The 72,089-nt window shown below is 42.9% G+C and overlaps 1 protein-coding gene across 1 annotated transcript; it reads right to left on the bottom strand.

Annotated features, from left to right (window-relative positions):
* Positions 1-15,746: 15,746 nt before the first annotated feature.
* Positions 15,747-58,325, bottom strand: LOC120978185 (uncharacterized protein PB18E9.04c-like). Its single transcript, XM_040406407.1, has 12 exons — positions 58,262-58,325; positions 57,875-57,967; positions 56,118-56,249; positions 55,763-55,843; positions 52,871-52,963; positions 51,864-51,995; positions 51,024-51,101; positions 49,075-49,155; positions 48,688-48,780; positions 38,171-38,224; positions 17,419-17,513; positions 15,747-15,890 (listed from the first exon to the last, which is right to left on the bottom strand). Exons 1-12 carry the CDS (start codon positions 58,323-58,325, stop codon positions 15,747-15,749), a joined length of 1,140 nt encoding a protein of 379 aa, XP_040262341.1.
* Between the last annotated feature and the right edge of the window lie 13,764 nt (positions 58,326-72,089).

The raw sequence follows: 72,089 nt of genomic DNA, 5'->3' as shown, positions 1-72,089 counted from the left end.
TTGGTTTGGCTGTTAGTAGGTTATTGGTGACTTTGGTAAGGGCAGTCTCAGTTGAGTGGAAGGGTCGGAAGCCAGATTGTAGCCGGTCAAAGAGGGAGCAGGAGGAGAAGTGAGAGGACAGTTCAGAATGGATGTGTTGTTCAAGTAGCTTTGAGCAGGGGCGGACTGACAACTCATAGGGCCCCCGGGCAATAGGAGATTATGGGGCCCCTGTGTCCCCGCCCAACCTCAATCCACACCCACACACAGCCCCACCCACATCGCACCGTGTCGGCTTCAGGCTCATGTGGGCCCTTGGGCGATAAAGTCTCAGTGGGTCCCCCTATACAGTGATAATTCTCTGAGTACAGAAAATATAGTAGATGTCCCCTGCAGTCCTATGTAACACCACAGATAACACAGTGATGGCTATCTGAGTACAGAAATTGTAGTAGTGTTACCTGCAGTCCTAAGTAAAACTACAGATACCACTAGTGCTGATAATGTGGTAGTGTTACCTACGTCCTTAGGGTGCCTCCCTATTAGTGTTGAGCGAACTTGTGTTTTAAGTTCGGCGTCTAAAGTTCGGGTTCAGGTTATCAAAGTATCCCGTTATGGATTCTAAATTCCGTTATGGTCCGTGGTAGCAGAATCCATAACGGGATACTTTGATAATCCGAACCCGAACTTTAGATGCCGAACTTAAAACACAAGTTCGCTCAACACACTTCCCTATGTCTCTCCCACGGACTCCATGCTGGCGGCGCTGCCTCCTCCTTTTCTTCTTGCCCCACACAGAATGTCTTGATGCATCTGCGTCAAGACATAGGAACACTGTGGGCATGGTGATGGTGACACACAGGGACAGAGAGCCACAGACACACACACACACACGGAGAGCCACAGACACACACACACACACGGAGAGCCACAGACATACACACACACGGAGAGCCACAGCCACACACACACACACGGAGAGCCACACACACACACGGAGAGACTCTCACAGAGTACTGTAGACAGATCCCAGAAATCACAGAGAACATCTGGCTGAAAGAAAGAACCGAGCAGCTTCAGGTGGATCTCACCCTGGAAAAGCTTATGTTAGATGGAGACAGTCAGCAGGTTGTATGCAGGGCTCTCTGTGGGCTGACACACTGTAACACAGGTGCTGTAATGGAGGCACCAAGGTACAGAAGGGCTGGGACCACCACTAGGATGAGGTAAGGGGCAGGAGGACACACACAGTTGTGCTAATTAATGAACATACAAAACATAGGCCCCTTCTAGGACCAATCTAGGATACCCTAATAGGATAATTGACAACCCTTTAAAATATAAAAGTTGTTGGATCCCTGATGCCATTGGAGGTTAGGAGGTGCCAATTTCACTAAGAGGACAAAAGGGAATTTGATATATTTCAAGTAGTGTACATTCACAAAGAAACTCAGAAACTATAGACCAAGAAGGAAAGAAAATATTTATTTTAGACAAGCAAGTTTGAGCCTAGAGGATGACACAAATGAAGCCAAATGAACTATTACTTGTTCAAGTTAGGGCCCTTTCACACTTGCGTTGTTCTGTTCCGGCATAGAGTTCCGTCGTCGGGGCTCTATGCCGGAAGAATCCTGATCAGTTTTATCCTAATGCATTCTGAATGGAGTGAAATCCGTTCAGGATGCATCAGGATGTCTTCAGTTCCGGACCGGAACGTTTTTTGGCCGGAGAAAATACTGCCGCATGCTGCGCATTTTTGCTCCGGCCAAAAATCCGGAACACTTGCCGCAAGGCCGGATCCGGAATTAATGCCCATTGAAAGGCATTAATCCGGATCCGGCCTTAAGCTAAACGTCGTTTCGGCGCATTACCGGATCCGACGTTTAGCTTTTTCGGAATGGTTACCATGGCTGCCGGGACGCTAAAGTCCTGGCAGCCATGGTAAAGTGTAGTGGGGAGCGGGGGAGAAGTATACTTACCGTCCGTGCGGCTCCCCGGGCGCTCCAGAGTGAATTCAGAGCGCCCCACGCGCATGGATGACGTGATCGCATGGCACGTCATCCATGCGCATGGGGCACTCTGACGTCATTCTGGAGCGCCCCGGGAGCCGCACGGACTGTAAGTATACCGCTCCCCCACTCCCCACTACTACTATGGCAACAAGGACTTTAATAGCGTCCTGGGTGCCATAGTAACACTGAACACATTTTGAAGACGGATCCGTCTTCAAATGCTTTCAGTTCACTTGCGTTTTTCCGGATCCGGCGTGTAATTCCGGCAAATTGAGTACACGCCGGATCCGGACAACGCAAGTGTGAAAGAGGCCTTAAGATATATAAATGATTCTGTAGACCAATATTTTCCAACCTGTGGCTCTGAGGCTGCTGCTAAAACTCTGAGCATGTCCTGGCAGTCTTTGGTGGGCAAGAAATTCTGAAAGTTGTAGATCTGCAACATAGGTGGGGTCCTGGTCACAGACTTTACCTAGGGAATCTCACTTGACTTCGCCCATACAGCATCACAGGGTAGCGACAGCATCACAGGTCCTTTACCTCCTCCAGTTGCACAGCCTGTGAGCCTGACTCCTGCCACACAGGATCACAAGGTCTTGACATCATCACAGGTCCTTTACCTCCTCACGCTGAACAGCCAGCCCAGGAGACTGAGTCCGCCCACGCAGGATCACGTGGTCGTGACATCATGAAAGGTCTTTTAGCCTCCTCCAACTAGAAAAAGCCTGTAATGTATGGGCTACTGGGAGGAATAGGTCACGTGACGAGGGGACGCGAAATAGGCGGTAAAAAAAAACTCTTTAGCTCAGCTGCGGCGGGCCCCTATCCTGGCCGGGCCCTCGGACCACGTCCGAAATGCCCGACCGGTCAGTCCGCCCCTGGCTTTGAGGCATATGGAAGAAGAAGATATGGGGCGATAGTTCCTTTCAAGAAGTGGGAACTAAAGAAAGAAATAACAGAGACAAACATCAGGGATCAGCACCTTTTGGAGATTGCTCCTTTTGCAGATATATTCCACGTATTAAAAAATTCACCAATCCAAGTAATCAAAGGGAATATGAGATCAGACAATTCATCAATTGTAAAACCCAGGGGGTGGTCTATGTAGCTTCATGCCCTTGCCCTAAGTTATATGTCGGGAAAACAACACAAGAATTAAGGTGACGTATTTCAGGCCATCTAAGTACAATGGAGACAGAGAAGGATACGCCCATCTCAAGACATATTAGATATGCCCATGGTAAAAATCTGAATGTATTGCACTTCTGGAGAATAGGAAAAATAAAATTAGGACCTAGAGGTGGGAATTTGGATAGGAAGTTATTGCAATGTGAGGCTGGATCTATAAGTTGAACACAATGAGTCCAGTTGGACTTAATGAAGAATTCTCGTTTACAGCATTTATTTAGAAAAGAAAGGGGGTTAGGGATAGCCAACTAAATATCCCTATAAAGATATCTCCATATTGATTATGAATTATAATTGATAAGACAAGCCCAAAAAAATCGGGGATAATAGGCCAAATATCTGATGGGTGCTATCTGAATAGATAGACATAATAGCGTAACTTTACAATGAGTAGGATTAAATCTGATGAAGGCATGATTGGGATAAGTGTCACGACCATGGTTATGGTCATGACTCCTGGATCCGCATGCAGTTGCCGGTGGTTTGGTTTTATTGTCAACCACATGGTGAGGGCTGCTTGTGTGTTGCCTCACGTGTGGTTGCCGTTGGCAACATGATTGTATTTGGCAGTATAGCAGTCTGAGCTGTTGCTAGGCAGCTTGCTGTCAAGTGCATGCGGTTACACCTGACAACCTCTCTTTGTATGTGTGCACTTTCCAGTTTTGTTGTGCACAAGGTTTTGTGTGTTGCCTGTGACAGTATGACCACAATGGCTCCTTGCTTGGATCCACCTTCAGAAGAGGGTGCAGCATGCATCGCCATCTGTTTGTGGGGTGCATGCACGTTCTCCGGAGGGAGAGCGTTTTGGGGTTCACCGTTAAAGGCACGGTTGGTGGCTTATTCCCCGCCACCTTGCCTTCCGTGTCCGTGTTGGTGATCCCTTGTCCCTCTCTATGTTCCTATCTCTGGTCGTCTGCTGGCAGCATTCCATTTGTCTTCCGGCTGTGTGCTTGTTAGGAGTGTCTGTTGGCAGCGACTGGAGTGGGAACGTGAGTAGAGTGTGGACTCAGTGTCAGTGCGGTCTCTCCGGGCTGTTTCTTTGCTGGTCTCTGGTTCCTTTGTGCTGCTCCAGAGCCTGGCAGTTGGTTCCCTGGTTCCTGTGTGTTGCTCCAGGGGCCGGCAGCAGTCCTGCGGAGACTCGCAAGTACCGACACTGTTTTCCCTTACTTTTTCCCTTCTCCTATCTTCTTGTTGGGTCCCTCACTTGTTTCCCCTTTTTTTTTGGTGGGGGGGCTTTGAGGGGTGGGAGTGTCACGACCGTGGGGGTGTCACGACTCCTGGATCCGCATGCAGTTGCCGGCGGTTTGGTTTTATTGTCAACAACATGGTGAGGGCTGCTTGCGTGTTGCCTCACGTGTGGTTTCCGTTGGCAACATGATTGTATTTGGCAGTATAGCAGCCTGAGCTGTTGCTAGGCAGCTTGCTGTCAAGTGCATGCGGTTACACCTGACAACCTCTCTTTGTATGTGTGCACTTTCCCGTTTTGTTGTGCACGAGGTTTTGTATGTGTGCATTGTGACACTTTTCGTCACTTGCGGTTGTCCGTGGCAACGTCTGGTGTTTTGTACATGTGGTGGCAGTGTCTCGGCCTTCTGGCTGTTTCCTAGGACATGCTTGCCACGCATGTCGTTGCCGGCGGCAACAGCTGCACTTTGATTGCTGTTTGTACACTTCCCCTTTAAGTGGCAGTCTTCCCTTGCCTGGTGTAGGAAGGGTTAACTCCCTTCCTTGTGTGTGAACACTGGGTGTGTCTGTGTGTGGGTGTGGCTACTTGGGGCTATTTAGCTCCTGCTGGATGCCAGTAGCTGAGGGGTACTCCAGCCATGCTGTTTGCTGGAGTCATCCTCCTGGTATTATACCATCTTCCAGTGAGGGCCACCCTTGTGGTCATAAAACCAATGTATGATGTTAAGTTGATGTGTTATCCTTTCTATGTTTATTACAGCTATGGATGTCCTGGTTACCTGTGTGTTTTGTGGTGTGCTGTCTCCTTAGTGTTTGTGTGGACAGCAGTACTGGTGCATGGGTTCCAGTCAGCAAGGCTGTGGCAGGTAGGTTTGGAACTAGTGTTGTTCACCTGCCATATCCATATGTCTGTATTTGTTTCCCCTTCCTTGCAGCTTGGCCAGTGAGACTCCTGTTCGTCCGTGTCCTGGAGGAACAGGTCATCTTACCCTGCTCCTATGTCCAGGGATTTCCTTAGGGCTAATAGGGACCCTAGGTTCCAGAGTATGAGCCCTCCTACCTTCTGGGTTGGCTCATACGGATAGGAGTCAGGCTCAGCATTAGGGACGCGATAGGAGGTGACCTGCTCCCTGATCCTGTGGTCCTGGCCTAGCAGCAACCATCCATCCGCTAACATCGCACGGCTGAGAGTTTCCCCCACTCTCAGCTGTGACAATAAGTTTGTAATTTGTATATGGAAAAATCTGATTTAAAAAAAAAATTCTATAGAGATTACAGTAATAAACCATGACCTCTATGTTATTATGTAATAATGATTAAAGGAGATATGAACAGTGAATTTAACTACAGTATCAATAAAAATAGAAACAGCAAATATTAAATGTTATTGCAGTATATAATAATAATGTGAATTAATTAATTATCAAATGTATTATAATTATAATATATATAATTTGAATAGTATTAGTCTCATAGTCATAATGTAGTGTTACTATAAAAGGGATAAATAATTACACTACACAGGATGTATTATATTTAGAAATTATTGTGCACTTATTAGGTATTATCATTTGAATATTATAGTCAACTGGCTTTCAGTAATTTAATTGGAGCTTGGATAAAATAAAATCTAATTATGATTTTACTATATCATGAGATTTAGACATTATCTAGCAATAATTATTATAGCTTATAGTATATACATATATAAAAAGTGGAATTATGATAACAATAAACAATGATTGATAATAGAGAGAAGTAAAATATAGAGGTATTAAATAGGTCATAAAAGTACAGAAATTAATAACCAATATCACATTATTAATCACAAATAAGGGGTTATGGTATGACATTATGAATTTATAGAGCACTGGTGATAAATAGTTATATAATTAATTATATACAACTGAGTATATTCTTATTAATTCAGATATATAATTATTTAGTAATCCAAATGCTATATCATACTGTATATCAAAATACAAACAAATATTAAAAAATACTAATTGATTGTTATGAATTAATCCACATTATTATATGAGGAATTACACTACAGGTACCAATGGTAAGCACCTATTGGAGGTAAGATGAACGGAGTGTATAGCTATCATTGGCCATTCCCCATGTAGGTTAGATAGGAGCGCTCCTGTATTGGATAACAACAATTAGGAATCCGCCTTTTAGGTTTAAAACACACCTGATGGAAGCACTCTTGTTAGATGTAGCTCCATTTTGCCCTGAGGATGCCGCCGGTGCTGCGAAACATGTTGGGGGAGCTGCGTACATAGTTTTTTAATACAAGTGTCCAAATAAAGGAATGAGTGCGGTGGGGTGTTCTGCAGACACCCTGGCTGCCTATACAAATATCTGAATGAGAAAGTAAATACAGCGATGAGGGACAGATAGTCACATTTGCAAGATTAGGTTAGTAGGATAGAATAGAGCTAAGTATCACACTATATAACCAGTGATAGATTCTAAAAGTGCTGGGGGCAATTAGATAGTAAAGGGTGTTGCAACCATAGGTGTGTGCAGCCTATTGCATTAGGGTGTTCCCCCTAAAACACAAACACACACCGCGCATGTGTGTATGTATATATAGATATAGCCTTTATTCCATTAGCCCCCATTATCAGCCCTTATGCCTCATTAGCCCCCATTATGCCTCTCATTTGCCCCCATCATCAGCCCTTATGCCTTATTATCCCCCATTATCAGCCCTTATGCCTCATTAGCCCCCATTATCAGCCCTTATGCCTCATTAGCCCCATTATGCCTCTCATTAGCCCCCATTATGCGTCTCATTAGTGCCCATTATGCCTCTCATTAGCCCCCATTATGCCCCCAGCAGCCAAATTTTTTATAAAATAACCACTTACCTCTCTGCTTTTTGATGCCGCCGCTCCTCGCCGCCCGCGATTTTTTTCCTCCTGATGTCGACTCTTGGCTGTGCGCTCTGAACTTGCGCGCACAGCGTGACATCACAAAGCGCCTCACGCTGTGCGCAGCCCTGCACAGCCGACAGCCGATGATCACGAAGTGGTAAGTACAGAGCGTTCACCTCTTCCTTGTCCTCCGGTACTAATGAGCGCTTTCAAAATGGAAGCACTTCATTAGTATTCTCCGGCAAGCAGGCTTGATTAGGGTGTGCCCAGGCACGCCCGGCACACCCCGTGCGCATGCCTATAGTTGCAACAATAGCAGCTAATAATAACACAAATTGTTACAACGCAAATACAAAGTGAATAAAACCACAGCACAGTGACTATAAGAGATATGAAGGTAATATCGTAGTGGATCCCTCACAGCTGTTATAAAAATAATTGCAAAATGAAAAAACACACTCAGATGGTCACTTATAACTTTTATTAGTGTTAGTAATTTGGGCAATAGATAATTTGGTCTTAAAAAATACATATTAAATGTTAAGTTTTATAATAACTATGTAAAATGACCTGAAACAGGAATGAAATAGCCCTTGGCTTTTGGATTTGTGTAATACAGGATGTAACTCAGGATCAGTACAGGATAAGTAATGTAATGTATGTACATAGTGATTCCACCAGCAGAATAGTGAGTGCAGCTCTGGGGTATAATATAGGGTGTAACTCAGAATCAGTATAGGGTAAGTAATGTAATGTATGTACACAGTGACTTTCACCAGCAGAATAGTGAGTGCAGCTCTGGGGTATAATATAGGGTGTAACTCTGAATCAGTATAGGGTAAGTAATGTAATGTATGCACACAGTGACTCCACGAGCAGAATAGTAAGTGTAGCTCTGGGGTATAATACAGGATGTAACTAGGATCAGTACAGGATAAGTAATGTATAGAAATGATCAGACCAGTGGATGTTCAGGTTCGACGGGTTCAGCCAAACTTTAGTTCAAAGTTCGGTTCGGGTAACCGAACTTGACCCCGAACCCCATAGAAATCAATGGGGACCCAATCTTTGGTACTGTAAAATGGCTGTAAAATAGTCATAGTTAGGGATAGCGGGCGGCAAAGGGAATAAAAATTGTGGTAAGAGTAGGACAATAGCCCTACAAACAAATGTGGATAGGGAAATGACTTAAAATAACATAGAATAGAAAAAATAACAAATAATCTTGAATCAGGAGGCGGAGGTCCAAGTGGAGTAGGAGGCTGAGGAAGCTGTCGACGTGGTGGTGTAGGTGGAAGAGGTGGAGGAGGCGAAGAAGGAAGCCAACACTTTTTTTGTGTATTTTTTATTTTTATTTTTTCTATAAATTTTTTATTTATTTGGGGAGGCCCCAAAACATTGAGGAATGGCAAACAGAACAAACAAACTGTCCTGGAGTATAACAATGGCTGCGTGCGGGCGGTATACTTGTCTACTCAGCCCAAGTTACAGGCAAGTCCTGTGGGATCCATGCCTGGTTCATTTTAATAAACGTGAGCTTGTCCACGTTGGCCCTGGACAGGTGGTTGCAGATTTTTTTGATAAATCAGAGATAACTACCACCATAGACAAACCTGTGCAGCATTGAAACACTTTTGTCAAAGCTGCCTCGATGACACCTCACCAGTGAAGCCCACCTCATAGTTTGAGGAGAACTAGTCTATAGATATGCTGTAACATTATAAGATGGAAATGCTTCTTACATTAACATTGTTTAAAAAAATTAAACTAAGTAGAATGAGCATTAACCATTAAATGAGCATTAATGAGCATTAATCTAATTAAAAGAAGAAAAAAAAACTGACTATAAATATACAAAATGTACAACAAAACATTTAGTCAAAATACACATAATAAAAATAGGTTTTATATGTACTGTACAATTCTTAGATTAAAGGGATTATGTCAGCCAGATTTTAGCTACAGAGCTTTTCATATCATCATATCAGTCTCCTTGATCTAGAGGGTGGGGGAGGGGGTGCTACGGGGTGTGCACCTATCCATCAGGAGGACTGGTGAGCCACTAATACTTTGTTTCATAATACTAGTCTTACCCACACATGTCTTTTCATTGTCTAATTACCTTCATAAGGGACCCAAGCGGCTGTCCCTCTGGCCGTTGGAGCCCAGCGCCGCCTCGCTGTTAATTATTCACCCCTCTCAAGCTTTTTTCCCCCCAATCTTGTGTCCTGGCAGCAGCCTCATGCAGGGGAATTGCGCATGCGCCAGCTTTCTGCTCACTTCGCTGAATGAAAAGACATGTGGGGGTAAGACTAGTATAATTTTATCTAGATCAAGGAGACTGATATGAAAAGCTCTGTAGCTAAGCTAAAATCTGGCTGACAGAATCCCTTTAAACACTCAATACAATAAATTAGGATATTTAAAAATGCCTCTAAAATCCATCTGGCCCTTCATTCTGTCCTATTCTCCGTGAATTAAGAAAATTAAAATACTTAAATAATTATAAATTATTATAATTATAATTATAAATAGATTCCCAAATATCTTTCATTAGTTATTATGGCGTGTTTTGGCTAGGGAGCAATCATTAGGGGAAATAAAATGGCCGCTGTCCTATTAGTACAGACAAAACCTGTCCTAATCACACAGCAGGACAAGTTACTTCACAACAATGAGCTAAAGAGCTGCCTCATCCTCCTCTCTGCTCTACTTGTCAGGGATTACGATTAGAGATGAGCGAATCGAAGTTGACAAAGTGGAATTTGATCCAAATTTCCGGAAAAATTTGATTTGCACCGGATCTGAATTTCCTCACGCTTCGTGGTAACAAATCAAATTTTTTCCTAAAATGGTTGCTGCACATGTTAGGACATGAAGCAAAGAACTCTAAGAACGAGGGATCACCCACAATGCCATGCATGCATCCAATTAGCCAGCCCTGTGATGTCACAGCCCTATAAATAGCCTCAGCGATTTTGGATTCTGCCATCTTCCAGCGTACTTAGTGCATGGAGGGACGTCAGCAGGTGCTATGGACAGTGCTATTAAAGACTTTATTGTGCTAAAAAAAATTATTTAAAAGTTCAGTGAAAGATTATTCAAGGTGTAGGGAAAGTATAGGGAGGCATTATCTACACTATAAAAGGAGAACAGGGTGCACTAGGAGAGTGATTCTATTACACCTTGCTGCACTTATTGGAGATCCAAATTGCCATTATACTGCTGCTTTTAGGTTTGCACTAGATGATACCTCTGAAATTCCGGCAAACCTTGTTTGTTATTGCAAGTGCTGTGTTGCAGGGTGTATTTATAGAAAATATACGTATGTCATATTAACCGTTCTGTGGTGCATTTAAATTGTTCTGCAGTTTCTTTTTGGGAGTATTAGTGTAAAAAAAAGTACATCCTATTTGCCGTTCTGCGGTGCAGTTACATTGTTCTCCAACTTTTTTTTAAGGTGTATAAGTGTAAAAAAAAGTATGTCTTATTTTCAGTTCTGCGGTGCAGTTACTTTGTACTACAGCCTTTTTTGGGGTGTTTAAGTGTAAAAAAAAGTACATCTTATTTGTCGTTCTGTGGTGCAGTTACATTGTACTACAGCCTTTTTTGGGGTGTATTAGTGGAAAAAACAAGTACGTTTTATTTTCTGCTCTGCGGTCAAGTTACATTGTTTTACAGCTTTCTTGGGGTGTATTAAATTACTTTTAATTTAATTATCTTATCTAACAGTATGTCAGACAGACAAGTGACACGCCCTTCAAAGGGAACGGGCAGTGGCCAAATTGTTTCTGTCGCAGGCAGTAGAAGGGGGGGTGGAAGCAGGAGTTGCGAGAGGCCTGAGCTCCTTGTGTCATCTAGCGGTCGTGTCTTGACCAGCAACCCAGCGGTGCTTGAATGGTTGACTCGGTCTTCTACTTCATCACAAGTGACATCAGACAAACCCAGCCAAGAGTCAGTGAGTTCTTCAGACACAACGCTTAGTTGGCATGGCCCGTGAGCAGGCTCTGTGCCCTCACCTCTCCTCAACCTGCCTTTCTCCTTTTCTGTTCCCTCTGCTAGAGAAGTATTATATGCGTATTCTCTGCTACACTTTTCAGCGAGGATGAGCTACTAGAGGACAGACAGCAGATACTGCCCAGGCAAAATCTGGAGGAGACATCCGCCGCTTCCTCCGGTAGGCGGGCAAGTAATGATGAAGAGAGTTGCGTGGGAGCTGATGTTGCGAGCGGTCAGGCTCCTGGCCCTGAGACCATTGAGGCGGATTTCAGTGACATGCAGACAGTAGCCAGGTGAAGAAGGGGAGTCAGCAGGGTGGCAGCAGTGGGAGGTTGGAAACCAAATGTGGGTAGACTGCCTGCTTCACAGGAGACTATCTGCCCGGGAAGTACCTGTGCATGGGTTCACGGAGGCAGCGGTAGCAGGCAATCAGTATGGAGTGTTGGGGGGAAATGCGATACTCGGCGGTGTGGCAATTTTTTGTTAGGCTGCCAGAGGAGGTAAACATGGCCATTTGCCGAATTTGTGGGCAGAAGGCAAAGCCTGGCCAGGGTGCCAATGTTGGCACCACCACCCTGCGCCAACACATGCAGCATCACCATAAAGTGGCCTGGGAGAACCGTGACTCTGATGTGGTGGTCCAGCCTGCCGCAGCAACCACTGCATCACCCAGTGGCACGCACACAATTTCATGCAGTCAAGGCTCCACCATCTACGCCGAAGGGAGCTGTCTGTCCTTCCCATCATCTGCTGGTCCTAATGCTCCTGCTCCTCCTCGTCAGTCATTCCGTCAGCAATCGATCACTAAAGCAATTGCCAAGAGAAAACAGTATGCACTCATCAAATTCAGCCTCCACGTTCTCACACCGTTGGTCCTGTGACAATGTCTGCCTCTGCATCCTCATCCTCCACCTTGTCCTCAGCCTCCACTGCAGGGACAATTCACAATGACCCACCAGCATACCACATGTGCAGGGAACGGCGGTGTCATGCTGTTCTGCGGGGGGTAGGAGCAGCACCAGCTCTATCGGCAGCAACTTAAGTATAGAGTTGCTGATGAGCAGTTTTCTTCACCCGCCGACTGAAGAAACTACTCACCAGCAGCAGCAGGTAGACATAGAGAAGAACCTGAACCAGCAGGTGGTGGCATACTTGGAGTGTACCCTGCCACCCCACATCAAAGATCCCCTGGACTACTGGGCAGCCAAACTCGACTTGTGGATGCAACTGGCCGAGTTTGCCCTGGACAAGCCTTTTTCTTCTGGCTATGTTCTTCAGCTACTATTTTGATGCTGCCACCCGCCTAATGCCACAACTGATGCCAGGTGCTCCTACTGCCAGCCACCATATTCAGCTGGCACTGGTATTGCCCCCACCTCCCCACTTTGTCACTGTGCCACTCTGTGGTCTCCTCATGCTGCTGCTACATCAACACTATATCTCTTGGCCACTCTGTGGTCTCCTCATGCTGCTGCTACCTAAACACTATGTCACTGGGCCACTCTGTGGTCTTCTCATGCTGCTGCCACATCACCACTCTGTGGTCTCCTCATGCTGCTGCCACCTCAACACTATGTCACTGGGCCACTCTGTGGTCTCCTCATGCTGCTGCCACATCACTACTCTGTGGTCTCCTCATGCTGCTGCCACCTCAACACTATGTGACTTGGCCACTCTGTGGTCTTCTCATGCTGCTGCCACATCACTACTCTACGGTCTACTCATGCTGCTGCCACCTCAACACTATGTCACCTGGCCGCTCTGTGATCTCCTCATGCTGCTGCCACATCACCACTCTGTGGTCTCCTCATGCTGCTGCCACCTCAACACTGTGTCACTGGGCCACTCTGTGGTCTCCTCACGCTTCTGCCACTTCACCACTCTGTGGTCTCCTCATGCTGCTGCCACATCACTACTCTGTGGTCTCTTCATGCTGCGGCCACCTCAACACTATGTCACTGGGCCACTCTGTGGTCTTCTCATGCTGCTGCCACTTCACCACTCTTTGGTCTCCTCATGCTTCTGTCACCTCACTACTCTGTGGTCTCCTTATGCTGCTGCCACCTCACTACTTTGTGGTCTCCTCATGCTGCTGCCACCTCACCACTATGTCACTGGGCCACTCTGTGGTCTACTCATGCTGCTGACACTTCACCACTATGTCACTGGGCCACTCTGTGGTCTCTTTATGCTGCTGCTGCTACATCAACACTATGTCTCTGGTCCACTCTGTGCTCTCCTCATGCTGCTGCTACATCAACACTATGTCTCTGGGTCACTCTGTGGTCTCCTCATGATGCTGTCACATCACTACTCTGTGGTCTTCTCATGCTGCTGCCACCTCAACACTATGCCACTTGGCCACTCTGTGAACTTCTCATGCTGTTCCCCCCCTCCCCACTTCATGACTGGGCCACTATTTTGCCTTTTTGGCCTGGTTGACATCATCATTTATTTGACCCTTCTTCTGATCTGTCAAAAGGAAGGAAAAATGGATCCTGTCTATGTAGCATCTGTAAGGACTGTATGACATGGTCCCATCAGAATTGGCTTATGATTTCGTAGCCAAAAGCAGGAGTGGGTACAAAACACAGAAGACATGCAAATATTCCATTCACGTGTCATCTCTGTTTTGGATCCACTCCTGTTTTTTTGGCTTTAGCAATACTGATGGATTACTGACCAAATGCTGACCGAGTGAGGGCGGATGCTTAACGGACAGGATTTTTTGAGGGGTTATTGTTCTGACGGATCACAGGAAGGGCAAAATAATCAGTGACATCAACACAAACTTACTGCTGACACCCTCTCCACTCTGTCAGGGGGGTTTTACGTGTATAAGCGTTTTCATAGAACAGGTTCTGTAGACTTCTATGTGCAATCAGCTGATGACAGTGTAAAAGGAGTGCGCTTCTTCTTGGCGCTAACATCGACTTGTAAGGCTGAGTTCACACTTTTGCCCCCATAACTACCAGAATAAGTGAAGTGTGCAGTGATTCTAAGAGCTACGCCTGTTATCTGCGTGTCATACTGATTCACAGTATTGTTTCCCTACCATAGCAGACTCCCTATGCATGTTACTGCAAGGCACAGTGTTTAATTATAATTCTAAAGGCTCTCTGCAGATAGGAAATAGCTTTTTGGAAAATTCGTCAAACCGACCGAATCAAATTTTTGAGAAATTTGCACATCTCTAATTATGATCCTGAATACAGCTGATAATATCTTCAGCTGAATCTCTGTAGGAATGGAGTTCATGAGGAGATATGAAGTACAGAGAGAAGGTGGCAATGTGGATAATGAGCAGCAGCACTTGTATGCAGTGTCCATTACCACAGCCCCACATTACCACAGTCTGTCCTGTCCATCCTCTCTGTACTTCATGTCTCCTCATGAACTCCTTTCCTACAGAGATTCAGCTGAAGATCTTATCATCTGTATTCAGGATCATAATTCCTGACAAGCAGAGCAGAGAGGAGAATGAGGCAGCTCTTTAGTTCAGTGTTGTGAAGTAACTTGTCCTGCCGTGTGATTAGGACAGGTTATGTGTGTACTAATAGGACAGCAGACATTTTATTTCCCCTAATGTTTGCTCCCCAGACAAAATAATCCATAATAACTAATGAAAGGTATTTGGCAATATATTTATAACAAAGTAATATTTACTGTAAGTATTTTGATTTTCTTAATATCAAGAGAACCTCTTTAAATATAGATTTATTACAAATACAAATTTTTACTTTAACCATCAAAGAGCACCCAACAGCAGGATTAGCTAAGCATACTGCTTGGTAGGGCTGATTTAAGCGATATTTGTCTTGTGAAAATCAGTTGCACACTTCCCAAGAAACGTAGGCTTTTATTCTTTGTGATATTAAAGACTTCAGAACACCAATGGGTGGGGCCTAGGTCCTCAGTGCACTCCAGCTCCTTAGCTTTCAATGTTGGGCACGCTCCTCAGTGCACTGAATCTCTCATTTGCATTTTTCTTTCAGGAATGCCTGATTTCACAAGACAGCAATCATCTTAATTGGCGGGATCAACCCTACCAGGCAACGTGCCTTTTAATAGGCTGTATGCTGCTGATAGATGTCCTTTAAATTTTCAAGTATTATTTTCCAGACTACCAAACTATTAATGAATGGAAAACTAACACTGACTTTCATTTCAGGATGCTTGTCAGAAGACATAAACTTGAATATTCTTATGAAGGGGGTTCTCCGGAAATATACATTGATGGCCTATGCTTAAAATAAGTCATGAATATGTGATTGGCTGAGGTCTGATCCCCGAAAACCTCACTGACCAGCAAAGTGGAGTATTGTGGCCCTGTAAGCGCACATTATGGCAGAAACACATGTATTGGGACCTGCCTGGTACTGCTGCTGAGCTGATCGGTGGGGACACTGAGGTACTATGAAGCTACTGTGATCCTGGAAAATCCCCTTAAGATTATTTACTTCAGTTCAGACCAGCAGATAGAATGTTAATTATGAGGCTATGAGGCTTCTGTGGTTGCTCCGTCTTGTGTTGTTTCAACTGTTGTTGGCTGGTTACTTCTCCATTTACCACTGGATGATGCATAGGGGTTGCATGCTTTTAGGAAGTTGGCGGAACCGTGGCATTTTATACACTTAAATATCTGTCAAATGAATGGAGAATGTCATCATCAGGATATTTCAAGGAACTTACTCAAGGACTATTTCTGTGTAAAACGTAGCCCATCCTTTAAGACAATCCTTATTGACATCAAAATATTGGTGGAGATAGTGCGGACCCCCATGACAAGGCCAGCACATGAAAATGCCAGCGAAGGAGTATTCATGAGCTGGGGTGTTCTAGCCTGTTTACGTGGTCAGATGTATCAAGCAATTGTCGGGAAGCCTGCTCATTAGTGGAGGAGAAAGCTGCATTTACATGCAACCATCTCGTCCACAGTGTGGATGATTTAGGTGACCACACAAACGATTCTGTTACCCATTGAACAAGCATTTCTCTCATTCATTTGGTAATCGGTGATGCCTTTACACAGGCAGATCATCGCTAATGAGGACACTATTTTTTGGTGCAAAAATTTACAACTTTTAGATTTTATGACACTTTTGAAAAGCAGGTAAGAAGGTAGGCTTGGTTAGCTAGGTGAGTATATATTTACTATTTATAGTGAGTACTCTATTTAACAAATTCAACTTTTGTGGTGTAAAAATTTTGCAAAATGCACGTTTGTGACTTATTCAAAGGCACTTGTGAAAAAATGTTTCCGTAAATGCCATTTCTCTGTAGGCCTTACCACTTAATCGAGAGGGGTGTGTGGTGTGGGTAGGAAAAGGGTGGGGCCGGGGCACATTTATCATCTTCTACTCCAGTTTTTTTTAGATAGAACAACAATTAAATCACCCCAGTAAGGGACTGGCATAGATTTCAGATCAGGTGCACAAACTGCTAAATGCGGTGCTTAATTTATGACGAGGTGTATGCACTTAGTTATCATAGCCTGGCATACACTATCAGGCTCTGATAAATCTGTCACAATCAGTTTGATACATTTGGCACAAACAGAGACTCAAGTTAAACTGACTTCAACAATTGTCCCCACGATAAATCTCCCACATAGTATCTCATCTGAGATTAAACTAGTAAAAAAATTATTCTGAAAAAACTTCTAGAATATTATTGTTACATATTTTAATCCAAGCCAGTTTTAAGATTTAAAGCATACATAAAACAACTTTCCATAAATGAATAGTGCATGTGACTATAAGAAACTTTGTAATATATCTTATTAAAGAAAACAGCTTTCTATCAGCATTTATCAGGCTATTTTGCTCTTTACAGAGACACAGACTGAAGTTTCTTAGCTCTGCTGCTTTTTGCCTCTAATATACCGTATCTACTAGGATAAGGCTCTACACTGTTCAGAGTGAGGTAGTAAATCACTTTCTAGCTGGTAGCAGCCTCCTCCTTTCTCCATAGACTTTTCTAGTAAGGATAAAGAGCCTGAGGGAAGGGAAAAAGGAGGAAAGTAGCCTGAGAAGCCAAGGAGAATGCCCAATTCTTTTATAAGATATATTATAACAAATGCTATAGTCACCTGTGCTATTCATTTACGAAATAAACAACAACAAAAAAACGTGGTTATAAATGGAGGTACACTTCAATAAAAGACTTACCATGAAGAATGTACCCAGGAGGAAAGGCACGACAAGTGAAGCCCCTAAAGCGATGAGAAGGTATCCATACCATGGTACAATGGGACGCCCAGGTGCTATGTAGAAGAAACATATATTAGTACTATAGGTCAATAAAAATTGGGAACATTTAGAATTGCTCTCACAAAATCTGTAAATTGAAGCGAGAATGACCCAACCTGGGAAGGTTGCAAGCCGAGCGAGGACAGCAGTACAGAGGGGGAGGGATCTGCAGCACCGCAACAGGCTGGAAGAGGCAGTGGGGTGGCAAAATGGAGAAGGCGGGCCACACCAAACAGGCCCGCAATGGTTCCCCGGAGCACACTGTGGCGGAAATCTCCCTTGCCAATGGGTAGGTGTTCCACAGTCTGGCGCTTTTTTGAAGAAAGTGCGTCCGACAAAAGAATTGTAATTTGCAACCTATGCCATACAAAAATGAGCAGGGGCGTGAACACTAGCAACCTTACCACCTCCAGCATGATCCGCCACATGGCATCAAAGCACCGTAATAGGTGGGCCGAATGTCTGGGTCCACAGTCTGTGTCTCCAGGTCACACCTACTGCCTCCTTTTCCCCTATGTTACATTCTGGCCAATCCCCTGTCCAAGGCGCAGGCCCGGATGCCTCCCACCCTGCACCTGGACCTTCGCAAGCATCATCAGCGACTACATCCTTACCCCAGGCCTTTGAACGCAAATGCAAATACCCAGCCACCCACCCACAGGCCATAGCACTTAATGCTCACCCTTCCAAATTACTGGCCCTGGAAATGTTGCCATTTAGGCTTGTGGACACTGAGGCCTTCCACAGCCTAATGCTGGCGGCCGTCCCGTGTTACGCAGTCCCAAGCCGCCACTATTTTTCAAGGTGTGCTGTGCCCGCCTTACACCAACATGTGTCCCGTAACATCACGTGTGCCCTGACCAACGCAGTTACTGGGAAGGTTTACTTAACCACGGACACATGGACAAGTGCATTTGGCCAGGGACGCTACATTTCCCTGATGGCCCACTGGGTGAATGTTGTGGAGGCCAGGAGCGAGTCGTACCCTGGGATGGCACAGGTACTACCGACGCCAAGGACTGCGGGCCCTACGTCGATCAGGGTTTCCGCCAGTACCTACGTTAGTGGCTCCAACCCCCACTTCTCCTCCTCCGCCTCCTCCTCCACTTCCACCTCTAAATTATCTGTGTGCAGCACCAGTCAGCCATCAGTTGGTATCTGGAAGTAGTGTAGCCCTGCAGTGGGGAAGCAGCAACAGGCCGTGCTGAAGCTGATATGCTTAGGGGACAAACAGCACACCGCCGCAGAGCTGTGGAAGGGGATAAGAGAACAGACTGAGCTGTGTCTCTCGCCACTCAACCTACAACCAGGCATGGTTGTGTCTGATAATGGCCCTAACTTGGTGGCGGCTTTGGAGCTCGGCAAGCTCACACACATCCCATACCTAGCCCACGTCTTAAACTTAGTGGTTCAGCGGTTTCTCAAAATCTACCCCAATTTGCCTGAGCTACTGGTGAAGGTGCGCCGCGTGTGTGCACATTTACGCAAGTCATCGACAGCTTCAGCCGATCTGTGAACGCTGTAGCAGCGCTTGAAATTGCAACGTGAGCACGCGCTGGAACTCGACGTTCCACATGTTGGCCAAGCTTTGTGAGCAGCAGTGCGCAGTAGTGGAATACAAGCTGCAATATGGTCGTCGCCTTTCCAGTAAGCTTCTGCTATTCACAAGCAAAGAGTGGGCATGGATGTCTGACCTCTTTGAGGTTTTAAGATACTTTGAGGAATCATTACAGATGGTGAGCGGCGATAACGCTATTATCAGCGTAACCATCCCACTTCTGTGTCTACTCAAACGCTCGCTGCTCACAATTAAGGATGACACTTTGCATATGGAAGAGGTGGAAATGGGGGAAGACATTACACAGGGTGATAGCCATACCACCCTAAGTTCCTCTTCTCAGCGCGAATTGAACGATGAAGAGGAAGAGGAGCAGGAGACGGTTGCCTCCGCTACAGAGGGTAGTACCCATGGAAGTTTATTTCCATCTGTACAGCATGGGTGGGCAGAAGAGAAGGAAGAGGATGAGGAGATTGAGAGTGATCCTCCTGATGATGACAGCGAAGTCTTGCCTGTTGGTACTCTGGCAAACATGGCTGACTTCATGTTAGGCTTCCTTTCCAGCAGCCCGCGCGTTATACACATTTTAGACATTACAAGAAAATTTAGACTGGCATATTCTTATTCATAGTCATAGGTGCATATCCGTAAAGCAAACATAATTAATAAAAAAAATAATGGCTGAACACACATATAAGCAGTAAATCTGAGAAATGGGGATCATTCTAAATTCAAGTGGTATTATACCTACTATAAATGGATCAATGGAAGCTCTTAGCGCACATTTTGATCAAACTTATGTTGGGCCCATCTACCAAGCGTCAAGGTGGCTGCTGCAGACGGGTCCCTATCACTAATATACCGCCTCTCTTGGACTTATCCAAGTCCACATTATCAGGGTAGTGAAGGAACCAGCTACATTTGTACTTTGCTCAGAAGCCCCAGGCAGATGGGCGTGTGCTCAGTCTAAAAGAGGCGCTACCCTCAAATCAATATTACAAGAAAATTTTGAATGGCATATTCTTATTCATAGTCATAGGTGCATATCCATAAAGCAAACATAATTAATAAAAAAATAATGGCTGCACACACATATAAGCAGTAAAGATGAGAAATGGGGATCATTCTAAATTCAAGTGGTATTATACCTACTATAAATGGATCAATGGAAGCTCGAACCCCCTACAAAGAGAATTTCTCATCTCTCATTCCTCTGGTGGAGGGGATGAGCAAAACGGTGCAATACCAGAAGATGCTTGTTGAAAAATTGCTCCAAAAATTTCCAGCTGACAACGCTGGCGGCAGATTCCGTACTTCCTTGGCTAACCAAGGAGAGGAGACAAGGGGAACACACAGCAGTTCCAACAGAGGCAGGGAAACACTCTCCAAAGCCTGGGACAGTTTCATGACACCCCGTCAGCACCCTCACCCTGATGCGCGGCTTAGTGTCATAAGGAGGGAAAATTTTTGGAAGATGGTGAAGGAGTACATAGCAGACTGTGTCAGCATCCTCAATGATCCCTCAGTGCCTTACGACTACTGTGTGTCCAAGCTGGACACGTGGCACGAACTGGCGCTCTACGCCTTGGAGGTGCTGGCCTGCCCTGCTGCCAGTGTTTTGTCTGAGTGGGTATTTAGTGCTGCTGGTGTCATTATAACAGATAAGCGTATCCGCCTGTCAACTGAAAATGCTGACAGGTTGACTCTTATAGAAATTAACAAGACCTGGATTGACCATGACTTCTCGACTCCACCAGAGGAAAGCTGATGAACATAAAGGCACTTTAAATGTGTTGTTTATAATGTACTGAATACACTGTATTCCCATGCACCCCTTCCACCACAAACAAGAGTATATGGCTGAATGTTTCTTTTCTCATCCTCCTCCTCTTTTATCATATCAACATGCTTATTCATCACATATAACGCCCTCGTATATATGCCCTTTGCATATAATGTTTTACAGGGTCATCTCACCAGCAGGCCCTCGCATATAATTTTTGAGAGGGTCAGTTCACCAGCAGGCCTTCACCTACAATGTTTTACAGGGTCAGCTCACCAGCAGGCCCTCGCATATAATGTTTTACAGTGTCAGCTCACAATCAGGCCCTCACATTGTCACGACTGTGACTGATCCAGACAGGTCTGGGAGGAGAAGGTCGCAGCGACTTGCTACTCGCGATAGCTTGTGAGTTTGCTCCGTGGTTCAGGGTATGTCATCTGGGTTTTGCCTTGTGAACCTTTTTGTCCTGACTGGGAGTTTGTAGGCATCCTTCTCAGGTGAGTCCTGTCTGCCACTCCCAGCTACTATATTAGTTTCAGTTTCACTTGCAGTCATTGCCAGATATAGTCCTTACTTCCAGTTCTATTCTGACCATTGAAGGAGATCGTTTGATGGTGTTGCTGTGGAGCTCTTGTCCGCCGTGGACTGTAGTGATTGGGATCGCCTTCTCTGCTCGTGACTGGATAAGTCTATCTCTGCTATAGTTTGTTTGTTGCTGTTTTCCCCTGCTGTTCTCCTAGACATGAGTGATGGTGACTAGTGCTCCCATCGGCCTTTCCCCACTCTAGGCTTGTTAGGGTGACTAAGGGTTTAGGCATCCAGCTGGCCGCACGGGTTCACACCCCGTCTAGGGTATCAGGGCAGACAGGTGCCAGCTTAGGGTTAGTCAGGGGTGGCCATTCTATTCCCATCCGTAGATAAGGGTCCTTTTACCTCTGGCCATCCCCAACAGGCCTTGGACGCACCTGTCAATGGATTTCATTACGGATCTACCAGTATCAGCGGGGAAGACTGTTATTCTTGTAGTTGTTGACAGATTCAGTAAAATGGTGCACTTTATTGCTCTTGCCGCATTGCCTAATGCTAACACACTGGCTCAGGTTTTTATTGACCACATCGTGAAGCTTCACGGGGTCCCTTCCGATATTGTTTCGGATCGTGGTACCCAATTCGTTTCTAAATTTTGGAAAGCTTTTTGTTCTCGTTTAGGGGTTCATCTGTCATTTTCTTCATCTTTCCATCCACAGTCCAACGGTCAGACTGAATGTACCAATCAAAACCTAGAGACATATTTGAGATGCTTTGTTTCCGAAAATCAGGAGGAATGGTCATCTTATTTACCGTTAGCCGAGTTTGCCATTAATAATCGTCGTCAAAAATCCACCGATAAGTCACCATTTTTTGGTGCGTATGGTTTCCATCCTCAGTTTTGTACGTTTAGTGATGGGGGGCCGTCTGGGATTCCCGAGGAGGAACGATTTGCGTCTTCACTTTCTTCAGTGTGGCAGAGTGTGCAAGAAAGTTTGAAGAGAATTGGTGGTAGATACAAACGTGCGGCTGATAGGAAGCGCTCTGAAGGTCCGGACCTTGGGGTGAATGACTTGGTGTGGTTGTCTACCAGAAATATCAAGTTGAAGGTTCCCTCGTGGAAATTAGGTCCGAGATTTATTGGTCCTTATAGGGTAATTAAGATCATTAACCCGGTGGCTTTTCGTCTGGAGCTACCTCAGACTCTAAGGATCCATAATGTCTTCCACAGATCTCTGCTTAAGAGATATGTAGAACCTCCTGAACCATTGCCACTACCGCCTCCACCGGTGGTTGTTGATGGCAGTCTTGAGTTTCAGGTAGAAAAGATTGTTGATTCACGATATGTTCGCCGCTCTCTTCAGTACCTGGTGCACTGGAAAGGTTATGGTTCCGAAGAGAGAATGTGGGTTCCAGCATCAGAGATAAAAGCGGACAGACTCATTCGGGCTTTTCATAGCTCCCATCCGGAGAGGCCTGGTCTTGAGGGTCCAGGGGCCCCTTGTAGAAAGGGGGGGTACTGTCATGACTGTGACTGATCCAGACAGGTCTGGGAGGAGAAGGTCGCAGCGACTTGCTACTCCCGATAGCTTGTGAGTTTGCTCCGTGGTTCAGGGTATGTCATCTGGGTTTTGCCTTGTGAACCTTTTTGTCCTGACTGGGAGTTTGTAGGCATCCTTCTCAGGTGAGTCCTGTCTGCCACTCCCAGCTACTATATTAGTTTCAGTTTCACTTGCAGTCATTGCCAGATATAGTCCTTACTTCCAGTTCTATTCTGACCATTGAAGGAGATCGTTTGATGGTGTTGCTGTGGAGCTCTTGTCCGGCGTGGACTGTCGTGATTGGGATCGCCTTCTCTGCTCGTGACTGGATAAGTCTATCTCTGCTATAGTTTGTTTGTTGCTGTCTTCCCCTGCTGTTCTCCTAGACATGAGTGATGGTGACTAGTGCTCCCATCGGCCTTTCCCCACTCTAGGCTTGTGACTGAGGGTTTAGGCATCCAGCTCGCCGCACGGGTTCACACCCCGTCTAGGGTATCAGGGCAGACAGGTGCCAGCTTAGGGTTAGTCAGGGGTGGCCATTCTATTCCCATCCGTAGATAAGGGTCCTCCTTCCCCTCCATCTGGTGCGACACGACTGCTGCTGGGATAGCAGTCGTGACACACATATAATTTTTTAGAGGGTCAGCTCACCAGCAGGCCCTCAACTACAATGTTTTACAGGGTCAGCTAACCAGCAGGCCCTCACCTACAAGTCCAGTCCCACTATGCAAGAGTCTGGTCAACACAATCCTCACCGCCGGGGATCGCATAACTACCGGTAGTTATCACGAAGGAGTCTTGTTCGTTATCAGAATTAACCAGACAAATCGCTCCACCAACTAAGAACGTCCATGCACCACCACCCACAGAATTGAGAAAGAGCTATCAATCTGACAATCCTTTCCGTGTCCAGGCTGCTTGAGGTTTACTGTATTTAGTCAAATAAAGCCACAGGCTCCACTCCTGGTGGTGCCACAGGCTCCACTCCTGCGTGAGGTTTACTGTATTGAGTCAAATAAAGCCACAGGCTCCACTCCTGCTCGGCGGGTCATGGGAATAACGCCGCCGGATCGATGGTCGTCATCGTTTATGGTCCGAACTACGACGGTATCTGATAGTCTTCAAACCTCCGACTTTTGTTTTGATTAATGAAAACATTCTTGGCAAATGCTTTTGCTTTGGTTCGTCTTGCGCCGGTCAAAGAATTTCACCTCTAGCGGAGCAATACGGATGCCCCCCGCCGTCCCTCTTAATCATGGCCCCAGTTCCGAAAACCAACAAAATAGAATCTGAGTCCTATTCGATTATTCCCAGCTAAAGTATTCAGGCGAACCGGCGTGCTTTGAACACTGTAAATTTTTTCAATGGTCAGCTAAGCAGCAGGCACTCTCCCATAATTTTTTAAATGGTCAGCTCAGCAGCAGGCCCTCAACCATAATGTTTTAGAGGGTCAGCTCAGCAGCAGGCCCTCGCATATAATTTTTTAGAGGGTCAGATCACCTGCTGGCGCTCGAATATAATTTTTTGGGGGGTCAGCATACCAGCAGGCCCTCACCTACAATCTTTTACAGGGTCAGCTCACCTGCAGGCCCTCGCATTTAATGTTTTAGAAGGTCAGCTCATCTGCAAGCCCTCACCTACAATCTTTTACAGGGTCAGCTCACCAGCAGGCCCTCACCTAATTATACCTAATAGGTAATGTGCGCGTATGCTGCCTTGCTTGGAAGTGGTAGTGTAGCTGTTTCTCAGGCTCCCTCTCCGGAATCAAACCCTTATTCCCCGTTACCCGTGGTCAACGTGGTTGGCACTGAAAATAACAGCCAAAGTTGATAGGGCAGACATCCAAATGGATCATCGCCTTCACGGGGACGTGTGATCGGGCCCAGGTTATCTAGAGTCAACAAAGCGGCAGCAGGCCCTCGCCCATAATGTTTTAGATGGTCAGATCAGCAGGCCCTTGCTCCAAATGTTTTTGAGGGTCACCAGCAGCATGATTCCCTCCTTTATGTGTAACAAAGGGTGTATTGGATTGCCGGTTCCTTGTAATTTTTGGCAGCCCTTTCACTTAGTGCATAGGCTTTATGAGTGTAGGAGTCCCACTACCTGAACAATTGTACCACAATGTGAATGAGACCCTCCTTTATGTGATATACAGGTTGTATCAGAGTGCCTCTTCCTTGTAATTTTTGGCAGCACTTGCACTTTATATACAAGTAAATATATAGGAAAGAATGTTTTCTAACAATTTTTTCTCTAAAAGCGATTTTATCTTTGGTTTTGTGCGTATTATTGTCAGTCTGTAAAAGTGGTGTACTACTCGGACAACATCGTTCCCAGCAGTGACCTGGGAGTCCAAGATGCATCCAGACATTCTCTTCATGCTGTTCCCGAACCATTTCGTTGGTGTTTCCATCAATTTCTGACCTTTTCCTTTGAACCAGGCACCCTCCCCTCTTCAGAGCAGGGGGTACCCGGTTCAATGTTCGGGTTCTCCCATTGACTTCCTACCGAGCACCCGAGCATCCCGATATGTTCGGCCTGAGCCCCCAAGCACTATGGTGCTCGATCAACACTAGTTAAGAGCACTATTGCTCTGAATGGTAGAGGGCATGCCTCCATTTTGTGTGTGAGCTGTATTGTGTGTTGTTGGTTTTGTTTAATCTACTGTAGTGGTAAAGACTGGTCTAGCTGATGAACTTGTATTGGTTCGACTACTTGTTATGACAGCAGTAGATTTCATTTGTGTCCCTGTGGTAGAAATCCCTGTAGGCGTAGTAAATCTACTGCTTTACATAGTAGTACTCCCTAAAGTGCTGTTTGTAAGAACTGAGTTTGTAGATTAGTGATGAGCGGCAGGGGCAATATTCAAATTTGCGATATTTCACGAATATTTGGTAGAATATTCGTCATATATTCGCAAATTCGAATATTTGTGAATATGGTCTTGATTGCGAAAATCGGCAATGTAATATGAGCGTAATGCGCGCGCAATACAGGCGTGGGCCACTATATTTTAGCTACATTTTTCAAGCTGCTAGAAGTTTCCTGAGACTGGAGAAAATGGTTGGCACGGCAGAACATTACAATAGCTTTATATGCAGATAGAGTGCTCCAATATATTTGCAATTGCGAAATCGGCACTAATGATGCAAATATTTTGGCGCAATACGTGCAACTTCACATTTTAACAGGTCTGACTACTTATTAGTGATTGGTGCACTAAGTATTGTTGTGAACTTGTGACATCACAGCACTATGTATGTATGGACAGCAGAACCAGCTAGACTATGTCATTATCTAACCTACACTGACTATCTCCCACTAACTATCTGTATTATATATATAAGGTAACTAACTAACTAACTAACTATCTAATGTAATGACACAGGAAAGCAGAGAGCACAGCAATTACACAGCTTTCTCTCTCAGATCTGCAAAATACTGCATACAAGGGCTGCTGGGAAGGTTCTTATATAGTAAGGGGTAGTCAACTTTCCTATTGGTTGCTAGGGATGTGGCTAAGCTCAGACAAAGACATTGCAGCCTTCTTATTGGCCCACAAGCAAGAAGGGAGGTTACTGCTCAAAAAAAATCTAGAATATTTGAAATTACGAATATATATCACTATATTCTAAATATTCGCAAATTCTCGAAGTGCTGATATTCGCGATTCGAATATTCGCGCCCAACACTACTGTAGATGACTTTAGGAAACTGGGTTGTGTATCTGTCTTTGAGCTGGTCACCTTTGTACTACTGTTTAAAACACTGGTTGGTAAAGGTCCTGTGGAGGTAGACATACTGTAGTTTTCAATGTTGCTGAGACTGTAGCTAAACTTATTCCAGGATTGGTTGCTCTGGTAATGATAATAGATGCTGTACTTTTCATGCTAGTAGTGAACAGCATCATTGTGGTAGGGTGGGTCATTGTTGCAGTATTGCCTGTATTTTGCATTGTGGTTGTGAACTCTATACTGGTCCCACTACTAGCTGAGACTACACTGTTTCCAGAAATGGTATCACTGGTATTTGATGAAGGGACATATTTTCCTGTATTTAGTGTAGTAGTTCCTGTAACATTGTTTTCTGCAGTAGATACTTTTGTGGTAGATTTACTGTTGATTAATTCTGTGCTCATTGCTGTTGTTGTGGATCCAACAGTAGACTGTGTAGTAGTAGAGTTTTTGATATCCCTTGTGTTGGTCATTTGCGTGTTGTCAGATGTGGGACTTGCCCCCATAACAGTAGGATCTTTAGTGGTCCTTGGTATGCTAACAGTACTGCTGTTGATAGTATTAATGCTTTCGGTGGTTCACCATTCACCAGTTGCTATGTTGGTAGATCCTACAGTTATAGTGGAGATTTCTGTTATGATACCTACAGTAGACGTAAATGCAATTTCCTTGAAAGTTGATTCAGTATTGGCCATTGTAGTAGATTTTGGAGCGGTCTGTGAAAATTTGGATTTTGCACTAATTGTAAGGCTGTTACCAGCCTCCATTTGTGGGAGGGGCGTCTGGCTATTTAGTCACCTCCCCTCCGTTCAGCCGGGCGCCCGAGCCTCACGCATTCCGTGGTATCGCGCTCCTTCCTCTCTGTTTCGTGACCTCCTTCCGGTTCCAGCATACAGGCACCGCCGGCGTCCGAATCATCCTCTCCATCGCCCTCCTCTCCAGGTAATCGAGGTGCAGTTCGCGTCGCACCAGCTGAGCCTCACGTCGGGGCTCGCGCCCCCTGGTGGTACTGGTTAGGTGCCGCTCTCCCCCTGCCTAGTTCCGATTCCGGCTGCAGCGCCGGCACCCGGCGTCCTGGGTCACTATCTTGCCGGTCACGTGCCGCGCTACTGGGGGTACCAAGTAGTTTTCTCTTTGGGCTGTCAGTTTTGTTCCCTCTTTTCACCACCCATGCACTCTCCTAAGCACAAGTAATCTGGGCTTTTTCTGGCTATGTGATGCAGGCAGCGTTTTCATTTTGGGGGGGGGGGGGGGGGGGGGGGAGACGCAGTTTTCAACCATATGCCCTCTATTAGGCAGGGCACACACAAAAAAAAAAAAAAGGGGGAATTTTCATAAATGCCATTTATCAGGGGGGAACGCTTCCCTACAGTCAGTCCATCCTCGTCGCTGCCTCTGCATCACATTGCCAGAATTTGCGCCGTGAAGTTGGTGATACATTACTGTCCAATTCTACGGTTCTGCTACGTCACGTTGCTTCCGTCTCCAGATCCTTCCACTTTTTGGGGTCCGGTGGATCATCCGGGGTCTTCCCGTGCCTTGCGGTCTTCCCAGGGTGTCACGTCACTGGTTTCGCCCGGTTTGTCAATTGTCTGGTTCGCCCAGGTGGTCACATTCCTGGATCACCCAGGTTGTCAGTGTTCCTGGATCGCCCAGGTTGTCAATGTTCCTGGATCGCCCAGGTTGTCAGTGTTCCTGGATCGCCCAGGTTGTCAGTGTTCCTGGATCGCCCAGGTTGTCAGTGTTCCTGGATCGCCCAGGTTGTCAGTGTTCCTGGATCGCCCAGGTTGTCAATGTTCCTGGATCGCCCAGGTTGTCAGTGTTCCTGGATCGCCCAGGTTGTCAATGTTCCTGGATCGCCCAGGTTTTGTCTGCATTTTCTTAGGTTTTTACATCTATGCTGATGTCGATTGTTCCTTCCTTTATATTGAGCAGTTGTTATTTTTCCTTCCTCTCCTTCGTTTCATCTAGGAATCTCGAGGCAATTCCAGGTAAGTCGGCTCAGAGACGGTCACTGGGGTAGGGTTAACTTTCAGTTTGATACTCAAGTCCGTTCTTTTTATTAGTTTCCACTTAATCGATTGGGGTTTTTGGAAATCATCTTTCTAAACCGTTCACATTCCCGTCAGGTAGGTTTTTCGTTGGTCACTTTCACACGATTCAGTCTCTCACCTTCTTTCGGCCGCTACCACCGCTTCCGTCTGTGCTTCTTTTTCGTTTTCCGGTAGACATAAGTTCCCTTTTTCCCAGGTCGTCATGTCTCACATGTCCGATATGGAGGACAACCTCTCCATGCCAGGATCATCCGTCTCGGGGCATTTTAGCAACACATCTCTGAGGAGTTGGACCGTGCCGAAGTTAATCGCCGAACTCAATCGCAGGGGGATTCGGCATCCCGCGACGGCCCGCAAGGCCGAATTATACCGGCTCCTGATGACCACTCCGGGTCCGACAGCCGAGCAGTCCAATAGCGACTCCATCCGGCTGGCTCTAGCCCAGATCCAGTCATCCATCACCGGACTCGTTAGCTCAGTCACGGACATTCAGAACAGGGTCGCGGTTTTAGAATCCAGGCCAGCAGCCTCACCGCAATCTCCAGGTTCGGCAGTCATTTCTGCCATTCCTCCGGACGTTGCAGGTAGGCCTTCTGCCACCCCCCAAATTGCTCCTTCCCACTTCGTTCCGGAGCATATTAAGAAGGATATCTTGGCAGGCAAGGACGTTAATTTAGCATCCATTTTGATTGCCTCCCAGGATATCTCCGAAAACCGGGTGATTAATTGCGGAGAGGTTTCCGTGGTGTTGAAGGCCAAGGATGCTCGGTTAAATAGGAAGCTGTCGGTTTCCGAGTTTGTCCTGGCCTTCAGTCTCTACAGGGATGTAATATGCTCCGCCCATCCCAATCGTAGGGAGGAATTAGATACTTACTTGTACCGGATTGCGGATTTGGGGCACAAGTACGGCGGCTCGGCATTTTACGATTATCATCGTTCGTTTTCTGCCAAAGCCACCGCAGCCCTGAATCAATTTCAGTTCATGTCCAACTGGGCAGACTTGGACATGGAGTTATTCTGCCGGCACTTCGCAGGTCTGAAGGCTCCCCTGTGTGCCATCTGCCAGTCCATCTTTCATTCCACGGAATGGTGCCCTAATCCGGTGCAAGATCCTCAGTCAGCGCCCACTCCAGGTCCGTCCGGGTCCTCCAGGTCTTCCTCATCATTAGATAAACTGGGTAGGCCCATTGTGTACCTTGGCAGTAGCCAGGTGTGCAATAATTTTAATGCTAAGGGCTGTGCTTTCAATGCGTGCCGGGCACTGCACATCTGCTCCCTTTGTTTTCGGGCCCACCCTCGTTCTTCCTGTCCCAGGAAGTCAGCCAGGGACTCCTGACTAGCCGACCTCAACTTGGAGTTACTGGCTGCACTCCTGCAGGACCACCCTGATCGTTCCTTTGTCGCCTTCTTATTGGATGGGTGCAGAGACGGGTTTCACACCGACATTATCACGCCCCCTCAGGGCTGCTGGTTGGGCCCCAATCTGCTATCCGCCTCCAGTGACCCGGAGGCGGTGTCCACTCTCATTCAGGCAGAGGTCGACAAAGGGTTCGTCATTGGTCCTTTCCTTCAGATCCCATTCCGGTCGTGGCGCATCAACCCTATCGGTCTGGTCACGAAGTCATCTTCAAATAAAAAACGTCTCATTTATGATCTCTCCGCGCCTCATATGTCCTCCATCCCCAGTCTTAATTCACTCATTCCATCTGAGGAATATTCCATGCAATATTCCTCAGTTGACGAGGCCATCCAGTACATTCTTCAAGCAGGCGTCGGGGCTTGGTTGGCCAAGGTAGATATTGCCGATGCCTTTAAGCTGCTTCCAATACACCCGCAGCTTTGGAAGTACTACGGCATCCAGTGGGCAGGTAAATTTTATTTTGCCAACCGGCTTACTTTTGGCTCCAAGAGCAGCCCCTGGCTTTTTGAACAGCTTGCTAAAGCCTTGCACTGGATTCTCAGCCATCACGGTGGCTTATCCATGGTCGTTCACTACCTGGACGATTTTCTCCTCATTGAAAGGCCCAGTCAGGTCCCTTCCATTCCCCATTCACTTCTGGACATTTTTTCCCGACTCCAGGTTCCCGTGGCCACGGCCAAGACTGAGGGTCCGGCCACTACAGTCACCTTCCCGGGCATTATTCTTGATACCGTTAGAATGGAAGCTAGCCTCCCCAGCGAGAATTTGCTCAGGATTCGCTCAGCCATCTCCCGGGCAGTCCAGTCTCACTCGCTGACCAGGGCGGAGCTCCAATCCTTGCTGGGGATGCTTAATTTCGCCACCAGAATTATGCCTCAAGGTAGGGCCTTCCTTTCCAGGTTGCTATGTCTCCTGCCCTCGGCCCCGGATCAAGATTCTGTCGTCCATTTGGACAGCCAGGCCATTGCAGATCTCGACATGTGGAGCAGTTTTCTCGCTAACTGGAATGGCATTTCCTTGTTCGTTCCGCAGTGGGATTCCTCTTCCCCCATGGTTTTCTCCGACGCCGCCGGTTCCTCCGGGTTCGCTGCCATCTTCAGATCTCATTGGCTGGCTGCCGGATGGCCGCCGGAATTAGCCTCGGACTCTGCAGCTCTAAAATCTTCCCCCCTTTTGGAACTATATCCCATAGTGGCGGCTGCTCAGGCCTGGGGTCACCTCTGGTCTAACTCTTCAGTGACGTTCGTTACGGATAGCCAGACCTTGGTGGACATCGTCAACAAGGGCAGAGCCCAGTCCCTCAGGATCATGGCGTTATTACGCAAATTAGTGTGGTTATCCCTCCACCATAATTTTCACATGCGCTGCGTACACATCTCAGGCGAGCAGAATAGGGCTGCGGACGCGCTTTCCCGTGCTAACTTTGCAATTTTCTTTCAGGAAATGCCCGGCGCGGATCGGTCAGGCACGCCGGTGCCTCAATTCAGCACCCTCACTCTGGTTTAGGTTCGCTCTTAGAGGAGGCCAAGGGCCTGGTCGCCAAATCCTTGTCACGTAATACGGCGAGGAATTATCAGGCTGGTCTAAGGGCGTTTGATAAATTCTCTAGGAATCATCCGAGGGGTCAACACTCCGAGATCTTCTACATCATGGCCTTCCTGGCCTATTGTCATTCGCATCTCTCCCTGTCGTATGGTACCATCAGACTTTATTTGGCCGGACTTCAACATCACGCTATGCTGGCCAATCCTCATCACAGGTCCTATTTTTCCATCCAAGCTATTAAAGCCACCCTTCGGGGCATTCAAAAGGAAGGGAAGGGATCCGTGAGCCATAGGCAGCCAGTATCCGGCCAGTTGTTCAGGGATCTCTCCTCGTCATTGGATGGTAATCCTTTTGGGCCCTCCACTAGCCTGATTCTGAAAGCGGCTATGTATCTCGCTTTTTATGGGTTCCTCCGGCCCGGAGAGGTTCTGGCTGGTCCAAATCGGAAAAACCATCCTCTGAAGCAACATCTGTCCTGGGGCCAGGGCCATTACACTCTGCTTCTACCCTCCACCAAAACCAATCAGACGGGTCCTCCCTCTGAAATCAAGTTCTACCCGACCTTGAACAATTGGTGCCCAGTTCAAGTGCTGCATCAACTGACAGCACTCATCCAAGGTTCATTGCCCGGCAGTCCACTCTTGCCGCATGTAGGCAAGCCTCTCAGCACCTCGCAATTCATCGCTTATATCCGTGCTCTCGCCCAGGGTTTAGGCTATGACCCCAAGGTAATCTCAGGGCACTCATTTCGTATAGGGGCAGCCTCCGCTGCTTCCCGTCATCAGGTGCCGGCCCACGTCATCCGGTCCATGGGGCGGTGGCGATCCTCCTGCTTTACTAGGTACATACCCAATCCCCAAACGGAGATATCCCATGCCTTTCGTTCTCTGGCTTTGTAATTTGTAAATAATAGTGTTGTACCTACCTGTTGTTTTTTGCCCCCTTTTTCCCTCACTGGTGTACCCGCGCCCGTGGCTTCCGGCACAATTCAGCCACTCTGTTCAGGGCAGGTTTCTCTGCGTACGCCGACGTTGTCCTAGCCCTGACCATAAATTGTAAGGCTGTTACCAGCCTGCATTTGTGGGAGGGGCGTCTGGCTATTTAGTCACCTCCCCTCCGTTCAGCCGGGCGCCCGAGCCTCACGCCCCTCCCTCCCGACCCTTTTTCTCAGGTTTCCATCAGGTATGCCCCTTTTTCCCTCACTGGTGTACCCGCGCCCGTGGCTTCCGGCACAATTCAGCCACTCTGTTCAGGGCAGGTTTCTCTGCGTACGCCGACGTTGTCCTAGCCCTGACCATAAATGCTGTTGGTTATTCCAGTACTGGACTTTGTGATAGTGGTTCCTTGCTTGGTACCACTTGTTGAAGAATCTCTTGAAGGATCTGTAGTGGTTGAAAGTGTGTTTGTTGTGGGCAAATCAGGACTAGTGTGGAGAAAATTTTCTGCAGTAATGGTTTTGGTTTTTTAGCCATTGAAATGCTGATTTATAACCTGTCCCCTGTTGGGGTGGGTACTATACCAGTAAATACAGTTGTACCTCTGGTAGCATTGAAGTCTACAGGTAATAAGCCACCGACTTTTTCTAATATAAGCACCAATTGAAGATTAAGACCTGGTCCACAGATTATTTGCGTAGCTAAACTTAAAGGGGTTGTCCAGCTATATATATTGATGACCTATCATCAGGATAGGTCATCAATATCTGATCAGTGGAGGTATGACACCCCCCCCCCTGACGATCAGCTGCTTGATCTGATGCAAATGATGCTTCCTCTTCATTACACTGCATTTTGTCTCAGAAGTGCAGTGTTATGATGAGTACTCGCATTATTCAAGTGAATGGAGCAAGCACTTGTAATTACACTATACCATCACTCAACAGGAGACAACGCAAAGTGTAACAGCTGATCGGCATGGTTGCCGGGTGTCAGACCCCCACTGAATGGATATTGATGACCTACCCTGACGATCGGCCATCAATTTATATGGCCGGACAACTCCTATAACTTTAAAATTATTTAATCATTTTTTAAGTCAAATTATTAAGACAATTTATAAGACACTATACTACTACATTACTTTAAGCCATGATGATTTTAAGAATAATTTTCACAGCTTTTTATCAAACAGTACAGCATGGTTGTAGTGTTAATGTAAACTTCATAATCCAGGGCGATCAAAAATATTAATACATAGACATTATAATTGTGATTTACAGAATTATTTGGCTGCAGCTCTACAGGGTGTCTGAACCCCTTTTGCCCTGCTCTAGGTTACTGTAAATGTGTAATGCCATCTTCTAAGCAAAATTCCATTGGAATGAATTACCATGTGCTTAAGCTATGTTCTATAGGAATCACGTAGTGATCACGGCACGCTATCTTAAGCTGACAGGTTTTGGGTGCACGTCTTAGTGCGTTCCTTGCTCCACCTCTTGGAACTTGTAAGTATTTAACAATTTAGACAGCACTCCAGTATTTGATTAAATGCTTTTTATTAGCCGGACATAGTGGTCCTTTTTAGAACTGAGGCAACGTTTCGGGCAAAAAGCATGCCCTTCATCAGCCTGTGTCAAATTTTTCTAGCGATAAGATTCTTTGTTTGGGGCTGAATTTTGTTTGGCAGGTTTTAATTTTGGAATGTGGTGAAGATCCAAGATTACTAAGTCCACAGACTTTGTCTTCTAACATAACTAGAAAGATTACTTTGACAGATTCCTTAATGAGCATAACATTTTCTTTATTTCTTAATAAGAACTCAGAAAGGAGGTAGTAATTAAACTCGACATCAAATTCTCCAACTTGTCAGACTGCCAGGAGTTGTAATTTCACAGAAACCTGATTTCTGGTCTGAAGGAGGAGTATTTTACTCTTGCAGAGCTTGTACAGGGCAACGCTTCTGTCTTCAAGCAGCATGGAGAAAAACTAACAGATATCAGATACTCGTGCAGAGCTACATGCAGCCAAGGTTGACTTAGTTCTGGTAGGTTTTGGTCTCAATGCACTCACAATGTAAGCAGCATCACCAGGTCCCGAAGCAGATCTGTCTCTGGCAGTTCTTTGGGAAGTTCTGGTAGTAAGTCACCTTTGCTCCACTATCATCACCCTTCTCCTCTCATGTTACCTCCACCTCCTCAGCATCCCAATCTGGCTTCCAGGTCCTGTCCAATACGCAATCATGACTGTGATATATCATGATGGGCTCCTTGGCATCCCTCCCGATTCCATCTTCTGTATTTTCTATGACTGCCACTGCCCCACAATCACAATAATGTGGTAATGGGTGCCAATATTACCACAACCACCACAGCTATGCATAGGGTTCCTCGCCTCCTCCTGAACCTCCTCTTCAGGGCAGTCCAAACACTGCTCTCACACAAGTCTTCAGCAGTGAGATTCTCTTGACTACCTACTGTAGGGTGTAGTGGGGTTTTCTTGCCTTTTCTTAGGAAAAAAGAAGACATTCCACTTGGTAGGGGTCAGGAAGACAGAGAGGACATCACTGAAAGGCATTTCTTTGACTGCAAGGAGGAGAAGCAGGAGAAATGCTGTGACCCCTGGCTCCAAGGCACGGTACCAGACTGAGAAGTCACCTCCACATCATCCTGCTGGGACTCATTCTCTTCCTCCTCAATGATAATGTTGTGTCTTTCCGAAGCCAGGGAGAACTGTGGCCTACTACTACTAATACTACTTTTGGCCAGATAGCTAGTGCTGCTACTACCCACATTCTGTCTCTGAGAGGCAAGGCCTGGCCCTGGGTTTTCATTTGGAACCCTTCCATATTCCTGACATTTGGCCTAATGTAAACAGTCATACAAAGAATGTAATGGTTTGCAAGTCTGTTTTCTGGAACAATAAAATCTCCTTCACTTTCTACAAAAACAGTAAAGATACTGCTACTGACAACTGACTTTGGAAATAATACAGTATCAGCGCCACTAACAGATTTGGGCCTAATGTTTTGTGTATTTTCAAATACACAGATTCAGAAAAAAGCTTTCTCTACTATAAAACACAGGTTGTCAACCTACTATGAGATTACCCTTCCCCCCCTCTCCACACACACACACACTGGAGATATTCTGTAACAGATTTTGGACCGCTATTTCTGGTGTTTTAACTTAGAGATTTAGAACTCTACCCTCTGCATTGTAAAATATGCTTTGTACACTTGTATTGCTATTTTTGCAAACCACACCAACACTTGGACTGTCTGCCCAATACCTTGTCTCAGATTTCGGACTACTATTTCAGTTGTTTTCACTGAGATTTAAAATGGTGCCCTCTGCATTGTAAAACATGCATTGTACAGTTGTATTTAGCTTATTCCCCCCACACCAATATTTGAACTGTGTAGGGATGGCAGTTTGATTTCTGTGTATTGTGTAATTTACGTTCAATTTCACTGGTAGAAAAAAGGCGTCATAGCTTTTGCTACGCAGAAACATGTTTAAAACAATGCAAATGTGATGCTGTCAAGAAAAAAAAACTGCCGCTCAGCAGCAGCAGCAGCTGGTTTTACTGCAATAAAAGGCTTGTACTACAATGCAAATCGTTTAACACGAATGGATATTGTGCTGAATAAAATATATAAGGTGCTCAGCAGTCAGCACTGCAGCATAATGCTAACTGTACTTGGGAAAAGCTGTCAATAAGCCCAGAGAAACTTCAGGTTTGGAAAAAACTGTTGTATTTCTGGTCAAATTGGGGAAAAAAGAAATGTTCTTGCACGTACCTGCCTGTAGAAGCTGCAGCTGTATTATATGTCAGCAACTGCAGCAGAAGGCACTGCCTAGCACACCCAGCCTCAGCTTCTCATTTCTCACTCACTGGCGGAAAGATTTCTCTGCCTTTCCCTAGCCTTTTCCACAATTCTTCCTCTTTCTAGCCTTTCCTTTCACTGTCTCTCGCCCTAGAATAGAAGCTTTACTGTGACTGTACACTGTCCCTAAGATCATTCTCTGGCAGACACTGCATAGACCCATCCACCCTCATTCACAGACCAACACAGAATGACATTTGTATTCTGCTAGGGCACCTCCATACCTGCTGTGCATCATTCTTCTTCCTGCCTCGTACTTTTTCCCGGCAACATGAGCAGTAAAATGGCACAGCACCGTGTTTTATTGGATTCATCTGAAGCGAACAGGAAAAGCTTCAAGGTCCTCTTGTTGATAGTTTACAATAAACCCAATTCATTATGAACTGATTTGCTTATCTCTACTGCTAAATTTTAAAGGGACACGCCTGGGTCAGTGCTTAGCTTGTATGTGATAAATTCAAATTATTTGGAGAGTATCTATCAACAGGATCAACTCAATTAAACCAGACATAATTCCTAGTAGGGTTGACCCTGTTGAGTGAAATTGATACTTGTCTTATGATATTCCATTGCACGTTTTTGGAAAAAAATAAACATTTTCTTAATGGAGTTGTCTGGGTTCAGAGCTGAACCTGGACATATCCCCTTCTTTCTCCACTCAGCCCCTTTGATGAGCATCGGAACATTTCATGCTTGGATGCTTTGCCTTGCCCTGCGCAATTCAGTGCATGGCAAGGCAAAGCATCCGAGCATGAAATTGACTTTTTCTGGAGATCCAGTGATGTCAGAGCTGAACCCGAGCGACCCCTTTAATATGTTGTTATATCTATGGAGCATTAATGAGGTGGGGGCTAGCTAGTGTACACTATTAGCGCATACGCCATAATCATCTGTGCTGCTAGGGAAGAAGAGGCAGATAAACTGTGTATGCACCAATAAAGGACCCTTAGGTGCAGGCACAAAATTACTGGGTCAGATGAGATGCCTCAAGTTAGGGTGGGTTCGCACCTGCAATATGGCATTCCGTTATAGGTTCCGTTTATAACGGAATATAATGGAATAATGGAATGCTCAGATGGAATGGAAAATGGAAGCATTTAAGAGGCATTCCATTTTGATTTGTCACAATAGAAGTCTATGGTCAAGCATAACGGATCTGTCTGGTTTCCGTTATGCAGAACGAAAAAAATGTCCTGTCGACAAGAGTTGAGTTGTTCCCGCTGAAAGGTTCTCTTTAATTGTTTGTTGTTCACTTTTTTATTTGACCTAGACTGATTCCTAACTCTGCCTGTCCTGACATGTATCTGTATTATCATGCACCATGAACTTCACTACAAAAATTAAATTTGCAAACCTTGATTGGGTTCCACTGGATAATACTCTGGGGATGTAATTATTCTTTACACAAAGCCCACACTCCAGTGAGGGGCATTTTAAGGTTAATATTACGAAATCCCTTATGCTTGGCATTAGCCATCTGGTGACACAGAAGAACTGTTTTGAGGCCTGTCAGTAACAATGTTATAACCTCTTGTTTTTGCAAATAAACGCATATTAGTTTATATTCATCCCATGGACATCACAAAGACATGAAGTCTAACTTCAGTTTTACGTATGGAGAACATCTCATTACCTTGAAGATCTTATACAAACTTTGCGCAGAACATGGACATACTGTACTTACCAACTGTTGATGTGGTAGAAATCATGGTTAACCCAGCTATCCTTTTTGTTGTGACTGAAACGAGTAAAGTTGTCGAAGAATTAACTTTTATAGTTTATATTAAAGATAAAACTTGATCTAATGTGACAGTTGTAGCAAAGAGTTGGTAGAAGCTATGTCATCAGAAGGAACCTTTTCACTGCTTATGGAATTAACATGCTATTGAAAATGCCCCTTGATTTAGTATTTTTAATAAGTCTTTCCAAACCTATGTACTAGAGATGAGCCAATCTATCTTTAGATTCTGAGCTTTGTTCCGAATATCCGATTTTTTAACCACTGAATCAAACCCAAATCTTTTCTGGTTCGATTCGGATTAATCTTGTAAAACAGCACTCAGCGCATACGCAGTCGATAGTGTTTTGTCACCACCAGGCAGGATGTAATTGCAGTCAGTTGCGGCCAAGCAATTACCCCAGTTTGCGGCAGCAACGATAAAAGTAGATATAGTTACACCTGACACTGTATCAGACCGTGGGGACGAGCGAGAGAAAATGAAAAAAATGTGTAAAAAATTAACAAAACAAGCTAGGAGCTTTTCATTAAAAAAAAAAATCTGTGTTTTAGAGGACTAGAGGGGGTTATATACCAATTTCCCAGGCAATTGGAGCAACTTTGATTTGTAACAAATAGATTTGGACCCAAACTGAACTTTTTTTTAAAATTCGGCGAATCAGAAACTAACTGAATCTTGCAAGATTAGCTCATCCCTGCTATGTACTAAGTGATTCCTTCCATGATCGTATGATTTTTATAGTAACCACCAGAATTTAAAAACATGAATATTCAAAAGGTTCTTCTTCTCTGTGATCTCACAAAACTCTGTATTCCTAATAATAGATTATTATAAGCTTCAAAATAGCCCTCCTCTATCAGGAAGAAAACGAACCCTGCATTACCAACTACAAGGTTAATCATGATAGTGTTAAGCGAACTTGTGTTTTCAAGTTCGTCGTACAAGGTTTGGGATATCTAAGAATTCCGTTACGGATTCTGCTACCACGGACCATAAGATATTCTGTGGTACCGGAATCCATAACAAAATTCTTAGATAACCCGAACCTTGTACGCCAAGCTTGAAAACAAAAGTTCGCTTATCCCTAGTCCTAGAGCATGACTTGAGTAACACTTCAACTAAAAACATCCATCATGGATGCATTATCAAGGTTATGTTTGTCTCAGCCCGTTCCCTAAATGAGCAACTACTGGTAATTAGCAGATAGACCCAGGTCAGCTAACTAAAATCCATGACAATCTGTTTTTGTCACCAGAGGAACTATACTACAGTGGCCAGTTCAGGAGAAATGTGGAATTGCATTGGGTCCACACCAATGACTGAGTAACCATTTAACTAGTGATATGCGAGCATGCTCGGCCAAACTGCTGTTCGGCTCGAGCATCGCTATGATCGGCAGTTCCGAGTGCTCGGCCGAATAATTCGGGTGCTCGAATACAATGGAAGTCAATGGGAGAACCCTATGTCTGGTTCAAAAAAAAAGGTAATAAATTGATAGAAACCCCATCAAAATTGTTTGGCAACAGAATTAAGAGAATAGCTGGATGCATCTCAGACTCCTATTATGTACTACATATAATAGACAACCACACAAAGGCTATATGCCAAAAGCCAGGTATGTACAAGCCATCCTATTATCCATAAGACAGATAACAGCCACCATACCTTACAATGGCAGCTTTGTGACCTATGAAATATTCCAAACCACCTCTCATCTGACTGAGAACCAGTAAACCTCAAAGTAATTTAGCATCTGTTGGATGGCTTGGGTGGACCTGCGCACCTAGGTCAATATCATTAGGGCGACAAAAAGTTTTCTGATTGTCCTAACATAATATTTTATAACTTTTCTACACAGTGTTGTCATGTAATAACTCATTTGTATAAACATGGGCATATGGGAAAGACATGCAAATGAGCAGGATCTCTCATGAACAGCGCCCTCTATTAGTTGCATAGTGTTATGACAAGACTATTTACTCACAACAGCGAATATTCTTGTCATAACACTATTGTCACGGATGAAGTTAGCAGATAGCTGGAACATATAAATAAACGAGCGACTGACTTGATCCCAAACTAAGGAGCTTATAGGTGAGCCCTATAAAACCCTAAGAGCTCTCCCTGACTGCTATGCACATGCAAGGGTCTGTATGGTAGACGATTGCATGCCCGCATACCTAATACTGTGTGACACCTGAAAACCCTATAATAGTGAGGGGACACGACCACCGGCTCCCTGCACTTAATATGGAGGGAGTCAGGGTCACCTAGAATCAAGCCAGCAAGGAAACACAATACATGAAAGGACTTATCTGAACAAGCAGGAACAGAAGTCTCCAGCAGTGAACACTTCAATCCAGGAAGTAGTATAAACCGCAAAGTGAGGCAGTATGGGAGGAAATATAAAGGAAAGAGGATTAGTCTAAATAGGTGACACCTGGGGGAAGGAAATGAGATGACAAAGTGAAACCAAAGCAAAGAACATCATGCAAGAGGTAGAAAAGGACGTCTGTTAGACCTTCTCACAGAAGTGGCGGTGACAGTACCCCTCCCTCTACGGGTGGACTCCGGACACTCAGAACCCACCTTCTCAGGATGAGACCTATGGAAAGCCTTGATGAAACGAGTGGCCTTAATGTCCACCACTGGGACACTCATCCTCTCCTCAGGACCATAACCCTCTCAATGAACAAGGTATTGGAGAGAACCCCGGATAACGGGAGAATCCACAATCCTAGAGACCTGGAATTCAAGATTACCATCAACAAAAATCGGAGGAGGAGGCAAAGAGGAGGGTACAGTGGGTTGGACATAAGGTTTTAATAGGGACCTATGAAAAACATTATGGATCTTCCAAGTCTGAGGAAGATCAAGACGGAAGGCAACGGGATTGATGACGGACAAGATCTTGTAAGGCCGAATAAACTTAGGACCCAACTTCCAGGAGGGAACCTTCAGTTTGATATTCTTTGTAGACAACCACACCAGATCACCCACATTCAGGTCCGGACCAGGCACGCATCTCTTATCCGCCACACGCTTATATCTTTCACTCATCCTCTTCAGATTACCCTGAATCTTTTGCCAAATAAATGACAAAGACGAGGAAAATCTCTCCTCATCAGGTAAACCAGAAGACCCCTCTCCAGAGAATGTCCCAAACTGCGGATGAAACCCATATGCACCAAATAATTGAGACTTATCAGAGGACTCCTGGCGACGGTTATTTAAAGCAAACTCAGCAAGGGACAAAAAAGAATACCAATCCTCCTGATTCTCCGCCACAAAACAGCGCAGATATGTCTCCAGATTCTGATTGACGAGTTCGGTCTGACCATTCGACTGCGGGTGAAAAGTAGAAGAGAACGACAACCGAACCCCCAAGCGAGAACAGAAGGCCTTCCAGAATCTGGAAACAAATTGCGTGCCCCTATCAGAAACGATGTCTGAAGGAATGCCATGCAATTTAACAATATGATCAACAAACGCTTGCGCCAGCGTCTTAGCATTGGGTAACCCAGGAAAGGGAATGAAATGTGCCATTTTGCTAAAACTGTCCACTACCACCAGAATCACAGTCTTCCCCGAGGAATGAGGCAGGTCCGTAATGAAGTCCATGGACAGATGCGTCCAAGGACGGGAAGGAATGGGTAACGGGAGGAGAGAACCCGATGGCCGTGAATGAGGGACCTTGGCACGAGCGCAGGTCTCGCAGGCTGCCACAAAACCCTCAACCGTCTTACGATGAGCCGGCCACCAGAATCTCCGAGCAATGAGATCCACTGTGACTCTACTCCCCGGGTGCCCAGCAAGGACAGTATTGTGGTGCTCCTTAAAAACCTTCTTTCGTAAAGCGAGAGGCACAAACAACCTCCAAGGAGGACAAAGATCAGGAGCCTCTGCCTGGGCTGCCTGAACCTCTGCCTCCAAATCAGGATAAAGAGCAGAGACGGCCACCCCTTCAGCCAAAATGGGACCCGGGTCTTCAAAGTTCCCCCCTCCCGGAAAACCACGTGACAGGGCATCCGCCTTCACATTTTTAACCCCAGGGCGGAACGTAACAACAAAATTAAACCTAGAAAAGAACAAAGACCATCTGGCCTGTCTCGGGTTCAGACGCTTAACCGATTCCAAGTAGGCCAGATTCTTATGGTCGGTAAACACAGTATTAGGGTGTCTGGCTCCCTCTAACCAATGGCGCCATTCCTCAAAAGCTAATTTGATGGCCAACAACTCCCTATCTCCCACATCGTAATTTCTCTCTGCAGAGGATAGTTTCCTTGAGAGAAAGGCACACGGTTGCCATTTGGCAGGAGAGGGACCCTGAGATAAGACCGCACCCACACCCACCTCAGAAGCATCCTTCTCAACAACAAAAGGTAGAGAGACATCAGGTTGTACCAAAATGGGAGCGGAAGCAAAACTCTCTTTAATACTAGAAAAGGCTTTAAGCGCATCTACCAACCACGGGGAAAAATCGACCCCCTATTTAGTCATATCAGTGAGTGGCTTAGCAACAGAGGAATAATTCAAAATGAACTTTCTGTAATAATTGGCAAAACCCAAAAACCGCATCAGCGCCTTCTGATTCTCAGGAAGCTCTTAATCAAGCACAGCGCTGACCTTCTCGGGGTCCATCTGAAAACCAGAAGCGGAGAGAAGAAAACCAAGAAATTGAATCTCCGGAACCGCAAACACACATTTTTCCAGTTTAGCGTACAATTTATTCTCCCGCAGAATCAGCAAGACCTGACATAGGTGGTCCCGATGAGTCTTGAAATCAGGAGAAAAAATCAAAATGTCATCTAGATACACCAGTACAAATTTCCCCATTAAATGATAAAAAATGCTGTTCACAAAATGTTGGAAGACGGCCGGAGCATTCATCAAACCAAAGGGCATAACCAAATTCTCGAAATGACCCTCAGGGGTATTGAAGGCCGTCTTCCATTCGTCTCCTTCCCTGACCCTGACTAGGTTGTATGCCCCTCTTAAATCCAACTTAGAAAAAACTTTAGCCCCAACAATCTGGTTAAACAGGTCCGGGATCAGAGGAAGCGGATATGGGTCACGAATCGTGATACGGTTCAGCTCCCTGAAATCCAGACAAGGTCTTAAAGAAGCATCTTTTTTCTTAACAAAAAAAAAACCAGCGGCAGCAGGTGACTTCGAGGGTCGGATGTGTCCCTTTCTCAGTCTCTCAGAGATATAAGTACGCATAGCGACTCTTTCAGGTTGAGAGAGATTGTATAGTCGTGATTTTGGCAGCTTGGCGCCTGGGATGAGGTTAATGGGGCAGTCGTACTCCCGGTGAGGGGGCATCTCCTCGACACCACTCTCGGAAAACACATCAGAAAATTCAGAGAGAAAAGATGGCACAGTCTTGGTAGAAACCTCTGAAAGAGACGCCGTGAGGCAATTCTCTCTGCAAAACTCACTCCAACCATTTATTTGCCTTGCTTGCCAATCAATGGTGGGGTTATGTTTAGTGAGCCAGGGTAGCCCCAACACTAGAGGAGTAAGTAATCTGCTTAAGATGAAACATGACATATCCTCAACATGAGCGTCACCCACAGTCAAACGGATATTGTGAACTATGCCCTTTAACGATTTTTGAGAAAGTGGAGCGGAATCGATAGCAAAAACAGGTATATCCTTTTCCAAAGTGCATACCTGGAAACCATGCGTTGTTGCAAATTGATTATCAATAAGATTGACAGCTGCTCCACTATCTACAAAAACTCACAAACAATGTTCTTGCTGTCTAGCGCCACCCTGGCAGGTAGGAGAAAACGGGAACTACAAGCAAACGGCAAACCTTCAATTTCCGCATCAACCTTGCCAATAGTAGAAAATGGAAAGTTTTTAGAGGGTTTTTTTGTTTTGTTTTTATTACCCTCAGAAACGCCACGAATCTCTTAGAGGGGCAAACATTAGCCAAATGATTTATACCCCCACAACAGAAACAAACCCTCCACTGAGAGCTGAATCCTCTACTATCAGAGGCAAGCAAACCCAGCTGCATGGCCTCCTCCTCAGAGAGGATTGAGACAGACTGAGACCCCTGTGCACTGAATGAGACAGCCCCACTGTCCTTGGGCTGAATATGCAGGAAAGAGTAGTCTCCTCTCTCTCTCTAAGACGCCTGTCAATACGAACAGCTAGAGACATGGCTGACTCTAATGACGCTGGTCTCTCATGAAAAGCGAATGCATCTTTCAATCTTTCCGAAAGACCATGGCAAAATTGACTTCGGAGTGCAGCATCATTCCAAACAGTATCAGCTGCCCATCTCCGAAATTCAGAACAATATATCTCTGTGGACTGTTTACCCTGGCATAAAAGACGCAGTTTAGATTCAGCCAGAGCAATACGATCCGGGTCATCATATATCTGCCCCAGGGCAACAAAAAATTCATCCACCGATTGGAGGGGCCATGCCCCCATTGGCAGCGAAAAGGCCAAATGCTGAGCGTTATCCCTGAGCAGCGAGATTATGATCCCCACCCTCTGCTCCTCATCACCAGAGGAATGGGGAAGTAGGCAAAAATGGAGTTTGCAAGCCTCTCTAAAGCGAACAAAATTCTCACTACCCCCGGAGAACGTTTCCGGGAACGAGATCTTTGGCTCGGAACAAACTCCATGAATGCCAGCAGAAGCGGTCACCTGAAACTGAAACAAAGTTTTACAGAGATCTGCTACCTCCAGCGAAAGACCTTGCATGCGGTCAATCAAGGCTGAAACCGGATCCATGCTTAAGACGGTTATGGCGGTTTATAATGTCACGGATGAAGTTAGCAGATAGCTGGAACATATAAATAAACGAGCGACTGGCTTGATCCCAAACTAAGGAGCTAGGTGAGCCCTATAAAACCCTAAGAGCTCTCCCTGACTGCTATGCACATGCAAGGGTCTGTATGGTAGATGATTGCATGCCCGCGTACCTAATACTGTGTGACACCTGAAAACCCTATAATAGTGACGGGACACGACCACTGGCTCCCTGCACTTAATACGGACGGAGTCAGGGTCACCTAGAATCAAGCCAGCAAGGAAACACAATAAAATAAATGACTTATCTGAACAAACAGCATAAGCAGCCTCCAGCAGTGAACACCTCATCCAGGAAGTATTATAAACTGCAAAGTGAGGCAGTATGGGAGGGATTATAAAGGAAGACGATTAGTCGAAATAAGTGACACCTGGCAGAAGGAAAGGAGATGAGAAAGTGAAACCAAAACAAAGAACATCATACAAGAGGTAGAGAAGAACGTCTTCCAGATGAATCATGACTCATGAACAGTGCCCTCTATTAGTTGCATAGTGTTATGACAAGACTATTCGCTGATATCATATTCGCTATATTTCTCTATATTAGTTTTTAAAAATATTCGTAATATTCTAAAAAACTAATATATAGCAATATAGCGAATATTATGTAATAATTATGTAGTAAGTCAGTGATAATATCTGACACTGGAAAACCTGGGTAATAACTCAGTGTAGATCGCGAGTTATTACCCAGCTTTCCCAGTGTCAGATTTTATCACTGAGTTATTACCTAGCTTTCCCAGCGTTAGATTTTATCACTTAGTTATTACCTACCTTTCCAAGTGTCAGATATCATCCTAGGGTAGATCGCAAATATTCTAATCGCAAATTTTTATCGCAAATTTTCCATGCAAAAGGTTACACTAATAAGCTTGTCATAAGTCTCAGTCTAATATTCTTGTCAAAATTACTATGAAACCAATAGATGGCACTATTGAGTTATGATCAGCGCCTTCTATTGTCAATATTAGACTTGTCATAAGACTGAGAAACCAATAGAGGGCGCTGTTTATAACTCAATAGCACCATCTATTGGTTTTCATAGTCTTTTGACAGCTGAAAAACAAGGCAGATTCTCCTCATTTGCATGTCTTTCCCATATACCCATGTTTATGCAAATTAGTTTTTACATGACAAAACTATATAGAAAGGTTATTGAATATTATGTTAGGACAATCAGAAAACTTTTTGTCACCCTATTGATATTGATCTAGGTTTGCAGGTTCACCCAAGCCATCCAACAGATGCAAAATAATTTTGAGATTTACTGGTTCTCAGTCAGATGAGAGCTGGTTTGAAATATCTCATAGTGCACAACGCTGCCATTGTAAGGTATGGTGACTGTTATCTGTCTCATGGATAGATTGTTGGCTTGTACATACCTGGCTTTTGGCATATAGCTTTTGTGTGGTTGTCTATTGTATGTCATACATAATAGGAGTCATAAGACGCATCCAGCTATCCTCTTAATTCTGTTTCCAAACCATTTTGATGGGGTTTCCATCAATTTCTAACGCTTTTTTATGAACCAGACACAATCTTCTCTTCTGAGCAGGGGGTGCCTGGTTGTCTCCCATTATACTCGGGTGCTCGGCCGAGCACACGAATATAGTAATGTTTTCGGGCCGAACACCCGAATACTTTGGTGTTCAATAATCACTAATATAAACCCTTTGTAATAGTATGTCAGTGGGGCATGAGAGGTGTGTGAATCATCATATACTTATGTAAAGGGTTCCAGCTGTATATTTCAGACTTCATTACATAGACTGTAATAGAATTCTACTGCAGTTTATTGAGCAAGTGATCAGAATGCCACATGTTCAAGTCCTCTAGGAGGACAAAATTTTTTAATGTTCATAAAAATATTACAAATCAAATGACCTCCCTTTCCCTGCTTTGCATATAAAAATTTGTAACAATTCCTTTGAAAAAAGGACCTTGGCTGAATACATTTAAAACATAACTTTTACTGATAAAAATTAAAATCTAATCCCATCTAAACCCACATAGTGCTCAAATAAATGGTAAAAATGGAAAAGATTATATTGATTTTTTAATTGCTTAATGAAGTGCCCTAGGAGTATAACTACATGTTGTATGTCTATCTAACCTTCCATGTCTATTCAAATTTAAAGCATCGATTTTGGCCTTATTCTTTGTTGACTATGTCATGTGTAGGGATTTGGATGTTGCTTAATTTTTTATTATTTGTTTCCTTTTGATCATTCAGAGATATTTGGGCAGTGATTATTAGCATGGACTTATTGTTATTATCATTAGCCCCTGTTCAGATGTTGGTTAGAGGTACCAGCTTAAATCCGGTTGTTGCCAATTTTGCCATAGTAGTATACGTGCCACTAGTATATTGACTGTGGCTTTTAGTGTGCAGCTGCGTATGCGATTATGTAGCTAGATAACTAATCGCGCGGCTCCTCCGTAGCACGCCTCCCGGACACGCCCCATCGCTATGTGACTGCTCCTTTGGATGACGTGTACTCCCCTTGCATCTGCTTCCAGCGCGTTGGCTGGAACGCAAATGGAGCGCAAACCCAGCCGGCGCGCCGGAAGCAGATGCAAGGGGAGTACACGTGATCCAAAGGAGCAGTCACATAACGATGGGGCGTGTCCAGGAGGCGTGCTACGGAGGCGCCATGCAATTAGTTATCTAGGGCTGGAAGGAAGGAGCTTAGCCACTAGCGCATTAGCCGGGGGGTTTAAATAGGAGAGGAGGCAGCATGTCCTTGACTTATGGCAGAGAAATGGAGGCTTAGGGTGACACTTCCCCTAGCCCATGCAGGTATCGACCACTGTCGTTTTCAAAGCCTTTCATTTTGAGGAGTGATCTATACAGTTGGACGCTTCTGATCCTTATACCGGTCATTTACACTTACATATGTAGAGACATGTGATTTAAGGGTTTTTGTACTTGGATAGTAGGACTTATTTTCGGTTCCATTTTTTATTTAACTTGCAGTTTACCCTCCTGTGTAAACTAATCCCCTGATGAGTCCTGGGGTGGGACGAAACATGTCATGTTGGGACATGAGAGAGAGGGATATGTTTAGGGAATAGGCCCTGTTTAAGGGAAAGGTTCCTGACAGGGTCGTCCCTATTGGGGCGGGTGCTCCGATTACTGCTAAGTAGGGACTGCATAGCCACTATCCCAACCAATGTAACGGCATTTATGTAGGGCTATTTTGTTTTTGGTCCCCAGAAAAGTTGCAGCAGTATACAGACGCTGCCACCTGTCTATTTAGGATGGTTTAAAGGTAGCCACTTACCCGAGTATACCTTCATAGAACTGGTAAGACTATTCCAATTTACACTGGCTACTGTCTACTGGTATATATATATTTATCTTCTAATAATAATATTATTTTTTTATCCATTTTTTCACCGTTCTTTTTAGCACTTTGTGGGTTTAGATTTTAATTATTATCAGTAAAAGTTATGTTTTAAATGTATTCAGCCAAGGTCTTTTTTTCCAAAGGAATTGTTGTATATTTGAGGGTTGGACCTTTTTTCTTATACGCATCTACCGTGTATTTATAGTGGATTTATATAGAAAAATTTGTACACACTCGGCTCACTACACAATGTTACTTTCCAATGTTATTCTACTTACAGGAAGTTGACATACTGCTAGTGCCAGTAGATGAAGTGGTGGTTATTGGGGAAGTCGGAGTGGTTGTTGAAGTCATAGTTGTTGACAGCGTAGCTAGAGATATAAAATATCAGGACAGTAGAATTATGTTTAATGACAAGAAATATGAAAGTGATCTTAGAGACCACAGCCTTGCAGACATTTTTCTACACATACACAACTCTAGGGTAGAAATGATGGAGGGGTTTATGTATCAGGGAGTGTTTTATCAGTTGTATTGGATTTTGCAAAGAATAAAACTAGGGACAAAAGAACAAGACAAGGATTTGGCTATTCTGGTAACAAACATAGGTAAAACCATTCTCCATGCCATACTATTGTCTACATGCTTAATGTAGTTCTACTTACCAGTAGTTGTCATAGTGCCAGTAGTTGAAGTGGTGGTCATCGGGGTGGTTGTTGAGGGAGTCATAGTTGTCGACGATGTTACTATAGACATACAATGTCAGAATATTAGGGTCATATTCACTTACAAGAGAAATATGGAAGTGATCTTGTGGACCATAGCTGTAAATAAATTGGTTATACATGCACAAGACTAGGGCAGAGACTTTGGATGAATTTATGTATGGTACAACATTTGGTCAGATGTACTGGATTTTAGTGCAGATCCTCAAGCACAAGGAGATCATTGATCTTAATGATAGGACTAAGATAAACAGGGAAAACATAGAAATATGATTAGAAATAGAAGGTTTCTTACTTGAACACGGAGTGCAGAAGATTGGGAGGACACAAAGATTCAAAACTTAATCGCCACAGGTACATGGACATGGTGTTGTAGATGATGTGGGATCTTTCTCCCCAGCACAGCTGCCCCTTCCCCATTGAGGTGCAGCCCGTCCCTACAATAGAGCCTGTAGCCGATTGTAAAGTCGGCCCAGTTCTCCAGGAACCCAAACCCCTCCTTCCTACACCAGTTATTGAGCCACTTGTTAATCTCCCTAATCTCCCGCTGCCTTTCTTGTGTGGCTCGTGGTACAGACAGTATTTCGGAAAATACTACCTTTGAGGTCCTTGCCCTAAGCTTTTGATCTAAATCCCTGAAATCATTCTTAAGGACTCTCCACCTACCTCTAACTTTGTCATTGGTTCCGATATGGACCATGACCGCTGGATCTTCTCCAGCCCCTTTCAGTAATCTGTCAACCCGACCCGCGATGTGTCGAACTCTAGCGCCAGGAAGACAGCACACTGTTCGGCGATCACGGTCTTTGTGACAGATTTCCCTATCTGTTCCCCTAATAATGGAGTCTCCCACTACCAGCACCTGTCTGGCCTGCCCTGCTCTCCTGGTTCCCTGCTTACTGGAGCTGACATTCCCTTGACTGGCAGAGGAAGTGTCCGGCTGCAGCAGTGCCGTCCCTGGACTGACATCCCCCTCATCTGCCAAACCTGCAAACTTGTTGGGGTGTGTCAGATCAGGGCTAGCCTCCCTGGCACTCTTCCCTCTTCCCCACTTTCTAACTGTTACCCAGCAAGCTACCTCACTTTCCTCAGCCTCCTCTCTGTCACCCTCCCCCTCATCTACCCCAAAGAGTGCTTGCTCGGTGAGAAGCAAACTATTTTGCAAATTGTCAATGCCTCTCAGTGTTGCAACTTGCCCGTTTAGAGACTCGATTTGCGATTCCAAACAGGTAATTTGCTCACATCTTGAACAAAGATATACACCCTCGAACGGCAGTTTCAGGACTGCATACATCATGCAAGATGTGAACTGGACTGCGTTGTCAATTGTGCAACACATACTAAATGGGGATTACAACAGTAAAAAAGTAAAACAGTAAATATGATTTAGAATTAGACCCTGTCTGCTGTAGTTGAAGGACTACCTAGAATTAAGCCAACAACACACAAGGAAATTATATCCAACCTTAGTTTCCAACTCATTTTCTTAAACTCCACTTAATAAGAAGCCCACTTAGTAGAGCAAGCCTCAGGAAGAGCAAGCCTCAGGAAGAGCAAGCCCAGGGAGAGTTCTGTGGTTCAATTTATAGAACCTGGTTGCCCAGGCCACTCCCCTTAATCAAGCAGAAAAAATAAATGGGTTTAAATGGCAACACCCAGCAGAGAAAAAAATAGTTTTAAATGGCAGTACTAAAATGCAAAAACGTAACTTTCAAGGATCTCTGCTTCAAACCACACTCCCACAAAATCACACTCAGCACTAGAACTCCTTTTTTTTAACTCCACTTAATAAGAAGCCCACTTAGTAGAGCAAGCCTCAGTAAGAGCCACTCGGTTCACTACACAATGTTACTTTTCAATGTTATTCTACAGACAGGAAGTTGACATACTGCTAGTGCCAGTAGATGAAGTGGTGGTTATTGGGGAAGTTGGAGTGGTTGTTGAAATCATAGTTTTTGACAGCGTTGCTAGAGATATAAAATATCACGACAGTAGGATTATGTTTAACGACAAGAAATATGAAAGTGATCTTGGAGACCACAGCCTTGCAGACATTTTTCTGTACATACACGACTCTAAGGTAGAAATAATGGAGGGGTTTATGTTTTAGGGAGTCTTTTATCAGTAGTATTGGATTTTACAAAGAATAAAACTAGGGACAAAAGAACAAGACATGGACTTAATAAAGCCATTTTAACTACACGCTTCATCTATATGGTACCCTTGGCAGCGCCCGCAGAACAAGTTCATCCGTTTTTTTATCCGGCACAAGCTTTAAGACATGGACTCTTTTATTCTGGTAACAAACATATGTACAACCATTCTCCATGCTATACTATTGTCTACATACTTAAAGTATTTCTACTTACCAGTAGTTGTCATATTGCCAGTAGTTGAAGTTGTGGTCATCGGGGTGGTTGTTGAGAAAGTCTTAGTTGTCGACGATGTTACTATAGACATACCGTACAATGTCAGAATATTCGGGTCATATTCACTTACAAGAGAAATATGGAAGTGATCTTGTGGACCACAGCTGTAAATAAATTGGTTATACATGCACAAGACTAGGGCAGAGACTTTGGATGAGATTATGTATGGTACAACATTTGGTCAGATATACTGGATTTTAGTGCAGAGCCCCAAGCACAAGGAGATCATTAATCATAATGATAGGACTAAGATAAACAGGTAAAACAGGGAAATATAATTAGAAATAGAAGGTTTCTCACTTGAACACGGAGTGCAGAAGATTGGGCGGAAACAAAGATTCAAAACTTGATCGCCACAGGTACATGGACATGGGGTAGTAGATGATGTGGGATCTGTGGTTGTGGAAGTGGGCACAGTACTCATTGCAGTCGCTAAAAATGAAATGTATAATACCATAGTTAGAATGTAGCTAAGACCTTCTAGCTGGGATTATGTGAAGAATTTTTACAAAACCAATTGTAGGTCTATAGTACATGAAACATATCCTAATTTCTTTCATTATGCCATTGTGTGTTCATGATCCACTGTGATGTCCATATGGGATAGCCTTCCTGGAGACCTATTGGGCATGTGGCTATTAGATCTCTAACCTTCCTGCAACCCCAAGTCTACTTCTGGGAAGTCCAAAGTCCAATCCCCAACTTTGGCTCCTGGTGACAATAGGGTAGCAGCACTGGTCGAAACTAACAGGAAGATGGATTTTCCCTAACGTCACAAGACAGGAGGCTAATAATATATTTTGTTTGGAGGACATTCTAGCTTAGAGACTTGGGTTTGTTGGGGCCATTCTTCTTTCACAGAGGGTATGTGATAGACCATATCCATATGCATTTTTTTGTGTAGCACACTACACTTTTTTAATAGCACTTTAATGGTATTACACTATACCATCTTATTAGGTATACCAGGCTATTATATTAATTTTTAATTGCTTAATGAAGTGCCCTAGGAGTATAACTAACTGTTGTTAGTCTATCTAACCTTCCACTTCTATTTTCTTTTCCATTTTTTCACCGTTTATTTTGAGCACTATGTGGGTATAAATTTCAATTATTATCAGAAAAAGTTATGTTTTAAATGTATTCAGCCAAGGTCCATTTTCCAAAGGAATTGTATATTTGAGGGTTGGACCTTGTTTCTTATACGCAACTACCGTGTATTTAATAGTGGATTTATATATAAAAATTTGTACACACTCGGCTCACTACACAATGTTACTTTTTCAATGTTATTCTACAGTACTTACAGGAAGTTGACATACTGCTAGTGCCAGTAGATGAAGTGGTGGTTATTGGGGAAGTCGGAGTGGTTGTTGAAGTCATAGTTGTTGACAGCATTGCTAGAGATATAAAATATCAAGACAGTAGAATTATGTTGTATGACAAGAAATATGAAAGTGATCTTAGAGACCACAGCCTTGCAGACAATTTTCTGTACATAGACAAATCTAGGGTAGAAATAATGGAGGGGTTTATGTTTTAGGGAGTCTTTTATCAGTTGTATTGAATTTTACAAAGAATAAAATTAGGGACAAAAGAACTAGACAAGGACTTTGTTATTCTGGTAACAAACATACAGTACAGGCCAAAAGTTTGGACACACCTTCTCATTCAAAGAGTTTTCTTTATTCTCAGGACTATGAAAATTGTAGATTCACACTGAAGGCATCAAAACTATGAATTAACACATGTGGAATTATATACATAACAAACAAATGTGAAACAACTGAAAATACAGGGAGTGCAGAATTATTAGGCAAGTTGTATTTTTGAGGATTAATTTTATTATTGAACAACAACCATGTTCTCAATGAACCCAAAAAACTCATTAATATCAAAGCTGAATATTTTTGGAAGTAGTTTTTAGTTTGTTTTTAGTTTTAGCTATTTTAGGGGGATATCTGTGTGTGCAGGTGACTATTACTGTGCATAATTATTAGGCAACTTAACAAAAAACAAATATATACCCATTTCAATTATTTATTTTTACCAGTGAAACCAATATAACATCTCAACATTCACAAATATACATTTCTGACATTCAAAAACAAAACAAAAACAAATCAGTGACCAATATAGCCACCTTTCTTTGCAAGGACACTCAAAAGCCTGCCATCCATGGATTCTGTCAGTGTTTTGATCTGTTCACCATCAACATTGCGTGCAGCAGCAACCACAGCCTCCCAGACACTGTTCAGAGAGGTGTACTGTTTTCCCTCCTTGTAAATCTCACATTTGATGATGGACCACAGGTTCTCAATGGGGTTCAGATCAGGTGAACAAGGAGGCCATGTCATTAGATTTTCTTCTTTTATACCCTTTCTTGCCAGCCACGCTGTGGAGTACTTGGACGCGTGTGATGGAGCATTGTCCTGCATGAAAATCATGTTTTTCTTGAAGGATGCAGACTTCTTCCTGTACCACTGCTTGAAGAAGGTGTCTTCCAGAAACTGGCAGTAGGACTGGGAGTTGAGCTTGACTCCATCCTCAACCCGAAAAGGCCCCACAAGCTCATCTTTGATGATACCAGCCCAAACCAGTACTCCACCTCCACCTTGCTGGCGTCTGAGTCGGACTGGAGCTCTCTGCCCTTTACCAATCCAGCCACGGGCCCATCCATCTGGCCCATCAAGACTCACTCTCATTTCATCAGTCCATAAAACCTTATAAAAATCAGTCTTGAGATATTTCTTGGCCCAGTCTTGACGTTTCAGCTTGTGTGTCTTGTTCAGTGGTGGTCGTCTTTCAGCCTTTCTTACCTTGGCCATGTCTCTGAGTATTGCACACCTTGTGCTTTTGGGCACTCCAGTGATGTTGCAGCTCTGAAATATGGCCAAACTGGTGGCAAGTGGCATCTTGGCAGCTGCACGCTTGACTTTTCTCAGTTCATGGGCAGTTAATTTGCGCCTTGGTTTTTCCACACGCTTCTTGCGACCCTGTTGACTATTTTGAATGAAACGCTTGATTGTTCGATGATCACGCTTCAGAAGCTTTGCAATTTTAAGAGTGCTGCATCCCTCTGCAAGATATCTCACTATTTTTGACTTTTCTGAGCCTGTCAAGTCCGTCTTTTGACCCATTTTGCCAAAGGAAAGGAAGTTGCCTAATAATTATGCACACCTAATATAGGGTGTTGATGTCATTAGACCACACCCCTTCTCATTACAGAGATGCACATCACCTAATATGCTTAATTGGTAGTAGGCTTTCGAGCCTATACAGCTTGGAGTAAGACAACATGCATAAAGAGGATGATGTGGTCAAAATACTCATTTGCCTAATAATTCTGCACGCAGTGTATGTCATATTCTAGGTTCTTCAAAGTAGCCACCTTTTGCTTTAATTACTGCTTTGCACACTCTTGGCATTCTCTTGATGAGCTTCAAGAGGTAGTCCCCTGAAATGTTTTTCACTTCACAGGTATGCCCCGTCAGGTTTAATAAGTGGGATTTCTTGCCTTATAAATGGGGTTGGGACCATCAGTTGCGTTGAGGAGAAGTCAGGTGGATGCACAGCTGATAGTCCTACTGAATAGACTGTTAGAATTTGTATTATGGCAAGAAAAAAGCAGCTAAGTAAAGAAAAACGAGTGGCCATCATTACTTTAAGAAATCAAGGTCAGTCAGTCAGCCGAAAAATTGGGAAAACTTTGAAAGTAAAGGCTATTTGACCATGAAGGAGAGTGATGGGGTGTTGCGCCAGATGACCTGGCCTCCACAGTCACCGGACCTGAACCCAATCGAGATGGTTTGGGGTGAGCTGGACCGCAGAGTGAAGGCAAAAGGGCCAACAAGTGCTAAGCATCTCTGGGAACTCCTTCAAGACTGTTGGAAGACCATTTCAAGGGACTACCTCTTGAAGCACATCAAGAGAATGCCAAGAGTCTGCAAAGCAGTAATCAAAGCAAAAGGTGGCTACTTTGAAGAACCTAGAATATGACATATTTTCAGTTGTTTCACACTTGTTTGTTATGTATATAATTCCACATGTGTTAATTCATAGTTTTGATGCCTTCATAGTCATAAAATAAAGAAAACTCTTTAAATAAGAAGGTGTGTTCAAACTTTTGGTCTGTACTGTATGTAAAACCATTCTCCACGCTATACTATTGTCTACATGCTTAATTTATTTATACTTACCAGTAGTTGTCATAGTGCCAGTAGTTGAAGTGGTGGTCATCGGGGTGGTTGATGAGGGAGTCATAGTTGTCGACGATGTTACTATAGACATATAATGTCAGAAGATTAGGATCATATTCACTGACAAGGGAAATATGGAAGTGATCTTGTGGACCACAGTTGTAAATAAATTGGTTATACATGCACAAGACTAGGGCAGAGACTCTGAATGAGTTTATGTATGGTACAACATTTGGTCAGATATAATGGATTTTAGTGCAGAAACTCAAGCACAAGGCAATCATTGATCATAATGATAGAACTAAGATAAACAGGGAAAACAGGGAAATATGATTAGAAGTAGAAGGCTTCTCACTTGAACACGGAGTGCAGAAGATTGGGCGGACACAAAGATTCAAAACTTGATCGCCACAGGTACATGGACATGGTGTTGTAGATGATGTGGGATCTGTGGTTGTGGAATTGGGCACAGTACTCATTGCAGTCGCTAAAAATGAAATGTATAATACCATAGTTAGAATGTAGCTAAGACCTTCTAGCTGGGATTATGTGAAGAATTTTTACAAAACCAATTGTAGGTCTATAGTACATGACACGTATCCTTATTTCTTTCATTATGCCATTGTGTGTTCATGATCCACTGTGATGTCCATATGGGATAACCTTCCTGGAGGGCTATTGGGCATGTGGCTATTAGATCTCTAATCTTCCTGCAACCCCAAGTCTACTTCTGTGAAGTCCAAAGTCCAAACCCCAACTTTGGCTCCTGGTGACAATAGGGTAGCAGCACTGGTCGAAACTAACAGCAAGATGGATTTTCCCTAACGTCACAAGACAGGAGGCTAATAATATATTTTGTTTGCAGGACCTTCTAGCTTAGAGACTTGGGTTTGTTGGGGCCATTCTTCTTTCACAGAGGGCATGTGATAGACCATATCCATATGCATTTTTTTGTGTAGCACACTACACTTTTTTAATAGCACTTTAATGGTATTACACTATACCATCTTATTAGGTATACCAGGCTATTATATTAATTTTTAATTGCTTAATAAAGTGCCCTAGGAGTATAACTAACTGTTGTACGTCTATCTAACCTTCCACTTCTATTTTCTTTTCCATTTTTTCACCGTTTATTTGAGCACTATGTGGGTATAGATTTCAATTATTATCAGAAAAAGTTATGTTTTAAATGTATTCAGCCAAGGTCCATTTTCCAAAGGAATTGTATATTTGAGGGTTGGACCTTGTTTCTTATACGCAACTACCGTGTATTTAATAGTGGATTTATATATAAAAATTTGTACACACTCGGCTCACTACACAATGTTACTTTTCAATGTTATTCTACAGTACTTACAGGAAGGTGACAATCGTTGTGTGTTCATGATCCACTGTGATGTCCATATGGGATAACCTTCCTGGAGGCCTATTGGGCATGTGGCTATTAGATCTCTAATCTTCCTGCAACCCCAAGTCTACTTCTGTGAAGTCCAAAGTCCAAACCCCAACTTTGGCTCCTGGTGACAATAGGGTAGCAGCACTGGTCGAAACTAACAGCAAGATGGATTTTCCCTAACGTCACAAGACAGGAGGCTAATAATATCTTTTGTTTGCAGGACCTTCTGGCTTAGAGACTTGGGTTTGTTGGGGCATTCTTCTTTCACAGAGGGCATGTGATAGACCATATCCATATGCATTTTTTTTGTAGCACACTACACTTTTTTAATAGCACTTTAATGGTATTACACTATACCATCTTATTAGGTATACCAGGCTATTATATTAATTTTTAATTGCTTAATGAAGTGCCCTAGGAGTATAACTAACTGCTGTACGTCTATCTAACCTTCCACTTCTATTTTCTTTTCCATTTTTTAACCGTTTATTTTAGCAGTATGTGGGTATAGATTTCAATTATTATCAGAAAAAGTTATGTTTTAAATGTATTCAGCCAAGGTCCTTTTTCCAAAGGAATTGTATATTTGAGGGTTGGACCTTGTTTCTTATACGCAACTACCGTGTATTTAATAGTGGATTTATATATAAAAATTTGTACACATTCGGCTCACTACACAATGTTACTTTTCAATGTTATTCTACAGTACTTACAGATAGTTGACATACTGCTAGTGCCAGTAGATGAAGTGGTGGTTATTGGGGAAGTCGGAGTGGTTGTTGAAGTCATAGTTGTTGACAGCGTTGCTAGAGATATAAAATATCAGGACAGTAGAATTATGTTGTATGACAAGAAATATGAAAGTGATCTTAGAGACCACAGCCTTGCAGACAATTTTCTGTACATACACAAATCTAGGGTAGAAATAATGGAGGGGTTTATGTTTTAGGGAGTCTTTTATCAGTTGTATTGAATTTTACAAAGAATAAAACTAGGGACAAAAGAACTAGACAAGGACTTTGTTATTCTGGTAACAAACATATGTACAACCATTCTCCACGCTATACTATTGTCTACATGCTTAATTTATTTATACTTACCAGTAGTTGTCATAGTGCCAGTAGTTGAAGTGGTGGTCATCGGGGTGGTTGATGAGGGAGTCATAGTTGTCGACGTTGTTACTATAGACATATAATGTCAGAAGATTAGGATGATATTCACTTACAAGGGAAATATGGAAGTGATCTTGTGGACCACAGTTGTAAATAAATTGGTTATACATGCACAAGACTAGGGCAGAGACTCTGGATGAGTTTATGTATGGTACAATATTTGGTCAGATATACTGGATTTTAGTGCAGAGCCTCAAGCACAAGGCGATCATTGATCATAATGATAGGACTAAGATAAACAGGGAAAACAGGGAAATATAATTAGAAGTAGAAGGTTTCTCACTTGAACACGGAGTGCAGAAGATTGGGCGGACACAAAGATTCAAAACTTGATCGTCACAGGTACATGGACATGGTGTTGTAGATGATGTGGGATCTGTGGTTGTGGAATTGGGCACAGTACTCATTGCAGTCGCTAAAAATGAAATGTATAATACCATAGTTAGAATGTAGCTAAGACCTTCTAGCTGGGATTATGTGAAGAATTTTTACAAAACCAATTGTAGGTCTATAGTACATGAAACATATCCTAATTTCTTTCATTATGCCATTGTGTGTTCATGATCCACTGTGATGTCCATATGGGATAGCCTTCCTGGAGACCTATTGGGCATGTGGCTATTAGATCTCTAACCTTCCTGCAACCCCAAGTCTACTTCTGGGAAGTCCAAAGTCCAATCCCCAACTTTGGCTCCTGGTGACAATAGGGTAGCAGCACTGGTCGAAACTAACAGGAAGATGGATTTTCCCTAACGTCACAAGACAGGAGGCTAATAATATATTTTGTTTGGAGGACATTCTAGCTTAGAGACTTGGGTTTGTTGGGGCCATTCTTCTTTCACAGAGGGTATGTGATAGACCATATCCATATGCATTTTTTTGTGTAGCACACTACACTTTTTTAATAGCACTTTAATGGTATTACACTATACCATCTTATTAGGTATACCAGGCTATTATATTAATTTTTAATTGCTTAATGAAGTGCCCTAGGAGTATAACTAACTGTTGTTAGTCTATCTAACCTTCCACTTCTATTTTCTTTTCCATTTTTTCACCGTTTATTTTGAGCACTATGTGGGTATAAATTTCAATTATTATCAGAAAAAGTTATGTTTTAAATGTATTCAGCCAAGGTCCATTTTCCAAAGGAATTGTATATTTGAGGGTTGGACCTTGTTTCTTATACGCAACTACCGTGTATTTAATAGTGGATTTATATATAAAAATTTGTACACACTCGGCTCACTACACAATGTTACTTTTTCAATGTTATTCTACAGTACTTACAGGAAGTTGACATACTGCTAGTGCCAGTAGATGAAGTGGTGGTTATTGGGGAAGTCGGAGTGGTTGTTGAAGTCATAGTTGTTGACAGCATTGCTAGAGATATAAAATATCAAGACAGTAGAATTATGTTGTATGACAAGAAATATGAAAGTGATCTTAGAGACCACAGCCTTGCAGACAATTTTCTGTACATAGACAAATCTAGGGTAGAAATAATGGAGGGGTTTATGTTTTAGGGAGTCTTTTATCAGTTGTATTGAATTTTACAAAGAATAAAATTAGGGACAAAAGAACTAGACAAGGACTTTGTTATTCTGGTAACAAACATACAGTACAGGCCAAAAGTTTGGACACACCTTCTCATTCAAAGAGTTTTCTTTATTCTCAGGACTATGAAAATTGTAGATTCACACTGAAGGCATCAAAACTATGAATTAACACATGTGGAATTATATACATAACAAACAAATGTGAAACAACTGAAAATATGTCATATTCTAGGTTCTTCAAAGTAGCCACCTTTTGCTTTAATTACTGCTTTGCACACTCTTGGCATTCTCTTGATGAGCTTCAAGAGGTAGTCCCCTGAAATGTTTTTCACTTCACAGGTATGCCCCGTCAGGTTTAATAAGTGGGATTTCTTGCCTTATAAATGGGGTTGGGACCATCAGTTGCGTTGAGGAGAAGTCAGGTGGATGCACAGCTGATAGTCCTACTGAATAGACTGTTAGAATTTGTATTATGGCAAGAAAAAAGCAGCTAAGTAAAGAAAAACGAGTGGCCATCATTACTTTAAGAAATCAAGGTCAGTCAGTCAGCCGAAAAATTGGGAAAACTTTGAAAGTAAAGGCTATTTGACCATGAAGGAGAGTGATGGGGTGTTGCGCCAGATGACCTGGCCTCCACAGTCACCGGACCTGAACCCAATCGAGATGGTTTGGGGTGAGCTGGACCGCAGAGTGAAGGCAAAAGGGCCAACAAGTGCTAAGCATCTCTGGGAACTCCTTCAAGACTGTTGGAAGACCATTTCAAGGGACTACCTCTTGAAGCACATCAAGAGAATGCCAAGAGTCTGCAAAGCAGTAATCAAAGCAAAAGGTGGCTACTTTGAAGAACCTAGAATATGACATATTTTCAGTTGTTTCACACTTGTTTGTTATGTATATAATTCCACATGTGTTAATTCATAGTTTTGATGCCTTCATAGTCATAAAATAAAGAAAACTCTTTAAATAAGAAGGTGTGTTCAAACTTTTGGTCTGTACTGTATGTAAAACCATTCTCCACGCTATACTATTGTCTACATGCTTAATTTATTTATACTTACCAGTAGTTGTCATAGTGCCAGTAGTTGAAGTGGTGGTCATCGGGGTGGTTGATGAGGGAGTCATAGTTGTCGACGATGTTACTATAGACATATAATGTCAGAAGATTAGGATCATATTCACTGACAAGGGAAATATGGAAGTGATCTTGTGGACCACAGTTGTAAATAAATTGGTTATACATGCACAAGACTAGGGCAGAGACTCTGAATGAGTTTATGTATGGTACAACATTTGGTCAGATATAATGGATTTTAGTGCAGAAACTCAAGCACAAGGCAATCATTGATCATAATGATAGAACTAAGATAAACAGGGAAAACAGGGAAATATGATTAGAAGTAGAAGGCTTCTCACTTGAACACGGAGTGCAGAAGATTGGGCGGACACAAAGATTCAAAACTTGATCGCCACAGGTACATGGACATGGTGTTGTAGATGATGTGGGATCTGTGGTTGTGGAATTGGGCACAGTACTCATTGCAGTCGCTAAAAATGAAATGTATAATACCATAGTTAGAATGTAGCTAAGACCTTCTAGCTGGGATTATGTGAAGAATTTTTACAAAACCAATTGTAGGTCTATAGTACATGACACGTATCCTTATTTCTTTCATTATGCCATTGTGTGTTCATGATCCACTGTGATGTCCATATGGGATAACCTTCCTGGAGGGCTATTGGGCATGTGGCTATTAGATCTCTAATCTTCCTGCAACCCCAAGTCTACTTCTGTGAAGTCCAAAGTCCAAACCCCAACTTTGGCTCCTGGTGACAATAGGGTAGCAGCACTGGTCGAAACTAACAGCAAGATGGATTTTCCCTAACGTCACAAGACAGGAGGCTAATAATATATTTTGTTTGCAGGACCTTCTAGCTTAGAGACTTGGGTTTGTTGGGGCCATTCTTCTTTCACAGAGGGCATGTGATAGACCATATCCATATGCATTTTTTTGTGTAGCACACTACACTTTTTTAATAGCACTTTAATGGTATTACACTATACCATCTTATTAGGTATACCAGGCTATTATATTAATTTTTAATTGCTTAATAAAGTGCCCTAGGAGTATAACTAACTGTTGTACGTCTATCTAACCTTCCACTTCTATTTTCTTTTCCATTTTTTCACCGTTTATTTGAGCACTATGTGGGTATAGATTTCAATTATTATCAGAAAAAGTTATGTTTTAAATGTATTCAGCCAAGGTCCATTTTCCAAAGGAATTGTATATTTGAGGGTTGGACCTTGTTTCTTATACGCAACTACCGTGTATTTAATAGTGGATTTATATATAAAAATTTGTACACACTCGGCTCACTACACAATGTTACTTTTCAATGTTATTCTACAGTACTTACAGGAAGGTGACAATCGTTGTGTGTTCATGATCCACTGTGATGTCCATATGGGATAACCTTCCTGGAGGCCTATTGGGCATGTGGCTATTAGATCTCTAATCTTCCTGCAACCCCAAGTCTACTTCTGTGAAGTCCAAAGTCCAAACCCCAACTTTGGCTCCTGGTGACAATAGGGTAGCAGCACTGGTCGAAACTAACAGCAAGATGGATTTTCCCTAACGTCACAAGACAGGAGGCTAATAATATCTTTTGTTTGCAGGACCTTCTGGCTTAGAGACTTGGGTTTGTTGGGGCATTCTTCTTTCACAGAGGGCATGTGATAGACCATATCCATATGCATTTTTTTTGTAGCACACTACACTTTTTTAATAGCACTTTAATGGTATTACACTATACCATCTTATTAGGTATACCAGGCTATTATATTAATTTTTAATTGCTTAATGAAGTGCCCTAGGAGTATAACTAACTGCTGTACGTCTATCTAACCTTCCACTTCTATTTTCTTTTCCATTTTTTAACCGTTTATTTTAGCAGTATGTGGGTATAGATTTCAATTATTATCAGAAAAAGTTATGTTTTAAATGTATTCAGCCAAGGTCCTTTTTCCAAAGGAATTGTATATTTGAGGGTTGGACCTTGTTTCTTATACGCAACTACCGTGTATTTAATAGTGGATTTATATATAAAAATTTGTACACATTCGGCTCACTACACAATGTTACTTTTCAATGTTATTCTACAGTACTTACAGATAGTTGACATACTGCTAGTGCCAGTAGATGAAGTGGTGGTTATTGGGGAAGTCGGAGTGGTTGTTGAAGTCATAGTTGTTGACAGCGTTGCTAGAGATATAAAATATCAGGACAGTAGAATTATGTTGTATGACAAGAAATATGAAAGTGATCTTAGAGACCACAGCCTTGCAGACAATTTTCTGTACATACACAAATCTAGGGTAGAAATAATGGAGGGGTTTATGTTTTAGGGAGTCTTTTATCAGTTGTATTGAATTTTACAAAGAATAAAACTAGGGACAAAAGAACTAGACAAGGACTTTGTTATTCTGGTAACAAACATATGTACAACCATTCTCCACGCTATACTATTGTCTACATGCTTAATTTATTTATACTTACCAGTAGTTGTCATAGTGCCAGTAGTTGAAGTGGTGGTCATCGGGGTGGTTGATGAGGGAGTCATAGTTGTCGACGTTGTTACTATAGACATATAATGTCAGAAGATTAGGATGATATTCACTTACAAGGGAAATATGGAAGTGATCTTGTGGACCACAGTTGTAAATAAATTGGTTATACATGCACAAGACTAGGGCAGAGACTCTGGATGAGTTTATGTATGGTACAATATTTGGTCAGATATACTGGATTTTAGTGCAGAGCCTCAAGCACAAGGCGATCATTGATCATAATGATAGGACTAAGATAAACAGGGAAAACAGGGAAATATAATTAGAAGTAGAAGGTTTCTCACTTGAACACGGAGTGCAGAAGATTGGGCGGACACAAAGATTCAAAACTTGATCGTCACAGGTACATGGACATGGTGTTGTAGATGATGTGGGATCTGTGGTTGTGGAATTGGGCACAGTACTCATTGCAGTCGCTAAAAATGAAATGTATAATACCATAGTTAGAATGTAGCTAAGACCTTCTAGCTGGGATTATGTGAAGAATTTTTACAAAACCAATTGTAGGTCTATAGTACATGACACATATCCTTATTTCTTTCATTATGCCATTGTGTGTTCATGATCCACTGTGATGTCCATATGGGATAACCTTCCTGGAGGCCTATTGGGCATGTGGCTATTAGATCTCTAATCTTCCTGCAACCCCAAGTCTACTTCTGTGAAGTCCAAAGTCCAAACCCCAACTTTGGCTCCTGGTGACAATAGGGTAGCAGCACTGGTCGAAACTAACAGCAAGATGGATTTTCCCTAACGTCACAAGACAGGAGGCTAATAATATCTTTTGTTTGCAGGACCTTCTAGCTTAGAGACTTGGGTTTGTTGGGGCCATTCTTCTTTCACAGAGGGCATGTGATAGACCATATCCATATGCATTTTTTTGTGTAGCACACTACACTTTTTTAATAGCACTTTAATGGTATTACACTATACCATCTTATTAGGTATACCAGGCTATTATATTAATTTTTAATTGCTTAATGAAGTGCCCTAGGAGTATAACTAACTGTTGTACGTCTATCTAACCTTCCACTTCTATTTTCTTTTCCATTTTTTCACCGTTTATTTGAGCACTATGTGGGTATAGATTTCAATTATTATCAGAAAAAGTTATGTTTTAAATGTATTCAGCCAAGGTCCATTTTCCAAAGGAATTGTATATTTGAGGGTTGGACCTTGTTTCTTATACGCAACTACCGTGTATTTAATAGTGGATTTATATATAAAAATTTGTACACACTCGGCTCACTACACAATGTTACTTTTTCAATGTTATTCTACAGTACTTACAGGAAGTTGACATACTGCTAGTGCCAGTAGATGAAGTGGTGGTTATTGGGGAAGTCGGAGTGGTTGTTGAAGTCATAGTTGTTGACAGCATTGCTAGAGATATAAAATATCAGGACAGTAGAATTATGTTGTATGACAAGAAATATGAAAGTGATCTTAGAGACCACAGCCTTGCAGACAATTTTCTGTACATAGACAACTCTAGGGTAGAAATAATGGAGGGGTTTATGTTTTAGGGAGTCTTTTATCAGTTGTATTGAATTTTACAAAGAATAAAACTAGGGACAAAAGAACTAGACAAGGACTTTGTTATTCTGGTAACAAACATATGTACAACCATTCTCCACGCTATACTATTGTCTACATGCTTAATTTATTTATACTTACCAGTAGTTGTCATAGTGCCAGTAGTTGAAGTGGTGTTCATCGGGGTGGTTGATGAGGGAGTCATAGTTGTCGACGATGTTACTATAGACATATAATGTCAGAAGATTAGGATCATATTCACTTACAAGGGAAATATGGAAGTGATCTTGTGGACCACAGTTGTAAATAAATTCGTTATACATGCACAAGACTAGGGCAGAGACTCCGGATGAGTTTATGTATGGTACAACATTTGGTCAGATATACTGGATTTTAGTGCAGAGCCTCAAGCACAAGGCGATCATTGATCATAATGATAGGACTAAGATAAACAGGGAAAACAGGGAAATATGATTAGAAGTAGAAGGCTTCTCACTTGAACACGGAGTGCAAAAGATTGGGCGGACACAAAGATTCAAAACTTGATCGCCACAGGTACATGGACATGGTGTTGTAGATGATGTGGGATCTGTGGTTGTGGAATTGGGCACAGTACTCATTGCAGTCGCTAAAAATGAAATGTATAATACCATAGTTAGAATGTAGCTAAGACCTTCAAGCTGGGATTATGTGAAGAATTTTTACAAAACCAATTGTAGGTCTATAGTACATGACACGTATCCTTATTTCTTTCATTATGCCATTGTGTGTTCCTAATCCACTGTGATGTCCATATGGGATAACCTTCCTGGAGGCCTATTGGGCATGTGGCTATTAGATCTCTAATCTTCCTGCAACCCCAAGTCTACTTCTGTGAAGTCCAAAGTCCAAACCCCAACTTTGGCTCCTGATGACAATAGGGTAGCAGCACTGGTCGAAACTAACAGCAAGATGGATTTTCCCTAACGTCACAAGACAGGAGGCTAATAATATCTTTTGTTTGCAGGACCTTCTAGCTTAGAGACTTGGGTTTGTGGGGCCATTCTTCTTTCACAGAGGGCATGTGATAGACCATATCCATATGCATTTTTTTGTGTAGCACACTACACTTTTTTAATAGCACTTTAATGGTATTACACTTTACCATCTTATTAGGTATACCAGGCTATTATATTAATTTTTAATTGCTTAATGAAGTTCCCTAGGAGTATAACTAACTGTTGTACGTCTATCTAACCTTCCACTTCTATTTTCTTTTCCATTTTTCACCGTTTATTTGAGCACTATGTGGGTATAGATTTCAATTATTATCAGAAAAAGTTATGTTTTAAATGTATTCAGCCACGGTCCATTTTCCAAAGGAATTGTATATTTGAGGGTTGGACCTTGTTTCTTTTACGCAACTACCGTGTATTTAATAGTGGATTTATATATAAAAATTTGTACACACTCGGCTCACTACACAATGTTACTTTTCATTGTTATTCTACAGTACTTACAGGAAGTTGACATACTGCTAGTGCCAGGAGATGAAGTGGTGGTTATTGGGGAAGTCGGAGTGGTTGTTGAAGTCATAGTTGTTGACAGCATTGCTAGAGATATAAAATATCAGGACAGTAGAATTATGTTGTATGACAAGAAATATGAAAGTGATCTTAGAGACCACAGCCATGCAGACAATTTTCTGTACATACACAACTCTAGGGTAGAAATAATGGAGGGGTTTATGTTTTAGGGAGTCTTTTATCAGTTGTATTGAATTTTACAAAGAATAAAACTAGGGACAAAAGAACAAGACAAGGATTTTGTTATTCTGATAACAAACATATGTACAACCATTCTTCACGCTATACTATTGTCTACATGCTTAATTTATTTATACTTACCAGTAGTTGTCATAGTGCCAGTAGTTGAAGTGGTGGTCATCGGGGTGGTTGATGAGGGAGTCATAGTTGTCGACGTTGTTACTATAGACATATAATGTCAGAAGATTAGGATCATATTAACTTACAAGGCAAATATTGAAGTGATCTTGTGGACCACAGTTGTAAATAAATTGGTTATACATGCACAAGACTAGGGCAGAGACTCTGGATGAGTTTATGTATGGTACAACATTTGGTCAGATATACTGGATTTTAGTGCAGAGCCTCAAACACAAGGCGATCATTGATCATAATGATGGGACTAAGATAAACAGGGAAAACAGGGAAATATGATTAGAAGTAGAAGGTTTCTCACTTGAACACGGAGTGCAGAAGATTGGGCGGACACAAAGATTCAAAACTTGATCGCCACAAGTACATGGACATGGTGTTGTAGATGATGTGGGATCTGTGGTTGTGGAATTGGGCACAGTACTCATTGTTGTCGCTAAAAATGAAATGTATAATACCATAGTTAGAATGTAGCTAAGACCTTCTAGCTGGGATTATGTGAAGAATTTTTACAAAACCAATTGTAGGTCTATAGTACATGACACATATCCTTATTTCTTTCTTCATGCCATTGTGTGTTCATGATCCACTGTGATGTCCATATGGGATAACCTTCCTGGAGGCCTATTGGGCATGTGGCTATTAGATCTCTAATCTTCCTGCAACCCCAAGTCTACTTCTGTGAAGTCCAAAGTCCAAACCCCAACTTTGGCTCCTGGTGACAATAGGGTAGGAGCACTGGTCGAAACTAACAGCAAGGTGGATTTTCCCTAACGTCACAAGACAGGAGGCTAATAATATCTTTTGTTTGCAGGACCTTCTAGCTTAGAGACTTGGGTTTGTTGGGGCCATTCTTCTTTCACAGAGGGCATGTGATAGACCATATCCATATGCATTTTTTTGTGTAGCACACTACACTTTTTTAATAGCACTTTAATGGTATTACACTATACCATCTTATTAGGTATACCAGGCTATTATATTAATTTTTAATTGCTTAATGAAGTGCCCTAGGAGTATAACTAACTGTTGTACGTCTATCTAACCTTCCACTTCTATTTTCTTTTCCATTTTTTCACCGTTTATTTGAGCACTATGTGAGTATAGATTTCAATTATTATCAGAAAAAGTTATGTTTTAAATGTATTCAGCCAAGGTCCATTTTCCAAAGGAATTGTATATTTGAGGGTTGGACCTTGTTTCTTATACGCAACTACCGTGTATTTAATAGTGGATTTATATATAAAAATTTGTACACACTCGGCTCACTACACAATGTTACTTTTCAATGTTATTCTACAGTACTTACAGGAAGTTGACATACTGCTAGTGCCAGTAGATGAAGTGGTGGTTATTGGGGAAGTCGGAGTGGTTGTTGAAGTCATAGTTGTTGACAGCGTTGCTAGAGATATAAAATATCAGGACAGTAGAATTATGTTGTATGACAAGAAATATGAAAGTGATCTTAGAGACCACAGCCTTGCAGACAATTTTCTGTACATACACAACTCTAGGGTAGAAATAATGGAGGGGTTTATGTTTTAGGGAGTCTTTTATCAGTTGTATTGAATTTTACAAAGAATAAAACTAGGGACAAAAGAACTAGACAAGGACTTTGTTATTCTGGTAACAAACATATGTACAACCATTCTCCACGCTATACTATTGTCTACATGATTAATTTATTTATACTTACCAGTAGTTGTCATAGTGCCAGTAGTTGAAGTGGTGTTCATCGGGGTGGTTGATGAGGGAGTCATAGTTGTCGACGATGTTACTATAGACATATAATGTCAGAAGATTAGGATCATATTCACTTACAAGGGAAATATGGAAGTGATCTTGTGGACCACAGTTGTAAATAAATTGGTTATACATGCACAAGACTAGGGCAGAGACTCCGGATGAGTTTATGTATGGTACAACATTTGGTCAGATATACTGGATTTTAGTGCAGAGCCTCAAGCACAAGGCGATCATTGATCATAATGATAGGACTAAGATAAACAGGGAAAACAGGGAAATATGATTAGAAGTAGAAGGCTTCTCACTTGAACACGGAGTGCAAAAGATTGGGCGGACACAAAGATTCAAAACTTGATCGCCACAGGTACATGGACATGGTGTTGTAGATGATGTGGGATCTGTGGTTGTAGAATTGGGCACAGTACTCATTGCAGTCGCTAAAAATGAAATGTATAATACCATAGTTAGAATGTAGCTAAGACCTTCTAGCTGGGATTATGTGAAGAATTTTTACAAAACCAATTGTAGGTCTATAGTACATGACACGTATCCTTATTTCTTTCATTATGCCATTGTGTGTTCCTAATCCACTGTGATGTCCATATGGGATAACCTTCCTGGAGGCCTATTGGGCATGTGGCTATTAGATCTCTAATCTTCCTGCAACCCCAAGTCTACTTCTGTGAAGTCCAAAGTCCAAACCCCAACTTTGGCTCCTGATGACAATTGGGTAGCAGCACTGGTCGAAACTAACAGCAAGATGGATTTTCCCTAACGTCACAAGACAGGAGGCTAATAATATCTTTTGTTTGCAGGACCTTCTAGCTTAGAGACTTGGGTTTGTGGGGCCATTCTTCTTTCACAGAGGGCATGTGAAAGACCATATCCATATGCATTTTTTTGTGTAGCACACTACACTTTTTTAATAGCACTTTAATGGTATTACACTATACCATCTTATTAGGTATACCAGGCTATTATATTAATTTTTAATTGCTTAATGAAGTTCCCTAGGAGTATAACTAACTGTTGTACGTCTATCTAACCTTCCACTTCTATTTTCTTTTCCATTTTTCACCGTTTATTTGAGCACTATGTGGGTATAGATTTCAATTATTATCAGAAAAAGTTATGTTTTAAATGTATTCAGCCACGGTCCATTTTCCAAAGGAATTGTATATTTGAGGGTTGGACCTTGTTTCTTTTACGCAACTACCGTGTATTTAATAGTGGATTTATATATAAAAATTTGTACACACTCGGCTCACTACACAATGTTACTTTTCATTGTTATTCTACAGTACTTACAGGAAGTTGACATACTGCTAGTGCCAGGAGATGAAGTGGTGGTTATTGGGGAAGTCGGAGTGGTTGTTGAAGTCATAGTTGTTGACAGCATTGCTAGAGATATAAAATATCAGGACAGTAGAATTATGTTGTATGACAAGAAATATGAAAGTGATCTTAGAGACCACAGCCATGCAGACAATTTTCTGTACATACACAACTCTAGGGTAGAAATAATGGAGGGGTTTATGTTTTAGGGAGTCTTTTATCAGTTGTATTGAATTTTACAAAGAATAAAACTAGGGACAAAAGAACAAGACAAGGATTTTGTTATTCTGATAACAAACATATGTACAACCATTCTCCACGCTATACTATTGTCTACATGCTTAATTTATTTATACTTACCAGTAGTTGTCATAGTGCCAGTAGTTGAAGTGGTGGTCATCGGGGTGGTTGATGAGGGAGTCATAGTTGTCGACGTTGTTACTATAGACATATAATGTCAGAAGATTAGGATCATATTAACTTACAAGGCAAATATTGAAGTGATCTTGTGGACCACAGTTGTAAATAAATTGGTTATACATGCACAAGACTAGGGCAGAGACTCTGGATGAGTTTATGTATGGTACAACATTTGGTCAGATATACTGGATTTTAGTGCAGAGCCTCAAACACAAGGCGATCATTGATCAAAATGATGGGACTAAGATAAACAGGGAAAACAGGGAAATATGATTAGAAGTAGAAGGTTTCTCACTTGAACACGGAGTGCAGAAGATTGGGCGGACACAAAGATTCAAAACTTGATCGCCACAAGTACATGGACATGGTGTTGTAGATGATGTGGGATCTGTGGTTGTGGAATTGGGCACAGTACTCATTGTAGTCGCTAAAAATGAAATGTATAATACCATAGTTAGAATGTAGCTAAGACCTTCTAGCTGGGATTATGTGAAGAATTTTTACAAAACCAATTGTAGGTCTATAGTACATGACACATATCCTTATTTCTTTCATTATGCCATTGTGTGTTCATGATCCACTGTGATGTCCATATGGGATAACCTTCCTGGAGGCCTATTGGGCATGTGGCTATTAGATCTCTAATCTTCCTGCAACCCCAAGTCTACTTCTGTGAAGTCCAAAGTCCAAACCCCAACTTTGGCTCCTGGTGACAATAGGGTAGCAGCACTGGTCGAAACTAACAGCAAGGTGGATTTTCCCTAACGTCACAAGACAGGAGGCTAATAATATCTTTTGTTTGCAGGACCTTCTAGCTTAGAGACTTGGGTTTGTTGGGGCCATTCTTCTTTCACAGAGGGCATGTGATAGACCATATCCATATGCATTTTTTTGTGTAGCACACTACACTTTTTTAATAGCACTTTAATGGTATTACACTATACCATCTTATTAGGTATACCAGGCTATTATATTAATTTTTAATTGCTTAATGAAGTGCCCTAGGAGTATAACTAACTGTTGTACGTCTATCTAACCTTCCACTTCTATTTTCTTTTCCATTTTTTCACCGTTTATTTGAGCACTATGTGAGTATAGATTTCAATTATTATCAGAAAAAGTTATGTTTTAAATGTATTCAGCCAAGGTCCATTTTCCAAAGGAATTGTATATTTGAGGGTTGGACCTTGTTTCTTATACGCAACTACCGTGTATTTAATAGTGGATTTATATATAAAAATTTGTACACACTCGGCTCACTACACAATGTTACTTTTCAATGTTATTCTACAGTACTTACAGGAAGTTGACATACTGCTAGTGCCAGTAGATGAAGTGGTGGTTATTGGGGAAGTCGGAGTGGTTGTTGAAGTCATAGTTGTTGACAGCGTTGCTAGAGATATAAAATATCAGGACAGTAGAATTATGTTGTATGACAAGAAATATGAAAGTGATCTTAGAGACCACAGCCTTGCAGACAATTTTCTGTACATACACAACTCTAGGGTAGAAATAATGGAGGGGTTTATGTTTTAGGGAGTCTTTTATCAGTTGTATTGAATTTTACAAAGAATAAAACTAGGGACAAAAGAACT

The sequence above is a fragment of the Bufo bufo genome, chromosome 8, assembly GCF_905171765.1.
Source record: "Bufo bufo chromosome 8, aBufBuf1.1, whole genome shotgun sequence".
Lineage (NCBI taxonomy): Eukaryota > Metazoa > Chordata > Amphibia > Anura > Bufonidae > Bufo > Bufo bufo.
This window is presented reverse-complemented; position numbering and strand designations above follow the sequence as displayed.

Coding starts and splice junctions, on each gene's coding strand:
- LOC120978185 (XM_040406407.1), bottom strand. CDS start 58,325: ATGACTCCCTCATCAACCACCCCGATGACCACCACTTCAACTACTGGC. Junction 56,250..57,874: donor TAGCAGTATGTCAACTATCT/GTAAGTACTGTA, acceptor TTTCATTTTTAG/CGACTGCAATGAGTACTGTG. Junction 15,891..17,418: donor TCCTGGGTACATTCTTCATG/GTAAGTCTTTTA, acceptor TTCATTTGACAG/ATATTTAAGTGTATAAAATG.